The sequence below is a fragment of the Seriola dumerili genome, unplaced genomic scaffold (genome assembly GCF_002260705.1).
Source record: "Seriola dumerili isolate Sdu_G_001 unplaced genomic scaffold, Sdu_1.0 BDQW01000035.1, whole genome shotgun sequence".
NCBI classification, from domain to species: Eukaryota; Metazoa; Chordata; class Actinopteri; order Carangiformes; family Carangidae; genus Seriola; species Seriola dumerili.
The window spans coordinates 1,599,130-1,669,440 of record NW_019174290.1 but is presented as its reverse complement, the minus strand read 5'-3'; the positions used below and the strand labels follow the sequence as shown (position 1 = coordinate 1,669,440).

The 70,311-nt window shown below is 41.7% G+C and overlaps 7 protein-coding genes across 7 annotated transcripts in view; 2 read left to right on the top strand and 5 right to left on the bottom strand.

The window, feature by feature from the left end:
• Positions 1 to 4,960, bottom strand: part of col5a3 (collagen type V alpha 3 chain) — a 25,786-nt gene extending 20,826 nt beyond the window's left edge. Inside the window, exons 1-9 of the mRNA XM_022738061.1 lie at positions 4,936 to 4,960; positions 3,941 to 4,108; positions 3,713 to 3,804; positions 3,434 to 3,555; positions 3,023 to 3,185; positions 1,789 to 1,911; positions 410 to 529; positions 191 to 319; positions 37 to 84 (exon numbers count right to left, since the gene is read on the bottom strand). Of these exons, the coding sequence (XP_022593782.1) occupies positions 37 to 84; positions 191 to 319; positions 410 to 529; positions 1,789 to 1,911; positions 3,023 to 3,185; positions 3,434 to 3,555; positions 3,713 to 3,804; positions 3,941 to 4,108; positions 4,936 to 4,960 (990 nt within the window). The remainder of the gene's footprint in view (positions 1 to 36; positions 85 to 190; positions 320 to 409; positions 530 to 1,788; positions 1,912 to 3,022; positions 3,186 to 3,433; positions 3,556 to 3,712; positions 3,805 to 3,940; positions 4,109 to 4,935) is intronic.
• Positions 4,961 to 19,048: 14,088 nt separating this feature from the next.
• Positions 19,049 to 25,578, top strand: rdh8 (retinol dehydrogenase 8 (all-trans)). The gene is made up of 6 exons (XM_022738250.1): positions 19,049 to 19,201; positions 22,642 to 22,803; positions 22,926 to 23,105; positions 23,342 to 23,435; positions 23,840 to 24,023; positions 24,151 to 25,578. The coding sequence occupies exons 1-6, from the start codon at positions 19,096 to 19,098 to the stop codon at positions 24,376 to 24,378; spliced, it is 954 nt and encodes a 317-aa protein (XP_022593971.1). The 5' UTR covers positions 19,049 to 19,095; the 3' UTR covers positions 24,379 to 25,578.
• An 836-nt stretch (positions 25,579 to 26,414) lies between these two features.
• Positions 26,415 to 35,275, top strand: palb2 (partner and localizer of BRCA2). Its single transcript, XM_022738060.1, has 14 exons — positions 26,415 to 26,439; positions 26,755 to 26,829; positions 27,132 to 27,191; positions 27,278 to 27,428; positions 28,035 to 28,300; positions 28,640 to 29,531; positions 30,268 to 31,775; positions 31,887 to 32,039; positions 32,505 to 32,587; positions 32,785 to 32,934; positions 33,022 to 33,138; positions 34,015 to 34,102; positions 34,185 to 34,381; positions 34,472 to 35,275. Exons 2-14 carry the CDS (start codon positions 26,770 to 26,772, stop codon positions 34,695 to 34,697), a joined length of 3,951 nt encoding a protein of 1,316 aa, XP_022593781.1. The 5' UTR covers positions 26,415 to 26,439; positions 26,755 to 26,769; the 3' UTR covers positions 34,698 to 35,275.
• Positions 35,276 to 36,259: 984 nt separating this feature from the next.
• On the bottom strand, positions 36,260 to 41,531 carry plk1 (polo like kinase 1). The gene is made up of 11 exons (XM_022738219.1): positions 40,866 to 41,531; positions 40,236 to 40,404; positions 39,758 to 39,902; positions 39,571 to 39,664; positions 39,218 to 39,443; positions 38,997 to 39,039; positions 38,680 to 38,777; positions 38,478 to 38,555; positions 37,720 to 37,874; positions 37,361 to 37,543; positions 36,260 to 37,215 (listed from the first exon to the last, which is right to left on the bottom strand). The coding sequence occupies exons 1-11, from the start codon at positions 41,226 to 41,228 to the stop codon at positions 37,021 to 37,023; spliced, it is 1,749 nt and encodes a 582-aa protein (XP_022593940.1). The 5' UTR covers positions 41,229 to 41,531; the 3' UTR covers positions 36,260 to 37,020.
• Positions 41,532 to 44,493: 2,962 nt separating this feature from the next.
• Positions 44,494 to 45,129, bottom strand: LOC111216724 (GTP-binding protein Rhes-like). The gene has a single exon (XM_022738346.1). It carries the CDS (start codon positions 45,127 to 45,129, stop codon positions 44,494 to 44,496), a length of 636 nt encoding a protein of 211 aa, XP_022594067.1.
• Positions 45,130 to 56,996: 11,867 nt separating this feature from the next.
• LOC111216727 (GTP-binding protein Rhes-like) lies at positions 56,997 to 57,632 on the bottom strand. Its single transcript, XM_022738348.1, has one exon. It carries the CDS (start codon positions 57,630 to 57,632, stop codon positions 56,997 to 56,999), a length of 636 nt encoding a protein of 211 aa, XP_022594069.1.
• Positions 57,633 to 63,596: 5,964 nt separating this feature from the next.
• Positions 63,597 to 70,046, bottom strand: LOC111216637 (fascin-like). The gene is made up of 5 exons (XM_022738229.1): positions 69,089 to 70,046; positions 66,812 to 66,968; positions 66,598 to 66,719; positions 66,180 to 66,350; positions 63,597 to 65,189 (listed from the first exon to the last, which is right to left on the bottom strand). Exons 1-5 carry the CDS (start codon positions 69,918 to 69,920, stop codon positions 64,984 to 64,986), a joined length of 1,488 nt encoding a protein of 495 aa, XP_022593950.1. The 5' UTR covers positions 69,921 to 70,046; the 3' UTR covers positions 63,597 to 64,983.
• Between the last annotated feature and the right edge of the window lie 265 nt (positions 70,047 to 70,311).

The following is a 70,311-nucleotide window of genomic DNA, read 5'->3' as shown; positions in this document are numbered from 1 at the left end:
TCTGCATGTTTTTAAACCTGTGTGTATTTTTCTCACCACTCCCAAATAGCCTGGTTCTCCTTTCTGTCCTTTCTCTGGTACATCCTAATGAGAGGACATGGACAGACACATGCAGCATTAATTTATGCACACAGGATTCCCTTCATGTAAAGCTGAATAAATTCTCAGTATGTGATGGTTTTGATGGTACCTGTGTGTTTAGAGAGAACTCCCGTTCTCTCTCAGCTGGTCCATAACGGTCATCATACTCTTCCTCATATTCATACTCGTTCACATGGTAGTAATCTGTAGTGTTGTCATAGTCTTCATACTCAACAATCTGTCCAACAAAACATAATGATGAGGCACAGAAAGAAAACAGAGGAAATACAAACTCACGCAGGCACAAAGCTAAGCTCTTGAGTCTCACCTCATACTCTGTGACATTAGGACCTGCGGTCACCGTGGAGACGGACATGTCATCGTAAAGGTCACTGTAATCAAACTCCTCAAACTCTTCGACCACATGTTTCTTCGGTGCTCTCTCCACCTGAGAACCATGAAAGAATGAAAACAGATGACAAAGAGCCCACCAACAGATGGAGCATCATGTCAGCACATGTAACTTTTTGCGTATACATATGTTGTGTGTATATATATATATATATATATATATACACACAACATTGAAAATACAGATAATTTGTAGGACATAAAGGATGCCCACTGAGATCTCAGAAACACTTCCTCTGCCAGGCCGTCTGACTGAGTGATCCTTCTGGTACAGCTACAGCTGGACTAGGCTCAATATTTTTACTTTGGCTTCTTCGAGGGGTTGCACATTTCAGCATGACAGCTTCATCAGTGCCTCAGTCCCATGTTTTCCATTAACGTCTTCAAGCTGATTGCACTTCTGGTCCTGTTACAAAAAAATCCAGTTTCTGAACACAATAAACCAAGAATCCTGGAGCGTTTTGAGCTGCAAGCCGGACGATAAATCAAACAGAAGCAGCGGAAGAGGATTTGAAACTTTTCCCAGAAGTGTGGAGCACTGGCACACAGAACCTGGCAATGGGTACTAGATCATCAAGCTACGTAGAGTGTTTTACTATGAAGAGAGAGGGATACTGAGAAAGAGAGGGTGAGAGCTCAGTGGGCACTGGTAGCTTTTCATGTTTTATAACCTTATTTCAAGATGGAAGTATCAAATCAACTGCGAGGAAATTAACAGCTGGAGGCGTTTGAGTGATGCTTTTTTTTATTAGAAATGTATGTGTGTGTGTATAGTTGTCTGCATTCGAGAGAAAGAAATAGATATAGATACAATCTGCACATGCAAATAGTGTATTTACAGTATACTGGAAGCCAAATAGTGTTGAGCTAAATATCTGACTAATTCTCCATGCAGCAGATGTTTCTTCACAGCCCACTGTGATCTTACTGTGACCTTTTCATTTATTTTACCCAGAGGATTTCTTGGTGTAAATATATGACTGAAAATATTCAAACGATTCATCTTTTTGTCATATCTGCCATCTAAACTGTCCATAAAAACCTGTAATAGTTTCCCTTTTACAAATGAAACCTTCGGGGCTCCTTTGATTTTGAAATGTCAGTCTGGATTTATAACATCCAATACCTGAAATGCCTCCCAGTGTGGGTTATGTGAGGAACGGGGCAGGTAGACCGAATGGCTGTATCCCAAGTGGCCGATATGATTTCTGACCATTTGCTGTTCAAGTCCTCAAGTTGATATGTGGTTCAAGTCTCTCACTGCCCTCTCCATTTAGATGTAAGAAGGGGCCTTACCTCCTCAGCCTCTGTTAATATGCTGTCGTAGGGCAAAGGTGCGTCACAATCTGGGATGTAGTCCTGACAGTACGTCTCTGCTGCTCTGGGGTCATCAACGATCAGGAGCTGCTGGATGTCTCCCTGCGTCACAATAACACACCCAAACAAGAGTATTAGTAAAACCACATGAGCATCAGTAACGAACGTGTCACTTCACATTATGGATGTCATCACTGGTTGTCACTGAACAATGTGTCATTCATTACATGAATGGCATGTCATATCCATGTGTCTTTATCTTTGTATTTGTTCATTTGGTCAGATCAAAGTCACACGACGGGCTGTTTTCACAGTTGATGTGCAGTTAATCATCTCCAGACCTTCAGTCTCAAGTGGTGCCAGCACATTAAGCCCACAGACAGACACAAGCTCTTTCTCCCTCTCGTGCTGCTCTACACATGCACACACACATCCACAGACATGGAAGGGAGTCCAAGCCAAACATGGGCTGGGAGTTGTTCAGTTAAACAGATGGACCACCTGACACTGAAAACAAAGGTCAGAGTTCACACTTGAAATCTGACAAAATTACCTCACACTGCTGAAGACACAGCAAAAACAGAACTAATAAAAGTCGACGAGGACTTTACACAGCTGCAGATTTGGGGAGGATTTTCCCAGTGCTTATTGTGAATAATGTGCAGGATTTTGTGAGTTTAAACAGTTATTAAGTGTTCATTTTTGCAAAACTACTGATGAGCTCTAAGAATAAATATTTATATTAAATGGGACTTTTAGACTACTATTGCTTTATCTGTTTTACATTTAAAAACTTTTGCTGCAGGGTTCTGGCACTCATGGTATTGGAGCAGTGGTTAAAGTGCAGTACACTCAAACTACCACTGGAGGGCAGTGTAGGGAGAAAAACTTTTATCCATTTGTCACCATTTGATGGATTAATCAAACAAGCAGCAACAAGCAGAGACACTTACCACACACAAGAAACTTATTGTGTGTTCTCGTTCTTTGTAGTTTTTGCCAGTTTTTATTTATTTAGTTTTTTTAGTTTTTAAAAAGCCAAACGACTTTACACTTAACAAAGTAAATGATTTGAAGGTAATGAGCCTGGTTCTTCCCTTCAATAGATGTGTGAAACAGTGCGACAGTTTCAACTCCACTCACTCTGCCTCCATGTCATATTACATAACATCCCGAGTCACACAGATACAAATGCACACATTTATGTTCCTACTTCAAACACGTCTTCGTCCAGCAGGCGAGTTCCAAACACGGTAACTCCGTCTGTGCTGATGCGGGGGTCGTGACCTCTGAGCAGGTCCAGGGTATCCAGCTTGTCACAGTCCAGGTAGAGAGTCACAGACTGGCCCTCCACACTGTAAGCTATTCTGTGCCACCTGGCAGGAAAGAGAGAAGAAGAAATTCAATTTTTATTTTACAGCTGTTCCTTTTTGAGAAAGTGTTTCTAGAATCCTGCAGCAGCCACATGAGGGAAATTTCCTGCATGTTGTTTTTTTTTTTTTACTATCATTAATATTCTGTTCTCTTTTTATTATGGCTCTGCATGCCTTTAAATTATCAATAACTTTCATGTAAGGCAAACACAAAAGTGTGTGTGTGTGTGTGTGTGTGTGTAGTTACCCACTTGCCATCAGCCAGGTTGATCTTCCTAAAGGTGGGGTAAAGTTCGGGTGGTGGATGACCCTGATGGTCCTCATACAGGAAGACAGGAGAACGACCGACCTCGAGACCCAGCTGTTGTGTGCCCTGAGGGACGTAGAGACAAAGGATGGAAGGAAAGAGGGATGATTGGAACGAATGATAATGGGAAAAGGAAAATCATTTTTAGTTAGTGTAACTCAGGCTCTTTATGTTTGGCCATATCCCGCTTAGACCGAGATGATGTAGAGTGTATTATGCGTACCTGCGAGTCATACAGGGAGAGGAGAAAGACCTGTGAGCCTTTCACAGCTCTAACTGTCGTCATCACTGAGAAATTCATAGGAAATGGCGAATCTGATGGGAATTCGCGCGCACGCACACACACACACACACACACACAAATTAGGACACAGGCTCTCAATGACCAAATACATCCATAAACACAGTTACTTATTTCTGTATCAAACAAACACACTGTATTAAAACTTACCAGGGAAGAGTTGCTTGGTGGGCGCGCTCAGTTGAATCTTCTTGTCAATTTTAAAGGACAGGTCTGTCTCTTCTCTGCCCTTCCTGCTGGTGCACAGACCAGCCTCCAACGATACACCCTCCATGTCTTCCGACAGCTCCAGGACCTTCAGGACATCAATGGGATTGGCTGCAAAAAGACAAGCAACACTATGACTGAGCGGATGGGTGGGTTTGATGATTAGTGGATTTGAGGCTGTTCATCAAGGTGTCCACCTAGCCAGCACAAGGCCAACACCTTCATTCAAGGTTTAAGCTACTGAAAGAAAAAGGTTTTTTGTCATTTTTTGCCAAACAGCAACCTGCACAGAATCAAACATTGGCAAGCACAGTGATTTGTTCTGCTTCCCATGGGAAGTGGCAGACGTTCAAACTTAAGCTGCAGCAGCAAAACATGGGAGTATCTGTGCTTGTTCTTGAGAACGTGACAACTACATCCTCCTTCATATTCTGCTGCTGCCATTTCAGTCTGAAAAGGAGAAGTGCTGCCCCTGTGGAGATTTGGAAGCCATGACCCTTTGTCATGAAAGAAAACAAAGAAAGATGCATTCACTCAAAACATATTCACTGTCACATCTCGAGATACAGTTAAAAGCCAATAAGTTGTTTTACGTTGCTCCTCAACAATATAGTTGGACTGGCACAACTGAACAAGAGTAGGAAAGGATCTGGAGGGATTCATAATTTTGGTTACTGACAAAGTTTTTATTACTTTTTAAATGACTTTTTCTTTATACCACACAGGGAAGATGTCTGGGTATAGAGTATAGAGAAAATATAAAGGGCTTGGATAGGATCCGAGGCCCTGTACCCTCCGTAAGAACAATTGTCTGTTTGATGAGTAGTGTTTATTAGTTTTTTTTTAAAGTAAGTAAAGTAAGATACTAATAATGGGAACAAGTAAAGACAGTTCTATTTTTGTTGCAATGCCTTTCTGCCAGTTCTCATTGCTCTTACCACAGGATAAGGTCCACATCCCCATTGAGAGTTAATTGGCGAGCACCACTGAAACTGTTGACCAAAACTGTTTTTGAAGCTGCTCTAATCACAATTGTTTATATTACAAACAGATCAAACACTTCACATAGATTTTTAGACCCTATTGGCTTATTTATGACTTAAAACCTTCTCATGTCAACCTTTTTTACAGGCTCAGCAGACAGCTGTTTTCAGCAAACAAGCTCTGATGAACGCACTATGCATTTCCCATCCAACACTAAAAGGCAAACAAAGTAATTGCCCAGCTGATGAACATCATTAGCAATGATTTAAATACATAAAGTGACAACCTCCTCTAAATGTACACGACTGTTTGTTGTTGTATGATGCTACATTTAAGACGTCCACTTTATCAGTAAGATCATCTCATCATCTTTCTCTCTCTCTCGGTCTTTCTGGGAAACATACTTGTTGCAGAAGCTTGTCGTAATCACATGATAACGCCCATCTTGGCACTGACACAAGCAACAGTCGGCATCACACAACAAAGACTAATACAAGAGGGCTATAAAGGATACATGTGTTCTGACTGATTCAGCCCAACGGCACACACACAAGGAAACACATAAAGTAAAAGAGACATTTGGCACATTACAGATGCAGACTATAGTTTAGGCAGAAATGTTCAACATATGCACCATACACACACACACACACACACACAAGATTTCTCTGAGGACCAGGGACACAATGGTCACAGAGCTCTGTGAGACGGACTAAGCAGCAAAAGATGGGATGTGAAAGAGGAAACTGGGGGGAGAGAGGAGAGAAATGTGCAACATATTGAAAGAGAAAAGAGAGAGACGGGGGTTAAAGAGGGAAAATAGGAGAAATAATGGATGGTAGGGGAGAGGAGGGCAAGCCTCTACTGGTGTTGCTTCTTTTCACACGTATTTCTGAGGCTTACGTAAACCCTCCATCTGCCTTGCACCTTTCAACAACCACACGCAGTCACACACACACACACACACACACACACGTGCATGTGTACACACATAAGAGTTTGGCACAATGTCTGAGTCTGAGCACCAGATGTATTTGTTGCCCACTTTTTTCAGATTGTCCATCTGTTTGTCCATCTGTCCGCGTGTCTGTCTGTCTGCCAGCATGCTGGCACTGTCAGCTTGTAACTCTGTCTTTCATGAGCTCACCATCACATTATTTACTTATACAGCTAATACTGTGCTATTAAAACTTCCAGTGATATGGTGGCCCACTCACGCTGTAAAAATCTCACAAGTGCCATTTTTTCCTGTTCTTTTATAAGCTGAGAAACATCTGTAAAACAGTTGACATCTAGGGGATTACATTTTTTCAGAGATACTGAGTTGATGATGTCATACATGACATAAAATGTACCGAGTGACCAGAAAAATAGAAAGAGCTGTACCATGTAATGCAATGCAACATAACAGTCCTACAATACAACTACCTCGTTCAGAGTAAAATGTTTGTTTTTATGCAAGTTCACCAAATTGTATCAACCAAGATAAGGTGGTAATAAAGTACCGAATTCTCTTTAAAGAAAACTTTGAAGCAACACTCAAAGAATAAGCATCTGTCCTTCAAAATAAAAGTTGGGAATTATAATTCTGTCCAATAAGTTTTTAAAGTAACGTAGTTCAGTATTAAATTGTCAGACCTGCTCAAAGGAACAGTTTGACAGTTTGAGAAAATGCTTATTTGCATTCTTACTGAGAATTATATGAGAAGATTTATACCACTCTTACATCTGTTGTTTAAAATATGAAGCTACAAATAGTAAATGGACTTGCACTTATATAGTGCTTTTCTAGACTTACTGATCACTCAAAGCACTTTACAATACTTGCCACATTCACCCATTCACACTGATGGAACAGCCATCAGTGTGAATGTGGGGTTCAGTGTCTTGCCCAAGAATACTTCAACATGTGGCCTGGAGGAGCCGGGGATCTTAACATACCACAAAGACTGGAAAGAGGAAGAAACAGCTAAATCTGACTACCAGCACCTCTAAAGCTCAATAAGATAAAATGTTATACATCTTGTTTATTTCATTCCTTTAGTTTGTCCTTGCTGGCTGGTCGTTGCTGCAACCGGCCAAGAAATAGTGCAGCATGTAGCCTGCTGTAAAACCATAAATAGTTGTTCCTACATTTACGCTAAACTAACCATCTCCTGGTTGTAGCTCCATGTTTAGTATATGGATATCAGAGTGGTAACGGGGGGGGGGGGCTCTGTATAGTGGTTTAATTTTCCTGGTCAAATGTTAGCATGAAAAGCTGCTAACATGCTTTGAAAGCCATAAACAGGCCATAAGGTAGCTCCTGGTGTTCACACGTTAGAGACATGGTTAGACTTAAGGGAACCTGACACACAAGAAGTGTGTAAAAGAAGAGGGGTTTCATTCATACATACCAAGAGATGATCGGCAGCACTGACATCTGAATGCAGCAGAGGACAAGACGAGACATGGAAACTCTATATGCACTTAAACACATCAGGTAACGTTTTGCTATGCTGCTGATGTGTGTGTATGTACAAGCGCAATACAACAGCGGCATAATGTGGATATGAGCGTGCGCACACACAACGTACATACACTGTGTTGTACATACACAAGGGAGTGTTCTGGTCTCCATCAGTTCCTGGTGTTAACCCGAGGCTCTAAACTTCAGTGTGAGGGGCACCATGATCAACATGCACACACATGCAGAGTATGTCAGATGTAAGCCTCAACATAAAGCAGAACAACTGTAGTTTGAATAGAAAGATCCACAACAAGAGTGATCTACTCAACTATAGAGAGATAGATGTTTTTGGATTTTATATTTGTTATGATATGGGAACGTGGTGAGATTGAGAAGACAAACTTTTAACTTACTCGGTTGAATGGTGAAACTATGACTGTCCATTGTAAACATCCATCGCAGCTCACCTCCAGGCTTCCTGCTTCAACTCTCACCTTTCACTTTGAGGGATTATTACACATATTTCAGGAGCACTCACTTTGACTTTTACCTTCAAATAAAGCAGATGGAATAATCTGGCTAGACTGTTAGCTTGTTTATAACCTGTTTGAGTACAACCCCCCCACCACCCTCCTCTCATCAGAGTGCACGACACTGCGATCAAATTACTAGTGGACAATCTCCCCACCACCCCACCCCGCCCCACCCCATGCACGTGTCTGCATGTAACCTTCACCAGCATAAAACATTAAAGGCAAAAAGCAAAAAAAAAAATTGCAGTGATGACAGAAATGAGCTCAACCCTGCAGTAGGCATCATGTGACCGCAGTATTGGGATTATGCTGTTATCATCACAGCCCTGCTGTCACCTATGGCCAGCTATGGATGGACAATGCAAGTGCTGTTTAAACAGATCTATTACAACATGCTAGCTGACAAAAAAGTGAAGCAGTGCAGTCTAAGTGGAGGCCACTGTCTTCTATCAGAGATCCATCGCTGTTGCATCTGGTCTTAATGGGTTATGGTTCCATATTTATATACACAAGACACACAAGTAAGTGGAGCAGCACACTGACACACACAGGCAGACAACTTAATGGGCATCATATTGGAAAGACTATGGATTTTCTGGAAACCACATGTGTGTCTGTATTTGTGAGTGTTTCTGTGTGTGTGTGTGTGTGTGACTGAAGACTAGGTAAGGGTTTCTTTGTGTACATGTGTGTTTGTATGTGTGTGTTTGTGACGAGTCTGTCATTATCTCAGTAATGGGGAAGAATGCAATAACATGCCTCTTGCAGAAACAAGAACTAATGTTTAGTCGAGCCTCCTACACCGCGGCACCGAAACACACACACAAACACATACACACACAAAACAGACTCCACACAGGGGTTCAAATCCCCCACAGAGGATTTGCCCCAGGAGCCTGTCATTACAGTCCTTTACCTCTTTCACTCTTTCTCCTGCTCACTCTCTCTTTCTGCTGCTTTTCTCAAACGTCCGTCTCAAACATCTGACATGGCTCTCTTCAGAGACTAAACCCGACGAATGATAAAAAGAGGGAGATGAAAACCAGAGAGAAGAGGAGGCTAAAAGGACAGAGAAAGAGGGAAGAGTAGGATGGAGGGACCATATGTTTTCTTTCCTCCAAGTTCAGCTGGCTCTGATCAAAGAACCACACTGGATAGTCTCTCCTGCTGTCTGAAACACACACACACAGACACACACGGACACACTAGTCTGTGCACACAGTACACACACACACACACACACACACACACACACACACACACACACACACACACACACACACACACACACACACACACACACACACACACACACACACACACACACACACATGAATTTACTTATATGAATCCTTAATGTCTGCTACAGAAAAAAGTGAATTAGAAATCTGCAGACAGACATGTGCTTCTTATCTCCTTCGAGGAATCTGTGGCACTCGTGTTGAAATCACAGCTCATCTCTGGTCTTAACATCTCAGTTGTAATCACTTCTCCTCTCGCTCCAGATGAACCACGAAGGGTGTCACATACATTCATTCCAACAAAATCCGTCTTCCTCTCAAACACAGATCAAAGACTGCATCAATATTTGTCAGGCACAGGCCTCCAGCGCTTCTCGGACAGCTACACATTGCTTTATGTGGCTCTGTGCTCTATTATTTTTGGATGCTGCATAATATAGAGACTTTGATTTTGAAGAACAAAGAGTGAGCCTATTTTTGACTTTAAGAAAGATTTATAGCACACAGACCTGCTATGCCAGAGTGCAAAATGTATGATAAAATGCTATAAATTATTATCATCAGCATTTTACTTTTGACCTTTTTCTAGCATTTTTGTGGTGTGCAAGTACCTGCAAAACATGACAGACAAAACAAAATAACAAGAACTGATAGACAGACTAGGAGTTACCGTGTGCTGCAAACGGTGCCATTACTTGATAAATTAGAGAGAAATTAATTTAGAGACCATCACTTGACATCCTGTGTCAGGTTGAATTTATCACATACGCTTGATTGCAAACTCAAAAGCACAATCACATACTGGAAAAAAATGCTGCTCTTGTGAATTTTCATTCCTGTAGTCATGATTACAAGTTATCTGGAGTGTGTGTGATCAGGTGTGTTTTGCGGCTGATTTAAAAAAAATTGATGTCCTGTTTGCTCCATGGTAGCGGCCTTTTAAAATAAAGGTTCTTTACAGAATTTTAAAATAATACACTGTCAGTGCCGTATACAATCTTTAATGATAATGTGAAACAATGACCATCATCAGCAATAAAAGTTGTGTTTCTGGACAACAAGCCAGATGGATCTTTGGGTTCCTTGTAGAAACAACTAAAGAAATAAGCAAAGCACAGATTACACACCAGTTCATATCACTGAGCAGTCCAGTAAAATGACTTCCTCCATAGTTAGCACCAAGTTACTGCTGCTGCTCTTCTACCTGAGATTTTTGCTGCCAATTGATGGTCAGCTGCTGTCACTGACTTACAAGTTGAAAAAACACCAGGGTGTCCTCTTTGATTTACCAGCTTTTGTGCATTTTCAAGTCCTTATTTATGCAGACAGTGTTAAACCTGGCACCAATTATTTTTACAGACAGTGTTAAACCTGGCTCTAATCATTCTATTCTCACTGGTGGGTCTTGTTTTTGTTCTAAACAAATCGAGACGGCTTTCTGACTGGGACTGGGAGACCAGAGTCAACTGTATTTGCTGTAAACTAGGACAAATCTGACTTCAATTTCAGCAGGGCATAATACAGAAAAAAATGGTTCAACAAATGGCACCAACTCTGTAGTTGCTAATGTCTCAAAACAAGTCTAAGTCTATATCCATGCTAGCAGTTCCGTTTTTGTTTTATGAGGTCACAGTGACCTTGAACTTTGACCTTGAACAACCAAATTTTGATCAGTTCATACTTGAGTCCAAGTGAATGTTTGTACTAAATTTGAAGGAATTCCCTCAAGGCCTTAATGAAATAACGCGTTCACGAGAATGGGACGGATAACCTGAAAACGTAATGCCTTCGGACACGGCTGTTGCCCTGATTGCTGGTTGGACAAAACAAGACACCCGAAGAACAACTGTGGGAAATTGTGATGGAAAATTTTCCCTATTTTGTGACATTTTATAGCCCATCTAATAAATTGTTTAATCAAGAAAATCTTCACATTAATAGATAAAGAAAATAATTTAGTTGCAGCTCTAATCTCATCATAGTTAAAATAAGAATCATTAGGAAGCTGTTTGTTCTCATAGGTTACAAACTTACACAGCGGAACAGACACAGAGTTCTTCTCCGTCGAAATGCTTTTACCACCCTAAAATTAAAAACACTCTGGACGAAAACATGGTTGCCACTCAATTTTGACAGTACAATTACGAGAGCATCCAACTGCACCAATGCGAACATACTATTGGAGCTCAAACGTCTTCATGTCATTATTAGTTTGTCACGTCTGTTGTAAATGTCTGTTGTGAAGAACGCCTTCAGACATTCCACACTGCTGTAACTGACCTAAAAACCTCATTTAAACAATTCTGCTCAAACGGTCAATTACAAGGGCACCTTTCATCAATCACTGCACGAAAACCGTTTCCAGATCTATCATTGGAGCAGGCAACTCCACACATGTTGTTTAGCTAAGATGAGGGAAGCATTATCTCCCCTGCTAGCTTCAACCAAACAAGAAATCAAACACATGTGCTCTTTCCTAAACACACAGACGAAAACAGAAACTATTTCTTTTTCAATCACAATGCTTCTAGACTGACCTGAATGCATGCATTAACACACTGATACATGAATTATTAACTGCAAGAAAAATGATTCATTCAGTTATGAGTCATTTGCAACTCTGGGCCCACTGTTGAAGTTTTCATGTCTTGTTTTAATCTCTCTCAACAGAATCTGCAATTCAAATTCTTCCCTCATTGTGTCCTTGTAGCTGTTTAAAGAGTTCAACATATCTTGGGGGGGGTTTAACAGGAACTTGAGATGGCTTTGGTTCAACTCTAGTAATTCTGGCTAAAAAAGAACAACTACTCCAAAACATATGCACCATAAACACTGCATTTCACTCATAAACAGGCATTTCACTAACATTTATCTTATGCTAAGTACTTCTCCATCACCACCAACACGAGGACAGGGGTTATATTACTAGTAGTGGTACCTCCATCTTGGTTATACAATTCAACAAAAAGAACTGTGATCGTGTCTCAACTCAAGGTTCACTTTTTAACATTTTCATAACTTTTTCACTGTCTCCTTCAGCATAAAATAGAAAATGAGTTAGACATTATTAACACTGATAGTTTTTGTGGGTGGGAGGTCATTGAGGGATCATGTACATACTGGTTGGTCGGGGTAAGTGTTTTGAAACTCATGATCCTCTGCACACATTATGGCCTTTTGGTGAAGCTCTTGTGAAAAAAATTAAGACGCATGACTTTCTGCACCCTCCCCAGGTTGACAGTGGATTTATTAGTGACGAAGGGAGCCACGAAGGGGAAATGGCCAAAGTGGGGAGGAAAAGGCTACAAATGTTGAAACAAGAGTTCAGCATCTTAGTTTAGGCTGTTAACATGCTAACATTTGCTAATTAGCACTAAACACAAAACAACTTAAGCACTGATGACAGCACTGGATCACATTAAGTTAATACAATTATTCAACTCGAGGGAAACATGAATGTCTGCAAATTTCAGATGTTGACCAAAGCGGTGGTCCGACCGATACACCGACATTGCCATCCCTAGAGCCGCTGCTAGCATGGCTAAAAATATCTAAAAAAAAGATGATTCCCACATTGAATCACACGTGGTCGAAAGCTACTACTCTGTTGAAAATTTCAACCGTGTTGCACCTCTGGCCATTTCCCAATCCATGATGTCACAGCAGGTGTTTCCCATCGTCTGTCAGATGAAAAACACCCGCTGTTACATCACTGATTGAGGTGTGACCAGAGGAGCATTTTTAGAATTTTCAACGTATGCAGACCGATAAAGCAACCGTTTTTTTTTTACATAAGTCTTTTTATGTTGTGCTAAGGTTAAAATGGAAAGCTTAGTTGTTCCTGTTGAAGCCAGACAATGAAATATAAGCAACACACACTGGGAAGGTGAAGCAAGTACCTTATACTCACCGACATGTGCCTACCTGACTGATTTTCTCACAGAACACTGATATTATGTTTTTATTCTGCTGACCCTAACATCACACCGCGTCCTGCATTAACATATTGCACAAGACATAAATTGTTTATTTACATTGGGGGGAGGAGTTTTGATTTCATCTTGATGATTGTAGATCTGGAAGCAACATGAGGCAGGAAGGCTTTAAATTTGGGTTTAGCTATTTTACGGCAATCGGGTGATTTTAGAATCTGTTTTAAGCACTGAATACTCTGAATTCTTCCAAAGCAATAAATAGCTCAGGTCAGCTTTTAGCTACCTGAACACACAAGTTCCATACAGACAGTGAGCAAGGTAAGTGACGGAAATACCTAAGGCCAGACTATAACAGGCTTGACCGTAACTTGACCACATTGCTCAGATGTCTATGATCATAATTCACACCCAACTCCTGACAACTTGCTGACAGCCAGGTGTGTTACTGCATTTGACAGTAAGTAAAAAAATCAAGAGACATGTAACTGAAGACAGTTTAATGACAGGTGTTATGAAAGAGTTTGTCAAAGAGCTGAGGAGGAACATGATGCATCAGATCATCACGTGTGTTGTTTTCACTCTTTGTGAATCTGTGTTTCTCGTTACCAGGAGAGTTATTCACAAATAAATTCTTATTTTCCGGAATGTGTTCACTGCCCACCAGGTGTGAGATGCTACAGGGTTAACATCCTGACCTAGGTTGACCCCAGATGACCTCAAAGGTCCAGAGGTCACATTAGTCACTTCAGTAATGACCTTCACAGACAGTGAGGTTTGACCCAGAATGTGTGCGTTACTATTTTTTATACGTTGGAATAATAATACTGAGAAAGATGCTAACAACCTTTGAAAGGCTTTTTAAATCAACATTTTCAATGCATCATTGACGCCTAATAACATGAACTATAATTGATAGCTGGGAGGCAAATTTTTTCTTAATCCAAAGTACAAAACAAATAGTTCATAATGGTTATTGGGACATAACATTAATACTTTTCAGCTTTCTCAGCATCTTCTCAGACAGAGCAGGTGGAGGCAACATGGTGGAGTCGCTGCCAAGTCACCTGCCTTCTGACTCTTTTACAGTGAATTGTTGATGTAGCCCTGTCCAAAGCCGGTGGATGCTGACTTGCAAATAAAACAGCCATTAAATGAGGAAAACAACAGATGGTGTGTTTAAGCAATTAGTTGCAGGATTTTTTCTCGCCTTTGTGTGTTTGTTTGGATGTTTATGATTGCTAATATGTGGCTGACAAAATAACATCAGCTCAAGGTTATTTTAGTAGTTGTTCTGGACTTTTAAATCATATCGCATGATCTTCAGCAGATCTGACATTGACATGACAATGTTTTGTTGCTGTTTCAACTTTGAAGTTCAGGTTTTTAAGCAACAGTTCAACTTTTTCGGAAATACACTTATTTGTAAGTTAGTCTAGAGGTAATTTTCTAACAACCTCACAATGGCATGACTGCTGGAATTTACTGTTCCTGGCAAAGAAACAGTCTGGTACATAAACCCCTGAGTCACTGCAAAGTGTCGTTTTTACCCGTCTCTGAACAGCTTAAACAAACAAGATATGACATGTTAACAGATAGCTTCAGAGGTACTGGTAGATGGATTTTGTTACCTTTATCTCTCTTTTCAGTGGTATTGATCTTCTCTTCCAATTCTCAAGAAAACAACGGTGCATAATTCCAGCAATGTTTAACAATTCCTTTAAGCTAACATGGACCAGGAGTCCTTCAACTGCCCAGAGAAAATGAAAATCTAAATGTCTACAATTCCAGGACAGCTGGCAAACTCCATCTGCTGATAAATATCTTGTAATATGATTGAAAGTTCAGGAGCTGCCACTAAATGGTCCCTGAGGTAAGATTGTTTTGTAAAGTGTTGTTTCCAAGGTCAATAATGATCTTTGAAGATCAAAGAAAAAGAACCACAAGCTCACAAAGAAGCATTTGAAAGGAAAAGAATGACCTGACTCAACCTTTCTGTCTTAAGTTCTGGCCCATCTGGTGCAAGGAGGTTCATAGTATTTCACCAGGATTACTCAGTGGAGCTGATTTAAGTCAGTGACCCTACAATGAACTACTGTGTGATTTTTTATAGTTTTATCATTGTCTACAATGATAAAACAAGGCAACTTGCCTACTGAAATACGGTGATGCACACATGCTCTTATCTTGATAAACATCAATGACACCAAGCTCTAAAAGCCCCAGAAGAATTAAGTCTTCTCATATGGTTCCAGTGCACCTTCAGGGGCTGCTGTACGTAACCAAGCATCCCCAGTACAGTTCAGCACAGCTCACTTTAATTTGCCTCAGTCTGTTCTCCATTACCCAGCTGTTAAATATCCTGTATGTTGCTGTATGAGAGCACAGACTGATGCAGCAGGTATGGCAGAACAAGTCTAGACATATAGGCCTATGCCTTTCCACTGTCTAGCAAATGTGCAGTGGGCTCAAGGAGCCCAGAACGAGGCAGTTCAGTTCAGTAAGCTTTAGGCCTGCATGACCTGGCACGACAAAATCATCTGTCAAAATGGAGACCAAAGCCTATTTTTCTGGAAGTTAAGTGGAAAATAACTTGGAGACAAGTTTGGGGGTGGGGTGGGGGGGTCTTCAGGAATTGACCCATGCCTGAATAATGAAGTTCATATCAACAAACCAAAGATGGGTAGATGCACAATTGACCGACAGTTTGCAGGAAGGGATTAAAATGATGTTCAGGATGGGTTATGGGTGACATTTAAACTTGGCTTTCATCAGCTCATGAAGGCCTGGAGGGCAGGTGGTGATAACTGATGTGACACAGGTAGAGGAGGAGAGAAAAACAGGGGCAGGAACCATGGACTAATCAAACTTCAACTTTTTACAGCCACTAAAAAAAATGTGTTAATTGAATTTAGAAAGTCACTTACTGGTAACACTTTATTTACATAGTCAGCCTGCAGAGAGTTTTCAGAGTACTTTTAACATTTCTAAAAGGTTATTGCTAACCCTAACCGTCAGCTTAACCATTAAATGGTTTACTGATTGGTGGTTGGATATTTTATTGTTGAACAACAATTGAACATTAAAATGTTCAACAAAGATTAGTGAAATGTCACAAATACTCTTTAAACTCTCTGTAGGCAGACTATCTTAATAGAGGGTAAGCCAATTACTTGCACAAAGATAAACAAGTAAACAACCGTGTATATGTCAGCCTACCTGCTCTTGAGGTGTGACACACTACGATAAGCATCAACAGCAGCCATGTGTCGCGCACTGGGCTCCATCGATCCATCATATGGCATTTGAGGCTATCGATGCAGCGGCCAATAACTCCCTCGTGGCTCCTGTGCGCTCCGCGGGACACCTGCAGTCAGAGGAACTTCGGCTCAGCACGCGAGAACGTCTAGGAACTGTCTCGCGCCCGTGCGTGTTGCTGCGCACTCCGCCAGCTGCCAATTAAGAGCGCGCATACGCTGATTTAATTGATGATAGGTGATCTTCAGCGGGGCATGTACTGCTGTCTGTGTTTTTTTCTTCTGGATGGACGGATGAAGAACTGAGACTAGCGGAAAAAAATCCCTTAATCTCGGATGGTCTTTCTTCCTTCACCCTCAAAGAACTTTCCTCACTTTCTCTCCCCTCCTCCCTCCCTGCCTCCCCTCTCCTCCTCCCCGGGGTGACCCCTCCCTCCCCGGAGACTCCTGAGGCTCGTGGAGCTGTGCAGAAACATAATTACTGCGTGTGTCATTATTTGCATCATTATTATCTGAATGATTTAAGGAACTATGGTGTCTCTCTCTCTCTCTCTCTCTCTCTCTCTCTCTCTTTGATGCGCGCACGGGCACTTATTTGCACGCACGTCCTGGTTCGTACAAATTATACAGCTGTCACACACATATGTGCACATGTGCGCCCGCGCACATTTCCAATAAGTTTCAATGACTTGAATATAAAGCAAAGTTTCTCTCTGTAGGACCTAATACAAAACATCCAACATGAACAATGAAGGCTTGTGCCGCATTTCATTTTCTGCTCTCCCTCTCTCTCAGGCACAAACACGCGCACACACACAAAGCATGCTAGGACAGGACAACGGTGCTGCCCAACTAATAAAAATATGCTGCTGCAGATTCCAAATTCCAGTGCCTGTCTGTCTTTGCCCACTCCAGTCTCTTCAAACACACACACCATATTCGTCCTATAGGCACAATAAAAACCAAAATGTACTCCTTGCCCTCTATTTCAAGGCTTCATCTTTCTTTATCTCTAATGTGGAAAAGTCAAAAGAAGCCAGAAGCTCACTGGGAGGTATCAGAAACCTTTAAGGAGTTGTTAGGAGAAGTTTACGGCTGAAAAGGGATGAATCTGAGCTCAGTACATGCACACACATGCATACATTTCCATGAATACCTATATGAGCCTAAGGTCTCCCTTGTCCTGCTCCAGCGTCCATCTACATTTGACTGTATTATCTAGACAGTTAGATCACTTGTAGCCTAAAATAAAAGGACTGTATCAGGACCAAATGAAACTGTAAAATCTAATCAAATCTAAATATAGTTATATAGTAGGCTACCTTAAACATATTTTAAACATAAAAATGCAACAAAATGTACTTGAAAATGGACAACAGAGCAAATTAGGATGTTTAATCCAAGTAAATTATAGAAAATGGATTTAAAATGACATAAATAATTTAAGATAAAACAAAATGTGCCATGTAACCATGTATGTATTCGTAAAAAACTATTTTGGCACATTTTACTGTGTATTAATAAATGACAAATTCTGAAATGTGCACATTAAGGAGAGGGCTAGATTAAAAGTGTAGGTGTGATTTAACAGTGTTATTTCAGTATTGGGAAGGTATAACTGTTCTTAGTATAATTTGCTGCTGTCTTGCTGCAGCATTTTGTAAAAATTACCATCGCCCTGCATTGTCTTTATGTCAGGATGAGAGCAAAAGTGTAAGTGTTTTCCAGCCTGTTACTAACGAACAGATATAAAAAATACTCTGTGTTTTTGTGAATATACTGGAGAGAACACTTGCCATATTCCTCAGGTGGTTAAATGTAAATATGTCGTATATTTAAAATACATGTAAATGTAGTGTGCAATAATTTTAAGAAGTTCATATTTTGGTATTAACTGAAGTAAATTGCATCCTGGCACTCATACATACTCATTTTTTTAAGAACAAGAAGAAAATAGATTACAGGCATATTTCCAAATAGCCCTACCTCACGCTTCAGGTAGGTTGTCTTTAATTTATGACTGTCAGCTTTACTTTTGCTTTCAAGTGTGTGTGTGCGCGTGTGTGTGTGTGTGTGTGTGTGTGTGTGTATGTGTTCGTGTGTGTGTATGCTTGTTGTGTGTAGTGTTTGTTTCATCAATTCTATCAGTCAAAACCAGAACTTTTCTGACACTGACAAAAAAAACAAAAAAACATTCACATGCATCTTTGTGTATGATGACGCCAGGCTTGGAACACCAGGCCAAGGCGACTCATTCAGTTACAGTGGACTCATTTGAAGAAATAATCATATTGACCACTGGGTGGCGCCAAACCTCTTTACAGGTTTGGCTTACAGGCGCTGATTTCAACATACTGATATGCAACTTCAAATGGTTTCTTATTTATTTGTTTTAAAAAAATTAAAGTTCTATGTTTCACAGAAAACAAACTTTACTGAGAGATAGAAGGTTTATCGACTTTTGCAGTGATGCATGATGGGTATTTTTCAGTTATGGAATAAAATGAGTTGAATACTAATACTGACTGACCCCTTAGATAATCTGATCAGCGCTGTGGCTGTGCGCTCTATCCATGTGACACTCTCTTTCTCTCTCCCTTATCCTCTTATAGTGGCTCTCACCTCAGCTCTCCACTCATCCCACAGAGCTGGTCGTCTGCTGGTACTTCAGTCTGATAACAGAGCAGAGAGGCAGTGGAGCCATGGCGAGTCCCGGACAGAAAGTGGTGCTGATCACTGGCTGCTCCTCCGGTATCGGCCTGAGGATGGCTGTGATGCTGGCGAAGGATGAACAGAAGCGTTATCACGGTAGGTGCACTCTGTGTGTGTGTGTGTGTGTGTGAGAGAGAGAGAGAGAGAGAGAGAGAGAGAGAGAGAGAGAGAGAGAGAGAGAGAGAGAGAGAGAGAGAGAGAGAGAGAGAGAGAGAGAGAGAGAGAGAGAGAGAGAGAGAGAGAGAGAGAGAGAGAGAGAGAGAGAGAGAGAGAGAGAGAGAGAGAGAGAGAGAGAGTGAGTGAATCGATATTTAATTGCAATTTCAATTAGCATAGCATGTAAATAGGTTACCTTGGTGTTATTAAAGCATACAGAGAAGGAAAATTGTTCAATAAGTCAATAAATTGCTAAATAAAATAATGCAACTTCTACTAATAACAGCTTTACTTGAATGGAATTCCACATAATTTGTTAAAGTCTTTACATCCCTTGTACTTCAGCCATACTGTTTACACATAAGATGCTTACATCAAGACTGGAGAGTAGCTGACATAACAGTGTTATATAATCCACATGGTTGTTTAATCAACCGTTTCCATCAAAGGATGAGTGAAATGACAGTGGCTTAGATATTTCAAATATGAACCACTTTACAGTCAATGAGGAATACATTTAGATGTAATCTAGAATCAATAATAAAACTTTGAGATCCTAGAAAATAAACTAGAATAAATTGATTAATGGAGACGGGAACAAACTCAAAGCTTTGTTTTTTCTGCTTTATTGTTTTTTAGCTTCAAATACTTTCAAGACAAATATAGAACCTGGACATCTGATCGACATGCAATCAGGGACTTTCAACAGGTTTTCATAGGAAAGTATTATAATCAAGGAAAGCCATATAATTAAGAACATTCTTTAGATTCTGTAACTGCAGCATCACTTCTCTCAGCCATAAAATGAGACTGCATACATTGGCCAAGACACTAATAGAGTTACAAAAGTTGTAGACTAATGCAATCAATTAATCAGGTTGTGTCACTTACACAAAAATATCTCACGTCTGGAAAACAGATCTCTAATACTAAACACTTTATGAAAGACGTGTTAGGAAGGCGAGAAGCAGCTTACACCAGTCACAAATAGAGTCAATATTTAAAACAGTTTGCCAAGTTTAACCACACAAATTAAGTCAATGCAGTATCAGACAATGACTAATTCAAAATGAGGCTGTGTGTACTCCTCCAGAGGCCTGCTCCCACAACCTGTCTGTAACACCCAAATTTAAATCCTCCTCCAAACAGATTTAAGGTACACACAGTCTCTCTTTAATATTAAAAAACACCATATCATATAGTTTGTATTCCTTATATAACAACCTTTACGTATGTGTTTCATATTTCCCAACATAAAGTAAACTATAATGATGGTGACAAAAGGAAGGACCAAGTCAAGTGACATATGGGCTTATTTACTTTCATACTGAGATCTAAGCCTAACACCAATCCTCTCGCATTCTTTACCCAGTTTTTCCAACTGCTTGTGGTCGACTCAAATCACTTATACACTTTACATCACAGCTAACCATTTTTTGGAAAGTTGAATGTATTTGTTCTACTGTCCCACATATCCATTAGTTTCCATTTGTTTTCCTGTTGTATTGTATTATGAGGTAAAGCAGTGCAGATTTTTCAAATTCAATCTACACTACTGCATTATCGTACAATGACAATGCAGAATGAATGATCTAATGTTGATAAAAATTAGAGCAGACTTGAAAACTCAAGCAACTTTCACTCGTCTACTGACTGACTTTCATGCCATATGGAAACTAATGGGAAATGATAGCTTCAAACAATGGCTTCCTCTATCAGTCAGAAAAATACATAAAAAATCTCAAACTCTATAGCATGTATTTGAAAATTGTCAGTGATTATGTAAAATATACCATGGATGTGCAGCCATCGGTGGAGGAGATGTTGATTATGCTCAAAATACTGAGCGTTTATGAATCATTGAGGTCTGAACTGCACTTTTCTAGCATAAGATAAAGCTCTGACCTCACTGTACCTCCCAACACATAGTTATGTCTCTGATCCCAACTTAACCTTAGGTCACTCTTAAGACACCAGACAATGGCTAAAGCCACGGCACAGCCTCGGTTAGGCTTATTATGGCCTGGCTTGTAGAGCTTCATTGTGGATGACAGGCTGGCAAGGGCTATTCCTGGAGCAGGCAGGTGACATGAGCACCATGGCAAGACGTTAATGCTGATATGTAAACTGGTTTCTGTAACAGGACTAGTAATGACCACAAAGTCTATATTAAGGCTGCTTAAGGTTGTCTTTACTCGAATGACTATCTTTAGTGCTGCTTTTTCCACTGTTGTGTTCTTTCAGAAATTTACTCAATGTGTTCAACAGTTTGACTCAGGAAAGGGATGTTTGTGAACAGTTTCCTTATAGTACTTCACTCTCTGTTTTCACCTACTATTCTTTGCTTTGTTGACAAATTTTTTGTCACACGTCCTTCCCAGCTGTCCATGACCGTTACTCCTTTCTTTTCCTTCATTCCTACGACAATAATTGAACACAAAGACAGGATCACTCAGGACGGAAAACATATAAATGTGTGCACAGACAGAACATGTATTGATGCTGCAGCAGGATTCAAAAGAGCATTGTGCACCTGCCTTAACTTCTTAAACAAGTAATACACACGTATCATGACACGAGTCTATTCAACATATCATTATACCCGTGTGCATGTGTGTATCTTGTGTGAGGCTCCAAGTATGATACCACAGATAGTCTTTATGTAACTGCGTTTACCTGGGCACGATGCCTAATCACATAATCATTTACAACAGCAGCCTGGAGGCATAGTGCTCAAGTTTAAGTAGAGAAGGAGTGTTACATCCATTTAAACTTACACTTGGAAGCTGCCCATAGAAACAGAGGGAGCACAATTACACACATGGCTCTTGGCAAACAGCACTGGTAAAAAGAGGAGTGCAGGTCAAGATGACTCGAAGAAAATACATTTGGGATTAAAACATTTAAACAAATTTGTGGTTTCAAGCCATTGTGGAGGTGCCGCTCTTTTCACTGAAGGTGTCTATGCAAAACCACAAATAGTGAAGTTTTTGGATTGGTGCCTTGCTCAAGGGGATTTTGTTTGACAGTAGTTGCTGAGCAAGTGTGATGATTTAATCACTGCCCCCGATACAGTGAACATCTCCTGTTGGAACAGGAATTTGGTCTGAATGGAGACTAGCTGACATAAGAGTATTAAGCCCCCACTTCAGCTTCCTTTAAAGCTTTACTCTACTCCATTTACATGTCTGATTAATATAATGATTTTTCAGCTCACATCAGCATGTTTTTACAGGCCGGACAGAAAGTGTTGCCAAAGCAAATCCCAGCATAAGTCAAGACAATACAGTATAATGTATAAATATTAAATGATCTATATCTACAATATCAAACTTCTCAGCTCTGTGATTTACTTTCCCTTGTCTACCAACTGCCCACAGTCATTGCCACGATGCGTGATCTGAAACGTAAAGATAAGCTAGTAGAAGCTGCCGGGGATGCGTATGGGAAAACTCTTTCTCTGGCTGTACTTGATGTCTGCAGCGATGAGTCCGTCAAACAGTGTATCAATGGCATCAAAGATCGACACGTGGATGTCCTTAGTAAGTAAAAGTGAATGCACCCTCAACACCCTGTACCTTGGATTGTTACAATCACTAAAATTCATACTGACTGCACCCTGCCTTCCTTGTCTTCTTCTTTTCCTTCTTCTTCTCCTGACCAGTCAATAATGCAGGTATTGGCCTGGTGGGTCCTGTGGAGAGCATCCCCATGGAAGAGATGAAGAAAGTGTTTGAGACCAATGTGTTTGGAGTGATCCGTATGATAAAGGAGGTGATGCCTGATATGAAGAAAAGAAGAGGAGGACACATCATTGTGGTCAGCAGCGTGATGGGATTGCAAGGTAAACAGAGACACAGGTGTGATGGGATGAGTAAATGGGGAGGAGGCGGGATGGGGCGTTAAATGGTAAAGGGAGAAATAACAGGCCTCTCTGCTTCAGTTTGATGGATTGATGGGTGGATGATGGACAGATGGTAGAGGGGGTGGATGTGAAGGAAGTCTAACGGAGAACAACTGTATGTCTTTATTCATATTGTCTGGAAGTAGAATTAAATTTTTTAAATTTTGTCTCTGCAGGTGTGGTGTTTAATGACGTGTATGCAGCATCCAAGTTTGCCATGGAGGGCTTCTGTGAGAGTTTGGCTGTGCAACTCTTAAAGTTTAACGTCACGTGAGTTTCACTAATGCTATTCCCATCATTATCAACAAAGAGCAGGTGTGAGGCTCATGGGTCATAGTTTTTCAGGTATTTGTTCATAAAACAGAGCAATGGGGAAATTTAAATTTTGATGGTCATTGCTTTTCTCTATCTGTAACCTATAAAACGCTTATCATTTTTATTAGTTAAATTTAAAAAACTAGTAACGTATTACCACCGACTCTTGTAGCCTTGGGTGGAAATTTTCATGGACTGCTGTTAATAGATTAATTAATCATTGAAATTTTATTTGATTGATATGTTCTCACCTGATCAATCAATTAATGATGTCAGCACTAGTATTACCCATTCGCCCACAGAACTATTCCTCCATCTGACCATGCTGTGTTGTTGAGCTCCAGTGTCTCTTTCCTCAGATTGTCATTGATTGAGCCGGGTCCAGTGCATACAGAATTTGAGGCAAAGATGATTCAGGAAGTGAAACAGAGGGAGTGTCCTGGGGCTGATCCTGACACAGTGCATTACTTCAAGAACGTCTACCTTCCTTCTTCTCTTGACATCTTTGAGGTACTGGGACAAACACCTGATGACATCGCCAGAGTAAGTTCTCCAGCAGCCTGTGACTCAGCTTTACTGTGCCTCATCTGTTTGTCTGCACCAGTGATTAATCCTGTACGTCTGACTGCAAATCTTGTGTCTTTCTTGTCCATCCTCCCACTTTCTGCAGTGCACCAAGAAAGTGATTGAAGCAAGCAGACCACGTTTCCGTAACCTGACCAACCCTATGTACACGCCTATTGTAGCATTGAAATACGCTGATGAAACTGGAGGCCTGTCTGTCCATGCCTTCTACCACATGCTCTTCAACCTCGGCTCTCTCATGCACATCAGCATGACCGCTATGAAGTACCTCACCTGTGGATGTCTGAGGAGCAGGACAATTTCACCAAATTAAAAACTCTGTACACCAGTGTGAATAACACAAACACTCTGAGTTTATAGACCAGAATAAACACCTCTACTTAGGCTGTCAGAAGATCACGAAAAACATATAATGCATAATACATAATACATAATACAGCACCTGCCCGAGGTCAAGTAGCAAAAGTCACTTTGTTACAAATAAAGAAAAAAATCCATTAACAAATCCATCCAACAATTTCAAAGAGTTTTGTGACCTGCCATATTTCGTGCTTTATATATGCAGTCTGTATTGTACTGAGCAATCTTCTCTATATTCTTATTTCTGTATAAAACTGTGGCTTATGAATGTATAAAATACAACACCTATGTCCACATGAGCTGAAATACAATAACAGTTTTCAAATCTATTGTAGCCAACCCAGAGTGCCAAATAAGATTTGCACCAATGAGACAACATTCTGCAGCCTGATTTCATTATTTTACCCAAATCAGACTGTTTTGGTTCAGAGTGATAGGTATACAACTTGTTCAATTTGTAGCCTATGTATTTGCATCTATTTACACATTTTTCAAATACTGTTAATGTATTGGTACGACTGTTTTGGCATTAAAATTGTAATTTATACCTTTCAGGAGCTGTGTTGGTGCTTCTGATGGTTTTCACAAATTTGTGGTTGCATTCTCATTACTCATGATTATGATAACTGTTTCATTAGCTGCACACACAAGTGTCCTCATTTCCTTTCCTGTAGAAGACTCTTACTTGACAGTGTCTCTGTCATTTCTCTCAGGTTAACATTATAGCCTGACCAATTCTCAATTTCTGAGTATCGTATCTGTAAAGGAATCTTTTTGTTTCTAACCTTTTAGGTCTTTAATTAGTAATAGTTTACTTTCTGTATCTAGGATGGATGCGAAAACACATGGATAACGTCAAACTCTTGCAGTCACCGATGGTAGCTGTTGTCGTAGTAATCAAGGTCGTAATGATATCATGGACTGAGAAGGGGGTCTGGGGGGGTCTAGTTATACAAGAGCCCTTCAGCTAAGAGACAAACTGTCTTCCTTGAGATTCCTTGTAGAATGTGACTTAGGTGAATGTAATTCATTGTTTAGGACTGATGTATGTGCTTGTGTGGGTTTATATATACCTGTTGCATGGGACAGCTTCAGGTTTGGGATGGCACTACAGTACTTAACCTGTTAATGTTTGTAATTGTCCATTGCCTATCTCCTTGATGCACATGAAGCTGTAATAAATACTTCTGTTTAAGAAATCAATGTGTCCTGAAAACTCCTTCATCAGGAGTTTAAAATTTCAGATTTTGAAAATTTTTTACACAAGCATATAAACAAACATTTTAATAAGGATCCCATAAATTTCTGTAAAGTTTAAAGAATTTTGACTATATGTGAGTTAGTGCTATCTGGTGAACAAACTGTAATGACATGAAGTAACTAAAGCTCCTGACCGTTATCTGCAGGTACACCTGCTGCCAGGTGTACTTAATTAAGTGCTCAGTGAGAGTACGTTGTCAAACAATTGTTAAAATTATTGATTATAGGGACATTTCTTGGGTTTCTCATTCCCAAAAGTGACAAACAAACAGTATATACTAAAGTATCTATATGTGGTTTCCAGATATCCAGATATGGTTTCCAGTTTCCTTTTAATTATATTTATGATACTTTCGAGGCGGCCTGGGTTTTTCTTAGAAGTTAGCTTGGTAAAAAAATATTAAGCTAACCTTAGCTTGTTTGAATTTATGCGACAGGTTTAACGGTTAATATCAGTTTGAAACGATAAAATAGTCAAATGTCACCCATTATAACTTGCAATTTCCAGTACGTTTTATGTGTGAAAGTAATGTAGGAGTGACTTTTGTAGACTTTTTGTAGTAAATACGAAACTAAACTTAAATGCATTTCAGTAAGTAAAAGCAAACAAATTTACCTCCTTCCTCCGGCTGATCGAGTCGTCGGAACTCCACTGCTCACGTCTGCTGAAGGAGTCGCGGGAAATTAGAACTAAATCGATACCCGTGTGATCGAACATCAAAATAAACTCCATGGACCAGCCAGCGGAGTCAGAGTAAGTGTGCCTTAAACATTAACATTAATATCATTATATCATGTCATTATAACAAAGTCGCAGAATTTGTGTGTAGACAGCCTGAACATTTGCTGTTGATCCTTAACGTTAATGTATTATTCGGTTACTAAAATTAGCTAATCTTACGTTACAGTCGAACTTTACCGTTAGCCCTGCGGTTTAGGTAAACTGGCCGGTAAACTAAAGAATTACATCATAACTTAAATATTACATCAATAATTAATATTAAATATATCTAAACTAATGCCAGGTTAGCCGTGCTATAGCTACATGTAACTTATATTCGTGTGTCAGGGCCGAGTGAACAGTATGGAGAGCAATGTGGAGGAAGAGCTGAAGACTACACTGCACTATGATGACAAGGAGAAGGTAATATCCATTCAGTGGTGGAAGAAGTACTCACATCATATACTTAAGTAAAGATAACATTGCCACAGTGTAGAAACACTCTCTGACAAGTAAATGTACTGCATTCAAAATTTAACTTCAAAGTACAAAAATATTTTCTTTGAATTACACTTAAAATAGCTACAGTAAACTCATTGTACAGAACTTGAATAAATGTACTTAGTTACTTTTCCCCACTGTTTACATTTGTCTACATATTGCTGTTACACATAAAGTGCTACCATGAACCTAGTTCTGTCTCCTCTGATATTTTCCTCATTCAGCTACGCAGGAAGTTGGTACTTTTACAAAGGGAATATCTCAGAACAGCCGAGAAACTACAGGTAAGAAATATTCTCATTTGCTTTTTTCTTTTAAAAGTTAAAATTAGAAAATCCTTTGTCTACTTCACATGTTGATCGGTTCACAGCGTGCTGAGCGTTTGGAAGCAGTGCGTAGACATGTGAGGAGCAGGATCACACAGCAGAACCACCAGGACCAGAGGGACCCAGAGGTGACATCTAACCCATGTCACAACCCATCGTCATTGACAGTGAACACTGCCAATGCCACAGCCCAAGGTGTGCTCCAGTGCCAGGGACAGACTGAGGGTGAGTCTATCCTAATCAGATGCAAAGTACGGATACAGTAGTTAATATTTTCCACGGTATATATTCGCAGTATATATCTACAATTACTGTTAGACAGGCATGTATGCTGTAAAATATCTAAAAGTGTTACATGAAGTGGGTTTTTGCCAAAGCGCATTTGTAAATATCTGCATATGTTAAAACATATAGAATCATATAACCCTATGTGCAATATGGATATGGCTATTTTAGTTATACTGTAAAGTCATTCATTGTTGATCCAAAGCCTGTAGTTACTGCCTCGATGTGAGAGATGGAAGTTAATCTTTTTAATTGGACCAGGAAAGAAACAATATATTTGTAACTGGATTTAAATGTGCACATACGCATTGATATATATGGACCTGTATGTGTTTATGGCAGTTTTTCTTCCTCTATCCTATACACATACATTACTTCCTTGCCTGTCCATCCCAAAACAGCAAACATCTTTTCATATGGTTGAGGTTACACAGTCATTGCTCTGAGAAGTAGATAATGTTTTGAATGCATTAAAAGAGCATATTGAAATTCACAGATTTACTGATGTTTTACCAGGTCTCGAAGATTCTGATAACTTCAGGAGGAGCCAGGTGATCAGGTTCCTGCTCCCCTCTGATGCTGCCTGCCCGCAAACCCCAGATCCCAGCCATGACTCAGGTAGAGGTCACAGACCCAGTCCTGCCCTGCGCCTCAGGTCTCGGCGCAGCCGCCTGCGGTGGGAAAGGAGGAGTGCTGAGACTGGCAGGATCACAGACAGCAGTCAAGAAGGACAGGAGCAGAGTGAAAGGGTGGAGGAGAAAACCAAGTCTGAGGGAACAGAGGTTGTGAATGAAAATGAAGAGCCATTTTCTGCCTCAGAGTCTGAGTCTCCCTCTCTGCTGCTTACACACTGGAACACACATGCAAACACTGAAACAGGAGATATGGAGGGAAAGGAGATGCAAGGAGATCATGAACAAAAGGGAAAAGAAAGTGAGTTGAGAGCTGAAGAGAAAAATGAATCAGATGCAACCTCTTTGCTGTTGAGTTGTACAAACTCTGCTAAACAGACTGAAGAAAGGGGACAAGATTGTACACTGAGTGAAAGAGGAAATGAGACAGAGGGAGGAGACAATGGTGAGAAAGGAAGAGGACAGAGAGAAATAACGCTTTGTGAACAGAACAGAAATAAAGACGAGCAAAATGCAGCAGAGAAAATTGAAAATGAAAAAGGGCATGATAACACTACGGAAATAAAAGAAGAAAAGACTGGGGGTCTCTTGGACTCCTGTACTCTAGTGGAGGGACTGCTTTTCCCAGTGGAGTACTATGTCCGAACCACAAGGCGTATGACAATTTCACAGAGTCAGCCTGATATGCAGGCCATCATATTGTCCCAGCTGAGCATGGGACGACATCGCAGGAGCCGGGGCCGTGGCCGTGGCAGAGGATTGAACAGGCACACACTCACCAATGAATGTTCAGATCAGCACACTGAGACAGATTTCTCCTCTCTGACAGCTGCATCTATAGATCCTTATAAATCATCACAGATGCAGACTGTTGATGCATCTACCGACCTTACTGGCAACAGTGAGAGCTCCAGCGAGATTTCAAATATAAACTCTCCCAGTCAGACTAATGTGGATGCTTTCTCATCCCCTGCTGTCAGCACCACTCGTCCAGGGAGAGGAAGGAGGAGAAAAAGAGGCAGGGGCAGGGGCAGGGGCAGGGGCAGAGGAAGAAGCCAGACCCCATGGTCCCCTCTTAGTTTAGACACCCATCAAACAGTCTTTGAACAAACCTCAGATGATAACCAGCCCGCCAGCATCCCGGTCTCTTCCTCCCCGTCTCTCCATGGAGCTGATGGACCAAAGCCTTGTCTCGCTCCCGGGGAACCTGTTCTTGTGCCAGATGATCCCCAGTCTGTGTCCACCCACAGCACAGCTACCCAGCCTTCCTCTGGGGTTAATGGAGCTGAGTGCAGTGCTGCCTCTGGACATGTGGAGAAGGTCTATCCCATCTTTCTGAAGAGCAGTGGCAGGACAAACACATCCACACAGACGAGCAGAAGTGAGTCTTGTATGTGTGTGTCAATGTTAGAGACACAGATGGAAAAGACCGTTTGCAGGTTGGGCTTGCTAACATTAGAATATTAGTTTACCATAATTCTAGTTTCGGATCCAGTAATATACTATTACAAATGCTGACACTGGGATCAGTTTTCCAGCTCGTCAATTCAGTTGAACTTCATTGTTGTTATTCTTGCGTACAACAAAACATAGTCTTATAATTCCAAGCCCTCTCAAATATTTAAAGTGTACACTAAATAACTGGAAAAGTTAAGTGCAACATAGGCAAAACAATGATAGTGCAAAGTAAGATCTTGTCAAGAGGTAATTTAACTGCTGTACATTATAGTGAACACTGCAGAGGGACTTTACAAAAGTTGTGTCTTGTAGCTAGCAGACGTAACTGAACGACAGCCTGGTGAAGAAGGCTGTTTCTGAGCCTTGATCTGCAGACTCTTAGACAGCTGTGGCACCTAAATTAAAAATGAAGCAGTGTAATTATGGACTCACTAAAAATGGAGTTCTACAGCGCACAAGAGTAAATAAAAGCATAATATCAGGCTGTGGCACAGACAACAGTGGAAAAATTCATTGTTGGTTTTAGTTCCTTAAGGGGAGGATAGTTGACAGTAGTTACAAAGAAGTTTATTGTTTATGTTGGGTCACCCCTGATTTAAGCCACAGTCACCCATCTGTTTCATCTCACATTGTCTTTTTTTTCACCTCGTATCCTTCAGGTTCATCGAGCTGGCGATCTCTCCTCTTGCCTTCCTCTCCACCTTCCCAAACTTCTCTTCTTCCTCTGCCGTCTCTGTCCCCTGGCCTGCTGGTCAGCAACTTGATGAATTTTGACATCCACCAAGATTTTCATCTCCCTGATGACCAGTTTGCCTCCCTGAAGTTACACAAGCTTCGCCAAGTCGCTTTGGAATCAGGAGTTGAACATTTTACAGCCCCCTCTTATAATACTCGTAGAAGCAACCGCCACTCTCACCCTCGCTACAGCACCAGTGACCCAGTGATGCCACTTCCTCTCCCACTCAGCCTCACACCCACGATTACAGATTCAGAGCAGCCAGCTGCAGGAAAACAAGCTGCTACACAGTCTGCAGACTTCCAAAACTTGATGATGAACCACAAGCTCGCAAGCCAGTCCTTCGCTGAAGAGCAATCTAACCGAGATATTACAGAAACCCCTGCAGAGCAGCAGACTGAAAACCTCCATGCAAAGACTCACACCAGCTCAACAGAACCTGTGTCAGTGGTTCAAGAGCGTGCTGCTGACTGTGTAGCTCAAACTGAAGAGCAAGATACTGTGAGTTTGAATAGTCGTGGTGAGAGTAGCGTCTCAGCCTGCAACACAGACACGTCCATAGACCACCGTATCAAACCTCAGCCTCACATGAACTTTGCAGACAGACCTGCAGGCAAAGTGAGTGATAATGTTGTTGGGCAGTCAAATGAACTTAAACAGCCTGCATCAGAAAAACACACAGACTGTGCTGGTGTGGTCCATCCTGTGGAGGATCACACAGACAAAGCTGTCATCAAGGCTCTTTCCTTTGATTGCCATCTACAGGAAACACCCGAGGAGCCTTCTAACAGCTGCACCGCTGTACGGACGTGTAATGTCATTGATGCTCCAGGAGAGTCTCCTGTGAAGCATCCGAATGTGGAATCTCCTGCCAAACATCCAAAGGAATCCTCTGAACCCACAACTTGTCCTCCCAGAGACAGTTCAGTGGAAAATAAAAATCAGAATAAGTCTTCACCGCGCCACAGAGTCCACTCTCAGCTCCTGTTGAGCCCTCCTCTGGCCACGGCACCCTGCTCCGACATAACCCCACATCTGTCCTCCTCTGCTATCTTCGCCAGCCCCACACTACCCTCCCTAGGACTCACCCCCCACCCTGTTGCTACCGGCCTCCCCCTGACCTCCTCTCCCTCTGCCCCACCTCTCACCCTGCCTCCTCCTCACAGCCCGTCAACCCAGGCCCTATCTCCCCCGGCTCTCTCTCCCTGTCCGTCCATCCCCTCCCTCCCTCCCAGCCAGCCTTTGGTCTCCAGTCAGAACCAGGCTCCATCAGAACCGTCAGATACAGCTGATTGTGTGCGTCACAGGGTTGAACCGGCTACCTGTCCAACTGCATCCAGCGTCCAATCACAGGGCACGGGTTGGCAGGTGTGCCCGAGAACAGAGGAGACTGCAGAGCAACACGTGATGATATGTGCGCACACGCTGAAGGTAGAAAGTTTTACTTGTCTTACAACTAAGAATTCAATCTTAGCTTGAGTTTGCAATTTGGAATTACAGTAAACAATCACTTTCTGAGGAAATTATTGTGTGTGTGTTCAGGCCCCAGCAGGAGGCTGTCTGGTGGACACATGCTGTCTGCCTGGACCCTCAGGTGGTTTGTATGTAGCAGCAGCAGGGAAATGGGCAGTGTGTCTGTGGAGTCAGACTTCAGCATCCGATTGGAGCTTAATACACACCTGGACCTTCAATGACGTGAGTGTTTTGTGTGTGTCTTAAAGGTACCCTGTAGACTAGTTGTGCTATGGAGCATTACTTTTACAAGTTGTGCCTTTTTGTTTGTATCTCATGCACAAGGAATCTCATGCTTGTAAGGAAGCACGTGGTAGATGTAACACAGTCCTGCCAGTGGTTTCATGTTATTCCACCGATCACCGTTTGGTGGCAGTAATGTGCCAAGAAATGAAGCAATATACCGATGATTGTAGTGAGGGAAACAGCTAGCAAATAAACATGGGTGTAAACACTGTAGGTTTCAAATCCTTCCAAAATGTGGCTCTGAAAAGGTTTAATGGCGCATTTAACACTTTATTAGGCCTCAAAGATACACAATATGTTTTTGGTGAGAAACAGCATCACTTTTGCTCAATGGTAACAAAGGGTATCTTTAAAGCAGCTATAATGTATGTTTCATGAAGGGATTTATTTTGGTGTTTACAGCCAGTGATCAATGTGTTTCCTGTCCCGGATGCTGCTGGGCTGATGTTTGTGACTCTGGGTCAGCTGGAAATCAGAGAAGTGAGGTGAATATGACTCTCTGATGTGTATTTTAACATTCTGGGTTATTTGTCTGTGCAGGAATTAAGTCTTGTGCTGGATTAAGGATATTTTTCAGTGGACATGGGATTAATTGTTCTTGGGAAAACCAGCTGTTGTGGTTTGCAGAGCATCAGGGTTTCAGTAACTTAACTGTGTGTATATGTGTTGTCCATGTGCACAGGCTGCTGTCGTGCTCCAGCCTCATGCAAGTGCTGCTATGTGAGGGGGTCGTCCAGGCTGTTGTAGGTGTGTCCAAGTCCAGAGTGGTTACCTCCTCCCACTCAGCAACAGGTTCCACCCTGCAGGTGTTTGATATGTCAGACAACAGCAGGTAAACCAAAGTTATTGTGTTTATTCTTTCTCGGTTATTTTCCCATTGCAGAACCTACTGTATCTCAGTGTCTAATTTCTTCCTCAGCACGCCAAGCTGTCAGCCTCTTGTGTCTCCTGGTGTTTGTATCGGGGCCCTCGCGCCAGTGGATGGACTTTCTGATGCTCTGATTGGCACAGATGAGGGTGGAGGTGTCTTCGTCTGGTAAGCAAGATTGATGGATTGAAGTAATTTATTCCAGTGGAGAGTTAATCTCAGCAACACACTTGTGTTTCTTTGTGGCCAGTGAAACGCCATGTTAACAGATAACAGTTCAGAGTGAAGATACAAGCAGGAAAAGGAGGGAGGGAGGGAGGGAGGGAGGGAGAAGAGTAAACCACCAGGCCTCTAGGACACGAGCCAGGAAGAACTTTTATAGAAAAGATTACCACTTAATTTAGACAAAGGCATACAGTTAAATATTGGTTTATACTGACAGTGTGTGATGTTTATAGTCCCATAAACTAAAGCAGTCTATGATCACATAAATATCTATCTAGCTTCACACAATACTGGGGACTTTTGGACACATATTTAGGGTCTAATTTTGCCAACAGCTTTATTGGGATGAATGTGTTTGTCTGTATATGTGTATCCACCTCTCTCTAACATGTCTCTTTGTCTTTTGCCCGTGCATGCTGGGATACAGTCCAGGGCTCTGTGATCCTGTATCAGTCAGTTAATTAACAAATTTGATGTTATTAGCCCTACTCTGATCAGAATATCTACTTCAACTGCCCATAGGACTCAAACATTATATAATATCCTTGACTTTTAATGTTGAATATATCAACAGAAGCAGTCTTCAGTTCCTCTTTGAGAGAAATAACATGTGATTTAAGGCATTTTTAAGACTTTGAATAGAGATTCAGACTTTAATTGGAAGTGGAACTGGCATAACTAAATGGAATGCACTCATTTGTAATGTTATTAATCACGCATGCTTTTCCCACTGTGACATGCTGAAGGGTCTGCTGTGTAAAAGGTCTTTAAAATCCAAGTATGGAGCTCACATGCTTATTTTTTGTTTGTTTGTTACAGGAATTTAAAGAGTGGACAGCTGCTGCGTAGAATCGTCCTGGGAGACGGTTTTACACACACGGCCTGTCTCAGAGGATACTCCTATCATGTAAGTCTGTTTGCTTTGCATGTGTTATTGCCTGTGCCACTGTAAATGTCTCACCCCTGTGTGTTTTTGTGTTGGTGCACAGGGAGTGTTATTTGTCTTGCTGCAGCATCAGTTGCTCAGCTCCCTGGAGGAAGAAGAAAAAGAGGCCATATTTTCAGAGCAGGAGAAAGAAGAGGAGAAGAAGAAGACCGCCTTGTTCTCCTTGGTCGCCGTTAACCCTCTGAGTAGCAAATCTGTGCTGGCTACTCGACTGTATCCACCCAAAGCCTGGTCTGGCAGGTGAGATGAGGACTGATGAAGGAGGTGTGTGTTTCTGTACATATACGTTAATGTACCTAACACTCCCATTTGCCTCTGTGTGTTCTGCAGACTGTGTGAAGCCGATGTCAATAGGTTCAGCGTGGTCGGTCTGAGTCAGAGCGGCTGTGTGTGTGTGTGGGAGCTCGGGCGTCAGGGGGCCTCGAGGATGGTGTGGGCTCCTGAGAGCGAAGGCTGGCAGCTGGCTCGCTGGGGGGGACGAGACACGCTGGTTACTGGCCATCACAACGGAGATGTTACTTTACACTGCTACAGTCTGACTTCACTCTGCCTCTAAAATATAGACTCTTAGATGACTTTAATCAAACTTAAAAAAAATCAAGCCTTTCTGTCACTGTATGAATGTTTATATCAAGATTTTAACAAGGCTTCAGTTCAGAGACACCATTAAAAAATTTTAACATCTGTTTTGTTTTGCTTCGCAAGGAGGTTCTGTGGCTCGGACATTGCAGTTTGACAAAATATAACTTTCAGTGACAGGATTGTCTCCAGGCCACAGTACTGCTAAAATATGGGGATTAATATACTGTAAACTAAATATATCCCATAAGTTAGTGGCGCACTTGATCTAAGCTTTACTTAGAACCTCGGTAAGACTGAACTGTTAAAGCTGGAGTGCTGCTATATTATACTGGATTGCCTCCAGCCTTTGGATTTGTTGTTTTTAGAACACCAGTATCACACACTGGATATCTCTTAACTGAACCTCTTTGTGGGGCAATGTCTACTAGATGGTGAATTTTCACTTTTTAGACCACTGTAACCCCCAATCTGAAAACCAACCTTGTGTTTTATTACCTTTGCTGTTTTGACTGTTCTTTGCGTAATTGCCTACATGTTATTATATTTGTTATATTTAAAGAAAAAGAAGTGTTGCCAAAATTTTTTTTTTATAATTGACATTAAACTTCTGTGGTTTCAGTGATGTTTATTTTCAGTATTTTTTTTGTGTGTGTGTGTGTGTCTCTATATTTACACTGCTATTGTTGTCCAAAACCATTATATAGCAATTTTTTCCGTTTAAGAGGATTAAGAGTTTGGAAATGCTTTTTCTTATTTGTCAAAAGCATAAACAGTTATGTAAGAGTGGATGTACTCGTGCAGGCTTCCAGCACTGAATTATCTCCCACTCTGAAGTTGAGTGTGGAAATGTGGAGTAGGTTTGCATAAGCCTGTTGGGTGAGTGTTTAAGTGTAATCATCACTTCATGATTAAAGGAAACTATTATTTATTTTGCCCTAGGTAAGGAAGCAAACTTGTCTCATGCTTGTTTTGAGTCCAACATCATCACCTAAAGACAGAATGTTGCCGTATGTTTAAAGTTGGTTACGCAGGGTTCTCCATACTGGATTCATCTTTTCTAAACTCTTCACACAATAGACCCTTTGACTTGCTGTAGCAGGAAAAGCACAGGAGAAATAAATGTTATTAACAATGACTCAGTTCCATCAAGTGTTGCGGTAAGTCAACATGCACAACACCAGGTTAGCTCACCTACGTGGAATGCACTTATAACGTTATCAGCACCCTCTGTGCTTTGCCTGCTATTACAAGCAAACATGTCTGCTGTGAAACAGGTCCCTCAGCACGGCGGTCAAAGTGGGCTGAACCACATCTTTGACAAAACACCAGAAGATCTGCAGTCAGTTCTGAACATTTGTACATACTATTTAAACTTGTTAACTTTAAATTAAAACAACAAATTAGATGAGATTAGCTACATTTTTCAGTCTCAAAAGTTTCCAGTAACCAGTTTGTAGGTGCTCAAATTTTGTTAAGCACCATTATCTTCCGAGCTGTAAATGTGACAAACAATAAAAACCTATATTTTGTCTTGTTCAAGAGAATCTTTATTTAGACTTGAGTAAAATTAAACCATCTTTACAACACGTATGCATGTTCAGCAGTCTGTACAAGTTTGTACATCTTGTTGAAAAAGACATCTAAAATAGACTTTTATGAAAGAGTAAAACTAAAAAAGGAAAAATGTACATGATGAAGACTTATTGACATGGTCCATTTCTCTACATACAACACAGATAAAAACAGACAAAAGCAGACCAGAGAAGCTTTTTGCATCCACACAGCCAGTCCGAGTCTCAAGTCCCCCACTACACATTTGTCCACTCTGGCTTTAGGTTTTAAAGCGTGAGACAGATATATGAACAAATGCAAACAAACCATAAGCAGAGGGAATCAAAGAAGAACGTTAAAAACTTTAAGATGACGAACATGAGGAACACAGAACATTCATCATTTCCTCACAGACTCATTTGAACATTGTCGTGTGCCAGGCTGTCGGCGATCCAGCCATCTTAGCAGGAACATGTTTGTCAAGAGTAAACTTCACAAAGACAATTAAGATACGACTTGAGTGAGTTTCTATAAACAATAGAGGACAGGGGGAAAAAAAAAAAAAGATTAATTTTCATGGTACATGTCAAAGCCTCAAAGATGACATAAAAATCATTACACTGCAACTCTTCAATAAAATAGAGAAGTTAATTGTCTGTCCCGTCCTCAGAGAGGCCGACAGCCAGGGAGAAGTGGCCGGTGATTAAAGACAGAGACTGTGATTGAAGACTTTGGGAAAAGGTGGTCTAGTGTGCAGCGGGGGTGAGTTTGCTGTCCAGCAGTTTCTGCACCATGAGCTTGGCGTAGCAGATGCGGCTGGACAGCTCCTTACTGCAACCGAACTCCTCCAGCAGAGACAGCTTGTAGGTGCGGAATTCTCGCTTCTCGTCGATGTAGGTCACCGCGGCCATCAGCGGACACAGGATCAGCTTGGTGTGGTCCTGGCAGAGGAGGGGTAATGAAAACGTAGGTTCAGGATTCATGCATATCATGAAATGAGGAAAAACTAAAAATTGTATTCAACAGCTAATGTGAGAAAACTCAAAAGACACCGTGGTCTGGGAGATGATGCAGTGCGCGTCTCACCTGGAAGAAGTTGATCTGAACGGTGCCGTTGGTGAGGTGCAGGACGATGGCGCTCTTTGTTCTGAACCAGAGGGAGAGGTAAGGCAGCCTGGCAAGCTCATCTCCTTCCCGCCGTGCCATGTTCGCACCGGCCTTCAACAGGTGCTCACTCATGTAATTGCGGAAATATTTCAGCAGTGTTATCTACAAGGAAACAGAACAAGTACATGAAAATGAAGACCATAATAAGAACAGCTTCCAAAAAAAAGAATGCAGGATATTAAGTGATTTTCAGCGTTGCTCCTGTAATGTCACACACACACTAAATGAACCTGAGAATGTTTAGAGGTCATCTTTGCAGAAATAAGTAAACTCCTGACCTTCTTGTTGAGGGTAGCAGGGCAAGAGCGCACGCTGAGGTAGGATTCAGCCGCCGTCTTGTCGATGTACTGCAGACTGTCTCCGTCGGTGTACATGATCAGGCGAGTGTAATCGTTGAACAGCACGCCCACGCTGTTGTCACAGAGCTGGTAGCCTGAAACACACAAGTGACATTCTTTTTTTAAAACATGAAATATGCAGCAGCACTGAATTTCATGGTCAACATCCACTGCATAACAATACAATTGCTCTCTGGTGGACAAACAACGGAATCGCATTACATTACATATACAGAAACTTTTGTATTTTATTACTGTCATTTCTTTTTATTGGTCGGCATATACACAGACTTCTTGTCTTGGCCAATTTATCAGTTGGGCTCAAGCTGCAAAATAAACAGTCCAACCTGTATGCATATACACCAAACTGTAAAATGCTGCTAGTGTAAAAAGGCTCATGAGAGATGTTAAGGACAAATGATGAATTTGCAAACGAACTGTTGCATCTACAAACTCCTGGGTCAAAGATGTCGCTTTAAAATCATGCATGGTAGCTCAGCTATAGTTTAAGTGATGTTAGTGATTTACTAAAACTATCTTCCAAAAACTCCAAATTAGTGTACATTAATGTCCATAAGAACCAGATTGACCAGAAAAATACAATTTTTGTTCAGTCTCACTTGATGAATGACAAAAAGGTTTAGAAAAGTGTGAGCATCACTGGCAGATGGATGTGGAATCAGTTTTTTTTTTCTTACCTAGTCCATATTTGTCAGAGTAGTCGACCCATTTGCTGATCCAGAAGATGGGGATACATGCAGGATCCTCTGCCTCTTCTGTAAACACGAATGGAACAAATGTCTTGTATGTAGTGTCGTACTACAGATCGTACAAACCACTAAAGTGTGCAACATTGACATGAAAAAGAGTCGTCAGTGAAACCAAAGACTCTACACTCACCCTGGCGTATGAGTGCCTTCTCAGAGGGCTTGGCAGCAATGATACTGTTGAGCTGCTGTAGCATGTCTTTCAGGTGGCATTCTGACGCCTCAGTCTCCCTACACACAAATGAAAACATAAAATGAAAGAAAATTATAGTGGTGTAAGACTCTGTAATTTAAAGTTTTAATTATTTAAATGTAATTTCTACAAAGCAGAAGATTCCAGAGTAAATAACAGCCAATTAAATCAAAAAGGGAAGGGGAGAGAAAGTATTTTCGCTGAAGCTTGACAGATTCAGAGTGAGCACTTCTAGACATTGTACAAACATCTCTCACCTTTGAACAGGTTCATCCTTAACGTCCACCTTCTCTGTTCCAGCTGGAAAGAGGGAAAAAAAACAAAAAAATAAGTCATTAAAACCCAGACCTTTATATTGGGATACTGATTACCACTTATCTGGAGAGCTGTGCAACCCAACATTTCATCATACTTTAATCTGTAGTCTGAAGACTACTTTGGTAATTTGTCTTAAGTCAAGTACTACTGGGACCATTACCCTTGTTGTTAATAGCAGTCAGGGGGCGCCTCTGGCTGAGCTCCATAGCTGTGGAGGGAGCGATGGAGAACCGCGGGGGCACAGTGAGGCATGTAGTGGGCAGACGTAAGGGGATGTAGCCGGATGTGAAGAACTCATCTGTTTGCAGCTCAGCGATGGTGGGCCTCTGAGCAGGATCAGCGTGCAGCATCCGCTTGATGAGAGCAGATGCGGACGGGTTGATGTGCTGCAGAGAGAGTTGTGAATTCAGGTTATGACAGGTCATGAGTGTGGGGGAAATAAATGTGTAAAAAAATATATATATATAAAAACTTTATTTTGAAAGGATTGTGTACTTTGTTAGTTCAGCTTACCCAGGGGACAGTGTAGTTGTTTTTCTTGATGCGGTTGTAGGTCTCCTTCAGACAGGAGGTCTCGAATGGGGGCTTACCCACCAACAAAGTGTACCTGAGAGAACACAGATTGGAGGGGGGGGGGTTGAACTGACTGAATCATGTGGAATAGTGCTGTTCCAGAGTGTGCTTGTGTTTCCAAACTTACAATATACACCCAAGCGACCAGACGTCCACTTCATAGCTGTGGCCTTTCTTGCAAAGCACTTCTGGTGCAATGTAGTTGGGTGTTCCACACAAGGTCTTCTTCCTCTCGCCATCAAACTCGATCTTAGTGGCCAGGCCAAAGTCCCCTAGAGAGGAGAGGCAGACAAGCTTTTGTAAAGCAGCAGACTAAAAAGTTTGTTTTTGTGCAAATTTCCAGGACACAATGTTAATTTATCCTAATTGAAGATTTATTTGTGTGTTTAGTTCTCATGAGAAATCTTTCCACCAGTCAGTGGAAACCAGTCATCCAGGAAGTGTGACAAAGGTCTGATGTGAGGGCTGGGGTGTGTCCTATCCTTTGTTACTGCGCTGGAGGTTCGTTTTTGAGTGTTGGTAAATGTTTCTGGTATTTATTACCATCATCATTGTAAGAGAACTGGATTTAATTACATTATTTGCAATCCAACAGTGACACTTACCTATCTTGACCTCCATGTCATCATTGAGGAAGATGTTGCCCAGTTTCAGGTCTCTGTGGATGACTCGGTTGTTGTGCAGGTACTGGACACCCTTGAGCAGCTGTGTCATGTAGTAGCGAGCCTCTGGCTCAGTCACAGCCTTACGACGCTTGTGCAGCTCCAACAAGGACTGAAATAGAAAAGAAAATTATTGGATTAATAGGTATATCATTGAGGCAGTGAAAACTATAATAAATCACTTCAGACCAAGTCTATAACTCCCACTTTCTTGCTGTAAGGCCACTATGGCAATAATAAAGAGGCATGTAGTGTGAACTAGTTTGATTTAATAAACCCAAAATGTTAGTGAATGGACTGGACAATGAATACAATGCAGATATTTGGGAGGGGACCAGCTCAGCACATAAAAGGGGGTCAAATTCAGCAAAAATGAAAAATTTTTATCTAATTGTTGACTTTATGGCACATACATTATTTAAAAGTGTTGTTCAGAATTTACTTGGTTTTTCCTATCGTTTTAGCTACCTCCACTCGGACTGGGAAGACAACGGAAGACACCGCCGTGATAACCGTTGGCCCTGAGAAATGTGGTCACTGGAGAGAAAGCACGTATTTTCCATATACACTCACCCTTCTCCTGCAGATTTCCAGGACAACAAAGACAAAGTCGTCGTCTTCGAAAAACCCGTGGAACCCCACAATGTTCGCATGGTCGAGGCTCTTGTGAATGGCGATTTCCGAGGACATCTTCTCCCTCTGGTGCTGCTTCAGGATGAGGGACTTGGGCACGATTTTTCCGGCGAAAACCTGCTTCGTCTCCATATCTGTGATTTCATAGCATTTGGCGAAACCACCTTTTCCAAGGAATCTTCCCCTCGTGTATCTCCTCATGGTGCGTGGGTCCACCAGAACATCTGGGATTTCTTTGAGAGGAGCTGATTTGGGGTCGACATGGGCCGACGGATTCGCCGGCTTCGGAATACCTGCACTCATTTTCGACTAAAGTGCTTCTCGGTGTCTTTAAAGAAACGTTTAAAATTCTTCAGCAGTCGAAGTGTCGAAAACAGCTCAACCGATGTTGTTCAGTCCTGGAAGCTAGCTGGCTCCCATACACCTCTGAATTCAAATCAAAACTAACGTTAACCACCTTTGAACGCGAACGTTAATCAAACATTTGATTCAACAGGAAAAATTTAGTGCATATTAATCTCAATATAAAAAAATAACCTGAGCTAGCCGTGAAATTAATCGCCAGACTTGTCCCTCGGTGGCTGCAGCGTTGCCCCGTCCTGTCTTTTGACAACAGTCTCTGGTACAAGTTTAAAATGCTGCCTCGGTCGTTACGGCGCTCTCTGATTGGTCCACTCGATTTGAATTCGAAGGCGGAGCAGCAAAGCATCGTGGGAAGATCGGTGCAAAAATAGCCAATCACAAACCGAGAAAGTCATATTCTGCGATGTGATTGGCTGAAAGGCTGTCGCTTGTTGCCCGTGAGTTCCTAAAACGCAATACTGACGGGAAATGTAGTCCTAGTGGGATTTAATCAAACAGTTGTTGAGTACAAGTTGATGTTGTGGATTTAGTGGTCATTTACTGTTTGAGGAGGAAATTATTTTAAATTATTTACTCAAATCAATGGCACACCAGCACTGTGTACAATACCCAGTGTAAGTATGACTAAAACATCCTAGGTTAACATTTCAGTCAAGAACAAACAAAAGGATCAAAAGTGAAAGGATGTATCTCTTTCTGAGGAGCAGTGTAGAGTTTCTAGCCCACTGGTTATCAGTAGTGGACAGTATAAGCTGAAATGATTAGCTGATCAGTCAGGAAAATGAATGGCAGTCATTTTACCAGATACCCTCTGTGCAAGCCTGAAAATGATACTGGGCCTACCCAAAATATAAAGGTTACTGTTCTAACACCATTTTGAATGCAGTCTCATTTGAAAGGTATAAAAAGAGAATATAAGGCCTGTAGAAGGACCTTTTGTGTGACCACCATAGACTGTATAAAAAGGTAGCCACAGGTCTGAACCAATTCTGTGTCAATAGCTCCTAAAATACTTTGCACAGAATGTGGAGACTTAGAGCTTCCAAACAATGTATAAGTTGTCTTATTTGTTTGGGCATTGTACTTTAAAGGATTAATAAGTAATTATTTAAGTCTTCTTTTTTTGAGCAAAGCAAAGTCAAAAATTCACTGGTATCAAGTTCTTGAATGATAATATTTTCTAGTTTTCAGTTTTTCTATGATAGCAAACTCAATATTTTGGAGGGTTTGGATATTGGTCAGACAAATTGAATTTGAATATGTTAACCTGGACTTCAGGGAACAATGATGGGCCTTTTTTCATACATTTCATACATTTAACAATCAATTGACTATTAAACAAAATAACTGTCAGATGTATTGTTAACGAAGATATTTGGTGATTGAAGCCTTACAGTTCTCCTACGATGGATTAGTACAACCTTGCCTGTGTGTTAATTACTTGAGACACAGAAAACATTAAAAGGACAAATGAGCGACAAATATAAACAATGAAGGTCTTATAACTAGAATTTGACATCAGTCCTTCAGCAAGGCTGCGGGGCTACAAGTTAAAGGATGGAGCACCTGTCTTAGTTGTTCTAGGTCCTCAGTGGTGCAAATTTCGAACAAATGTGTGATTAATCGACACAGAAATTATACGTAGTAAACTCCAACAACATGATATTTTTAATGTGCAATCTTGCAGCAACATCCAGGTCATGTAAAAAAAAATCTATTTGTGTATTCTGTTTCATCTTTTCTTATAGCCATTGTGTGGCCCCGGAAGCACTACACCTCTTCCTTATTGATCTTTTTGTGCCCACGAGTGTTATATCTGTTTTCGGCAGCAGATTATAGAACTGACATGGGATTAGTAGAGGAAGATAAGAGGAGAACAAGTGGATGAGGAGAGGATAGATGAATGAAAAGACCATGAGATTTGTGGGTTTGTTTATGCGCTTTGTTCCACTTGACAGTGTGTGTGTGTGTGTGTGTGTGTGTGTGTGTGTGTGTGTGTGTGTGTGTGTGTGTGTGTGTGTTAAACAGCACGACATGGCTTTATGCAGAGAGGAGCTATTTTTATGAAGCACTGACTGATCTAAATATCCCCTCCATGCATCCGCTAAAGCTAACAATGGAGGCTGACATTGATGATGAAACAGGCTGTCTTGATCTATTCACTGACCCACGGTGACAAGTTCAAAATGCAGATTTTAATATGTTGTAGGGCACCCCAAACTCTAGAGCAGTAGAGGGAGATTGACGCAGATAGGATTGGAGTCAGGAAAAAAAAAATTCTATAAATGTTTTGGTCTTTGTAAAAAATATAAAAAGCATAAAATCAAAGATTAATGTTGGTTAAGAGGTTTTAGGCCTACTGGGCAAGAATGAGAGTTTAAGGGACACATTGTCAGCAGCCTAATCATTTAATTGGGCTGCTAACTTGGAGTAAGGCAACTCAAGTACTTAGTCCAGTTTTGAGGTAGCCTATTATACTCATGTGATGTATTTCTATGATATTTCATACTTTTACTCAGCTACATTTCAGAGGCAAATGTTGTAATTTGCCCAGTACATGTATTCTACAGCTATTCTAGTTACTTTGAAGATCAAGTTTTTACATATCATCAGTAAAATATGATGTATTATTATAGATTAAGCAGTTAACATTAGCTTTACTTCAAACAGCCACAATATAAAATGCTGCACATATACTAAGTGGTAATTTTGCATTAGGAGCACTTATACCTTGATACTTCAAGTAGCCTATTTTGCTGATAATCTTTTTTATAATTTTTCTTAGGTAAAATTGTGAATGCAGAACTTCTACTTATAATGCAGCATTTTGATACTGTGATGTTTGTGCTTTGATTTAAATAAAACACACTCTTTCCTTGGACAAGGTACACTCAAAATGTGGTTTTAATACCAATGTGCAGTGTGCAGAAAATGTAGGAAACAGACAAAATTCACAAAAGTTATTTTATAGTCATAATATAAAAATATACACAAAACACATATAAAGTGCATGGCATGTAAGCAGGGGTTCCCTAAACTATCATGACTATACTGTCCAGACTAAAGACAGTAAAGTGTCATAGCTGTAGTTCATAGGGGACATTTCCACCGCTGCACAAACCAGGTGTAGTACTGTGATGACCAGCAACACCTGAACACGAGCAGCTGCAGCTGCAGAGTCCTTCATCAAACACAGAGGTTGTTTTTATGACAGGACACAGCTGTTGTTCTTCTTCAGTGGTGGCCTCTTCTTGGCTGCAGGGCTGGGCACCGTGTCTCTCCGCCTGCACAACGCAGGACTCAGCCGGTGCGGCAGGTCCACCTGTTGCAGCAGCGCGCGGAAAACTCCAACCGTGTTTCCACCTGTGCGCGCGGACGCCTCCACGAAGTTGGCGTCCCATTCGCCCTCCACTGTAGCCATGACATCACCCGCCAGCAGCACGCGACCTTCGGTCTCGGTGAGATCTCCTTTGCTGCCAACTACTGTGATGGGCGCACGCTTACCGCCCCTCAGCTCCAGAATCTCGTCTCGGAGCCGCCGCACCTCCTCGAAGGACCCCGGGTCGTCCACAGCGTACACCAGGGCGAAAGCGTCACTGTGTCGGATGGAGAGCTCCCGCATGGCCGGGAACGAGTAGCTGCCGCTCGTGTCCAGGATCTCCAGATGCATCTTCCCGGACCCAGCGGTGTGGTACTCCAGGACGTGAAGCTCCTCCACTGTGCGCGTGTACTTGAGCTCAAAGCGGTTGTGGAGGAAACGGCGGATGAGCGCGCTCTTCCCGACCCCCGCCGCTCCGAGGAGCACCAATCGCACCGTGTTGGGACGTCCTGACATAGACATGCTGACCTGATGCATGTGCCCCAGAGCGAACAGCTGTTTCCACCGAGAGTATGCGACCACTGGCGGGGAACGGACTCCTGTGCCCTCTGCTGATGGCACAGGCTCTGGTTCTGGTTTAGCCTTTTTTTTTTTTGTAATTAATCAAAGACCTTCTATGTTGGCTTTAATCAACAACAAACATGATAGAAATGTTTAAATTTCTCCATCCTTCAACAGTGACAATACAGGATCTAGAGATAGATACTAGAGTTTGTGCTTTTCTAATTTGTCTTATGTACTTACCAATTTTAATAACAATGAAAACACTAATTCAGCAAAGTGACCTGTTAGATTCATCATGAGGCAGATGGTAAATATGAAAAAACATACTCAGTACAATTTAATCACAGGTTTATTTATTAAACATCTTTTCAATGACAACAATTAAGTTCTGAATAAAACTAATGTACATGAGCTGTACTACACTGACAACTGCTTCACAATCTGAACTGTCAATGTTCAGTTCACACTAAAGAGTGTGTAAGGTGAACACATCCGTCTCTGAGGTCACAGCAGAGTGTGTCAGCTCCATCGGTTTCCTACTGAACACTGTTTTCATGTTAAACTGGTCAATACTTTCACCTGTGAAGGTGGTGACTGTGCTAGAGCTGAACAGATTCTGCTCTTCTAATGTTGTTAAAATCATCTATCAACAACAGTAGAAATGAAGTAAAAGGCAAGAAACTGAATCTGTGAACACTGAGGACAGAGAATAATAAACAACTAGAAAATTCCTGGAGAACTTTTGAATGTTCCTGCTGCTTGGTGCGTGTACTTCACTCCTCGTTTCAATCTGCTTAAAAGACGTTACTTTCAGTTTCATGCTGGAGGGCCCAGACTGCTCCTCCGGGACACTGAAGTTAAAGGGCTGTCCTTGTCCCACCTGTACCAATGATAGACCCTTTGCTGAAGGGAGAGTCTGGCCAGCACCTGGAACACACAGACAAACTGTTTTAGGTTTTTCAGCTTTCATCAAAAGATAAATCACAGAACAGATTACAACACACCAACACAGCTGACAAACTCTTACTGCCGAGTCCTCAATTTAATTCAAAGAGCTGGACGTTGGTCTGAGCCATCAACCTCGGGCCGGTCAGCACCGCCTCTCTGATGGCCACATAATCCTCGAGAATGAACGACCACCAAGTCCTCATGGTCGCTCTGGACCACGTGCCGCCTCCACCAGGCGGCTAACACCGGCCCAGATTGCAGGGCCCGAGTTCAGTCCAAGAAGACAGCTGAAAAATAATCAGAGAGCAGCGTGTGTTAATATAGATCTGATATTAATTAGCGGAAACAGTGATATCTGAAGTGAATCTCACCTCTGGAGACTCTCCTTCCCAGAACAGGGAGTGTTCTTTCCCCGTCGCTCCTTGAACTGTCACCTGGGCTGCCTCTCCTGGTATCTGGGAGGAAACAACTCGCTATTCTCCTGTCTGTCTGGCAGGTGTTGCCAGGAGCTTGGAAGTACTTGCACTGGCTTGAGGAAAAAGGTTTTGGATCAAAAATGAATTTTATGTTTGCAGGAAATGATAATACACAATATAGTTAACCACAAGCTACGGTACACACGCATGTACCTGGGATGAACTGGATTAGGTGGAAACCGAGAATGCCACAGAAGCAAGGCCACCTGCTAATGCTAGAGCTAATGAAAATGGGGGTGGGTGGGTGGGGGGGGGGGCTGTCTATATACTGTACATGCACATTTCCGCCATTATCATCGTTTACTTATTGTATATTTTTTATATGTAAGAATTGCTAATGCTAATGCTAGCTGCTAATGCTAGCAAGCTACCCCCCGTGTTCTGTTTGTCCATGTTTTTTTCACCAATAACCAAAAAACAAAAAAGAAATGCTAATGTTAGCTGTTAATGCTAGCAAGCTACCCCCACCCCCTCTGTTCTGTTAGTCAGTTTTTCACCAATAAAGATTTTAAAAAAAAAAGAAAAAAAAAATGCTAATGCTAGCTGCTAATGCTAGCAAGCTAACCCCCACTCCCTCTCTTCTGTTTGTCAGTTTTTCACCAATAAAGATTAAAAAAAATAAAATGCTAATGCTAATGCTAGCTGCTAATGCTAGCAAGCTACCCCCTAACCCCTCTCTTCTGTTTGTCACTGTTTTTCACCAATAAAGATTAAAAGAAAAAAATGCTAATGCTAACAGGAACTTGCGCCCAGCTCGCGACCCCCCAGTGCCGGCCTTGCGCCCAGCAGACAGAGCTAGCCCCCGATTTAGCCCGACTTAGCTTGTCTGTGATTTTTTACACCAATAAAGAATTAAAAAGAAAATAAATGCTAATGCTAGCTAGCCGCTAATGCTAACAAGCTAGCCCCCCCCCCGTCTGTGTTGACCAATAGAGGGAAAAAAAAATGCTAATGCTATCTGCTAATGATAGCTGCTAATGCTAACACCCCACCCCCATATTCTGCTTGTCTGTGTTTTTTACACCAATAAAGAATTTTTAAAAAAAAAAGCTAATGCTTAATGCTAGCTAGCTGCTAATGCTAACAAAAACGGCGGCTAGCCCGCGCCCCCCCCAGCACCAGCATTGCCGCCGCAGCAAAAGCCCCCGACTTAGCCCCCGACTTAGCCCCGACTTAGCCCCCGACTTAGCCCCCGACTTAGCCCCCGACTTAGCCCCCGAACTTAGCCCCCGACTTAGCCCCCGACTTAGCCCCCGACTTAGCCCCGACTTAGCCCCCGACTTAGCCCCCGACTTAGCCCCCGACCTTAGCCCCCGACTTACGCCCCCGACTTAGCCCCGACTTAGCCCCCGACTTAGCCCCCGACTTAGCCCCCGACTTAGCCCCCGACTTAGCCCCGACTTAGCCCCGACTTAGCCCCCGACTTAGCCCCGACGTTAGCCCCCGACCTTAGCCCCCGACTAGCCCCCGACTTAGCCCCGACTTAGCCCCGACTTAGCCCCGACTTAGCCCCCGACTTAGCCCCCGACTTAGCCCCCGAATTAGCCCCGACTAGCCCCGACTTAGCCCCCGACTTAGCCCCCGACTTAGCCCCCGACTTAGCCCCCGACTTAGACGACTTAGGCTCAAAATGATTGAGCTTATAAAGTGATGTTCACAAATAATTCCAATATTTGTAGTTGGAAATCAAACTTTGTTAAACCTGGAAAATAAATCTGGATGACAAATTCAAGTTTGTGCATGTGAACACAAATGTGTGCATGTGCGTAAAGAGATTTGGTTTGTGAGAGTGGAATCAAAACTGAACAAATGATCAGTGGTGAGGTTCAACAAAAGACACAGGGAAAGAAGAAATGCTTTTGTGGACATCTGTGTACAGAGATAAAAAGCAGAAAACTGCAAAACTCAGTGTGCAACATTCCCAGTGTGTGACACTGTGGGAACTTTTGACCAGAGCTTTACAGTTTTCCTCTCTGTATCATGACACAGATGTTGACAAATCCAGTGTCTTTGTTCAACCTTAACACTGATGGTTTGTTCAGTTGAGTCAGACTTTCAACAAATACAAATCTCTTTGACACAAGCACAATTGTTTCACATTCACAAACTTGAATTTCTCAAGCAGATTTATCTTACAGGTTTACAAAGGTTGATTTACAACAACAAACACTGCATTTATTTGTGAACATCACTTTACAAGCGCAAAATCATTTTGACCCTAATTTGAGCCTAGGTACATATAGCTAGTCAACAACAGTTTCTTTTAAAACACATCTGCTAACTAATACACATTTTTCAGCATAAAGCACGCTATGTTACACCTTACCTGGTAGTTTACTATTTGTAGATCTTTGGTGGTGAAGTGATAAACAGTTGTTACAGAGTAGTTCCTCATTACTCCATCACAATAAACCATCAACCGATCAGACACAGCAAGTTTCCAAACAAGTATTTTATTTGTATTCAAGCCAAATATATTAATCATCACATCTACGTTGTTTTCTGATGCATTTGATATGACCACAACTTAAATGTAATAAAAACAATATCATTTTAACTCATCTTAAACATTAGATTATGATCGGTGTGGACTTTAACAAATACAAATCTCTTCTACACATGCACAAACTTGAAATTTGTCATGCAGATTTATTTTACAGGTTAACAAATGTTGAATTATTTGTTAAGGTCCCTTTACAAGCTAAGTCATTTTGACCCTAATTTCAGCATATACACATGTGTGGGGTGGTGTAATGTGCTTTACCGTTTCTTGCAGGTATGGTTCTGGCCCGAGGTGGATTCTGCCATCCCTATGAAAACACAAAAGGAAAAATAAGGACATGTCAAGCAGCTCCTCTTGACTATGAAATGTTTGAAGCAGTCTAAGGACTTCAGAACACAAAAGATTTATTAATCATCCACTTAAACCTCATTTAGCATATACTGTAATAACAACAACAACAACAAGACTTAATGAATAAATTTAAACAAATGTACATATGAAGAATTCGTAGAAGAAATTCATACACACACACATATATATATACATATATAAATAAAAATAAAAAAAATAATTAAAAAAAACACATTAGTGGTGAGGCAACACAAAGACACTGGAAGAGGACATGTAGAAGGAACATGTGATAGGACAATTATATTCAAACATGTTAGGTCTGTTGTGCAAGTACAATAAATCGTGAGGATAGATATGAATATGTAAAAATCAATACAGTATGATTATTATGAAATGTAAATGCAAGGAAATGAAGTGAAAACAACTAGAGGTGTGGTAAGAACTCAATGGACACACTATATAACCAACAAATTAAGTAGTACAAATATGGATATACTGTAAAATACATATCCAATATAGGCAGTGGTATATACACAAGTCTTACTTTTAAACGTGAATGACAGCATGTTACTCACCTAGACTCTCCCCTCACTGTGTCTGGATTCTCTGCCGTTGGTGAGACAGGTAGAGGCGGTATTGCATCTGTACTGGCTCAGGTCCTGATAAAGACAGAGGTATGCTGAAATCTCCTGAGAAATGTTTAGACCTAGTGCACTTTCAATCGTGGCTGATCTCCTAACAGTAAAGTGGTGACAACATGGTGAACCGATCGACCGGTATTCACTGGTCTACTGGGTCCATACAATCTTGAGTTAGTCATCAGTTACAAAATGAGCCTAAAGTTACTGATGTAACTAGCTGTACAACAGCCGAGAGCAACAGACACAATCCTACTAACCGCTAAAACGTCTGTCGACAACGTCAATATCACCACCTGAAATGTTTGTCGCTAGGGTTTGTCAGTCGTTGCACTGATTATACTTTTAGCTAAGGAGCCAACACTAATGCTACTCACCGGGCTAACAGGAAAGTTACGAGCTCGGCATCAAACCGCATCTCTTCACTCTCAGGAGCTGTCTCCAGCGGTGGAAAGGCACATCGAGATTTACTCGTGTCGCTTCTTTCCTTTGCCGTTAAACGTGGTTTCTTGTCGGGAGCGGTCCTTCGGGATGCAGATGAATATCGCCTTTTAGGAGGTTCAGCCATTCCTGTGTTTCTGTGATGCTAACTGCCGGAAGTCGTTCTTCTTCGTGGGACTGAGAGCAGACTTGACGCGCCGCTGACTCACAAAGCGTCTAGTGTCACAAAGTGGCATTACAACACCGGACAGGTCGGGGCTGGCTGGTGCGCATGCTCATTTCAGAAGATGACTGAAATACAATAGATGGAGACCTTGATCGTGACATCACTCACACACTGTTGATAATGTTAATTCATTTTTTGAGCATTTTATTTTGAACTAAAGTTCTGGCCACATCTTATATTGCACCTTTACAGCACAACCACCAAAGCTGACATTTAAGTAAAGCTACATGTTCTTTGCCCACATTGCAAACCAACTTACAGTTTTGACACTTACTTAAAACAAAGACATTGAGCTTAACTTCACTGATATTGACACATTTGATGCATACAAAACATTTTTAATTGCTTTTACAGTATATAAATCTATGCTTTGAATATAAAATACAATCATGCTTTCAACATACTTACATTCAATTTGGATATACAAATGTTTGTATTTGCCAATTTTGCATTCAGGCCAGTAGATGTTGCACTGCTCACATGAAGCATCAAGATATAAACCCTTTGTGGAACCACTTTGCTGAGAAAGTAAAACCTCCAACGCTGTGGGACTCACATCCAGTACCAGGCAGTTGATTTCTGCAAGCAAAGAAGATACAACAGCCTGGGAAATTTTACTCACCGAGTATTTCACTTACTGACTGTGGACTGCTCACAGAGCCAGGTTTCAGTTCACAGCTGCCATGTTGGTTTCTAGCATCTGTATATGAAGTCATGGGCTGTCTCCCCAGTCACCATATGTTGGCAGTCTTTATGTTACGACGCAGCTAGGGGAAAAGGGAAGCAACATAAAACCAGGTTTTAGTGGTAAATCAAATTTACTGTTTTAATTTATTGCATAACCAGAGGGGTAAATAATTAACAAAAATACAAACTATAACTGAAGCAGGGGAACAGGAGCCAACAAAGAGCCTAACTATGCGATTCTAACCAACCCAAAAACACAAGAAGCAGCACCCCTGTTCCTAATGTGTCCAACAGTCTTTTTCTAAGGGTGTGATGCACAACCAGAATTTTAAACCTAGCTCAGTCCCCAACAATCACTACTAGCATCTCAAACCAAATCACAAATTACACACAAATGTTCACAAATGCGGTACAGAGGCGAGCTGCCTATCATGTCAGCCGCCACTAACGAGGTGCGAGCCAGGCTCTTAAACTCTCTTCCCCTGAAGCTTAAACGGAAGCAGCTGTGGCGAGGACTGGTAGGATCATTGCTGCACCAATAGGAGACGCCGGCCGTGGAGTCGGAGGCTCCTCCTCTCTGCCCCGACAGGGACAAGTAATCCATCAGTTAGTGTTGAAATGGCCGAGCTTTGGGCAGCAACTGGCTATAATAACAAGAGTTAGTGGCTAATTGTATACATGTCCACATTTGGTAAATATCACATATATGAGGAGAAACTTTGTAATATTAGCTGAAGTTCCTGTGTGTAAGCTAACTATGTGGTGTAACCGCTTGTATTAAAACCATATAGACCAAGGGAAAACATGTTATAACGTGTTTTAAAATGACTTCTGCAAAGCGAAGGTGACGTCACCGAACTCAGTGTTAACAGTGACAGCGGGTTGTCAATGTCGGTAAGTCACGGTCACTAAACGATCCCGTTATTACAGTGAATTGTCGTGTCTGGACGTGCTGTTAAAGAGCAGAGCAGCGGACGTGTGTGTCGTGTTTGTTCATATTAAGTTTGGTTCAATGTTAGTCGGCTAGTTTTCAGCTCTAGTTCATTTCATTATTGATGACGGGAGTCAAAACATCTGTTGGAATGATTCTGTCTCCGTGTCAGAATAAAGAACATCACTGAGAGCTGAGAACCATCGTGACATGTGCACCTGCACAATGACACCAAACTGAGTATTAGTTTCTATTCTATTGTTATTTAATGTAAAACGGTTCAGCAGACTATTACAACTAAGCTGAGGGAATAATGTATTTTCAGATATCTGTGATCATCTAATCAGAGTGCTGTTTCTTTTGTCTTTTTCTCTATACTCTACAATATGATATTGATATGATTTCTCTCTATTATGTTTTTTTTCTATCCAGGCAAGGTCTGGATCTTTGGGGACACCTACAACCTCTTGCAGCAATGATGGAGGCCCTGCACCACCTCCACCTGCAGTGTCCACACATGAAGATCTTCTCTTCCCAAACATAGACGCAGTGTTTTATATGATGATATAGTATTTTTTAATGTAACACTTGTGGCCATAACATTACTCAGTCTTATCAGCTATGCTCTTCCTTGTTCCCTACACCCTCACTGTTGTATTACACTCTCTGCCCTGTGTCAGACATACAATCGCATGACTTTTGGACTCCACTGTAGCTGTAACAAATTGTCAATAGTTTAAAACATGAAGAGTCCATATTTCATAGTCCTCAGCCATTATAGTTAATATCAGTGTGCTTTTCCAACAGCATCACTTATTTAGAGGGAGATTGTTACTGGAGAAAATAAATATTAACTGTCTCACACATTAGGACTCATGATGAATAATGATTATACTTGTTACTAAAAATTCTGTTGCACTGTTGATTCAACTACTACTTTTTATTAAGCAAACTTACACATTACAGTGAAATTCAGCTTTAACTTCACCCACAACTGTATGATTTTAAATAGTTAGTTGATTATAAATTGTACACTACAGTATTTAATTAATCCATTTATTACATTCTTTTGTACATTTCCAGTGTTGTAAATTGTTTAAATTAATGTAGTTTATAATGTCCAATAAAGTTATTTATGAAGTTCTTGCTTTAACTTAGTTGATGGTTTTTATAGAGCACATCTGGTATGAATTTTCACAATAGTAACATGTACAGCATTGTGTGACTACTTCTTTGTTAGTTTTAATCAACAACATAAATACTAGAAATATTTAAATGTTGCTGTCCGACAACACTGACAATGAAGGATCAAAAAACTTGCTGATGTTAATCGGTAAATACTTTCACCTGTGGAGGTGGTGACAGTGCTAGAGATGATCCATCACTTAATCACAGTTTAATATTTATAAATTCTGTTCTTAAAAGTGTTGCTACCATCCCCTGTCAACAAAAGCAGAAATGAAGTTGTAGGTAAGAAACTGAACCTGTAAATACTGAAGACAGAGAATAATAAACAAACTCATCAGCATTTGGTCTGTCATTTCATCAGAGGAAGCTGAACTGTGAGTGGTTTTCTACCATCATCATCATCATCATCATCACAGCACATTAGAGAACTAAGGATGTCCATGAAGTCTCCCTTCTCCACAACCAGATGAATGGAAACAAATGGGCTGCTCTGTACAAGAGGTCCTCCTTCTGTTGGCACAGATCACTCAGTTTTCACAGTGTGGAAACCTTTCAAATGACAATAAAAGACAAACACTTGAGTTAAGATGCGGTGGATCACAGTCAATCACAAATATCTATCAGCTGTCAGGATAGGTGCATGAATGTCTGCTTCAGTTGAGGACTGGTTTGAGTTTTAAATGAACAATCTTCTATATGACAAATATTTGTCTACACATTTTGTATACGTCACGTTATCTTAACTTGAACTATAACGATGTCTTGATGGACAATATATTAAAACATTAACGCTACGCATTACACTAAAGCAGATCACTTAAACTGGGTCACATGTGGAGAAACACAAACCAAACGTCGTTTGATCGATTAAATTCATCTTTTTATTGGGCTTTGAATGAACCCAGGTTGACACAGGTTATCAGCCCAGCGGGACCAGGTACCGTTAGCATAGCAATCGCTAAGTTATCAGCTAACGCTAGCACTAGCTGGCTAGCTTGGTTAGCAAGGTGCATCTTCACCTGAACTGGGATATAAACAGGGATGCTAATTTTGGCGAGCAAAAAATAGGCTTAAAACAAAATGTACTTACCGGAAAAACTGAACCGCTGACTCCTCTGTGTGTCTTTTAGAACAACTGAACGCCGAACAAGATATTTTCAGCCAAACAACATGTTGGAGCTAACTTTGATGAACCGAAAACACAATGACAAGTCAAATATCCGACACATCGCTCTGACCTCATATCCGGTGTTGTGCCAAAAAGTGACTGCCTGCCAAAAAGTAATTTCCTTCCGCGGGAGCGCGCGCAGCCTGTTAAAGTTGAAAAGCGCAGTTTCTATGGATCTACAGCTGCTTTCATCCGGATCAAACAGCCGTTACGAACAAATACACTAACTCTATGTCCGAGCTAATAGTGATGCTATGTATGTGTGAGACGATAACGTTTATTTCAACAGAATTTGTGGCCATTAACGTGCTTGCTGTTTGTAGTGTAATCAGGCATGATATTAACGTGATTACAGTCAATAATGTTATTGTTATGTTTGTGTGTTTGTTATGTCTGATATCCTTGTTAAATACACTGTAATTAACATGATGTATGTCTGACTTATGTATGCAATGAAGACATTTGGGACTGAAAGGGTTTTCTGCCTCAAAATGACTTCAAATCACTCACCACAATTATGATTTGAAGATTATACCATAACCAGTACTTTTCACTAGTTCATGATTTTAGTTTGTTTTGCTGCACGTTGTAGCGTGCTGTAGCTTGATATTGTTTTTGGTCCTATAATCTCAAATGTCCTGACAGACTGACTAACTGATCATTATTACACCATTGTTCAGCCAAATGCAAAGACTCTGAGTTGGAGTTTCCCCATTGGCCGATGCTCTTTCAAAATGAATTGGTGCCAACAGTTTGTCTCTAGATTTAGACTTTTTTCAAACAAGACTGTGTATGAACCTGGAACTTGGCAGGACCATGTGTGGTATGAAATGTGGCCTTAGGGCACACCTCTTACTACAGGTAGTCACCTTGCCATTCTGGTTTCCCGGGTACTCAGGAGCTACAGGGAAGGGGAGTGGCACTTCTAGTTCACTGAGCCTTGCTGCCATTAAGGCAAATACACTACTTTAAACAACAATATGCTTACTGCAGCACAGTAATAAAAGCCCTGTTAAGAAATAAAGGGTTTATGTTCACTGAGCCTTGCTGCCATTAAGGCAAATACACTACTTTAAACAACAATATGCTTACTGCAGCACATTAATAAAAGCCCTGTTAAGAAATAAAGGGTTTATGTTCACTGAAACGCTAGAGGACTTTTAATTTGTAATTTGTAATGCAGTAACTTTAACACGGCAAATGGGAGGGACTGAACGTGGCTTCACAGTAAAGCACTGGTATAATCATATCAAACAGAGGGAGTTAGAAATGAAGACTTGCCTCTAAAGACGCGTTACCTTCTGCAGGTGAGGTAAACAAAGGCCCCGGTTACTTTCTGAGGAAATACACTAGTTGAAAACTGATGTGGGTTCCACTTCTGACTTCTCTGACTTCTGACTTTCTCTCTGAGAGATCATTTCATACAGCTGAAGTCACAGCACAGTCTTTGTCTTATGTGTTTGGTGATTTTCAACAACCGCTTCATTGCTTTATTGGAAACTCTGCTGTATTAAAATACTGTATGTGAGCAGAGTGTGTGTGTGTGTGAGTCAGTGTGTGTGTGTGTGTGAGTCAGTGTGTGTGTGTGTGTGTGTATGTGTGTGTGTGTGTGTGTAGAGCTCTGGCGGTGGAGGCTGGTCTCGCAGCTCTCTCTGCTCACAGAGTCCACACAGCTCTGCAACGCAACGCTTCAGCCAAATGTAATTTACCCTCAGCTGGACTCTAACGAGGGTTTTCCGATGAAACATCACCAAAGACTTGACAGATAGAGGTAAGTTTAGCCTTTTTTTTTGTTAATCTTTCTAAAAATGTGATGGCTGCCTGGCTCTGCTGTCTTCTGTATACCGTGCTCAGAGTATTTTCATTTTACTGTCCACTTATAATACAGCATATTGATACTGTGATGTTTGTGCTTTGATTTAAATAAAACACACTCTTTCCTTGGACAAAGTACACTCAAAATGTGGTTTTAATACCGATGTGCAGTGTGCAGAAAATGTAGGAAACAGACAAAATTCACAAAAGTTATTTTATAGTCATAATATAAAAATATACACAAAACATATAAAGTGCATGGCATGTAAGCAGGGGTTCCCTAAACTATCATGACTATACTGTCCAGACTAAAGACAGTAAAGTGTCATAGCTGTAGTTCATAGGGGACATTTCCACCGCTGCACAAACCAGGTGTAGTACTGTGATGACCAGCAACACCTGAACACGAGCAGCTGCAGCTGCAGAGTCCTTCATCAAACACAGAGGTTGTTTTTATGACAGGACACAGCTGTTGTTCTTCTTCAGTGGTGGCCTCTTCTTGGCTGCAGGGCTGGGCACCGTGTCTCTCCGCCTGCACAACGCAGGACTCAGCCGGTGCGGCAGGTCCACCTGTTGCAGCAGCGCGCGGAAAACTCCAACCGTGTTTCCACCTGTGCGCGCGGACGCCTCCACGAAGTTGGCGTCCCATTCGCCCTCCACTGTAGCCATGACATCACCCGCCAGCAGCACGCGACCTTCGGTCTCGGTGAGATCTCCTTTGCTGCCAACTACTGTGATGGGCGCACGCTTACCGCCCCTCAGCTCCAGAATCTCGTCTCGGAGCCGCCGCACCTCCTCGAAGGACCCCGGGTCGTCCACAGCGTACACCAGGGCGAAAGCGTCACTGTGTCGGATGGAGAGCTCCCGCATGGCCGGGAACGAGTAGCTGCCGCTCGTGTCCAGGATCTCCAGATGCATCTTCCCGGACCCAGCGGTGTCGTACTCCAGGACGTGAAGCTCCTCCACTGTGCGCGTGTACTTGAGCTCAAAGCGGTTGTGGAGGAAACGGCGGATGAGCGCGCTCTTCCCGACCCCCGCCGCTCCGAGGAGCACCAATCGCACCGTGTTGGGACGTCCTGACATAGACATGCTGACCTGATGCATGTGCCCCAGAGCGTACAGCTGTTTCCACCGAGAATATGCGACCACTGGCGTGGAACGGACTCGTGTGCTCTCCGCTGATGCCACAGGCTCTGGTCTCCCCTCTACAAGCATTTATAGGCTGGCCGCCACTGCTCTCCACCAATAAGATCCTTCCCTCTGTCCCTCTCTCTAGCATGATGTTAAGCACGATTCAAAACAGCAGGTCAAGTTATTGACTCTGTAGTTTAAGACCAGCAGCCCAGTGATATTTGGCTGCATGGAAACATAAACGAATTTAATGTCGTTTTACTGCATGTCAACAGTCATATAGTCATATTAGAGGGGGACACTTTCCAGGGCCACGTAAATCATGGCACTTCAGCCACTACCAGCTCATTCAGAAACTTGGAAACCATTGGGACAAGCAAACAGCCATATTAACTTGTTTATAAATGTGCTTAAGAGATTAGACATTTATTCATTTATAAAATCTTTCATTTAGAGATCTGACCAAGTAGACAGCATAACATTTGTACAACATAAATACAAAATGTCAAAACATGAATGTAATGGATTACGAAGTACACTATTTGCAGATACACACTTATTAAGTCCACCACCATTGAAATGATTAGTGGCTTACTATCATTTTCAGCCATGGTGAACAATTATATAATCAGATCTCAACATGTGTCACCATTCAAACTCACCATCACCAGTAAGCTGATCTAAAATGCTATAGCTATACTTGGTGTGTCCATTCCTTTGTTTTGCATTTTTTGGTCCATTTCCTTTATCGGTTTTGCTCTTGGTCCATTATCCCCACGTGGTTTTGTTATTGGGTTCCTAGGAACTCAAAGCCTGATGTCTGGCAGTCATAAAGCAATGGTCAGTCATGCACACACAACCAAGATACAGACACGTTCTATCATATTTACACCAGGTATGAGTCATGGAAGGTTTCTCGTTAATCCTCCCACAAAGATCCACTGTTTGACCCAAACACACATATTGTTGAGGCTATATAAACATGTACTGTAGACTTCCTGTTATTAAAAATGCTGGAATTGTGTTTGAGTATGGTGCAATTTTAGTTTTGATCTGAAATTTTTAATCATTCATGAGTAGATTTAATCTTTTGGATGCCAAATGATTACCAGCTGAGTGGACCACACCTATTTAGTGCACTTAGTGGTGTGGTTAAGTCATACAGACTGATAGCACAACAGATGTGAAGCAAGAGTGGGATTTCAAAGAACCAGTCAGATTTGTATAACGCTATCAATAGGATGTTAGACAACCTACAAATTTTCTCCTGAAGCGTGTCATTATTGTCACAGGATACAGAACAAAACTCTCCCTCTGTGTCTCTTGCTGACTCACACCGTCTGGCTGGGCATGGCTATCGGTGGGCAAACAGATACTGCGATAATTTGACAATGTGTGCGTACATTTTGGTGCATGCATCAGTTTGTTCTATCTCTTATCTCTACCCTTGAAGAAGGTCAGTGTTTCCTGTTTAATATAAGGCAGCAAATAAGACAGGAGCAAATTAAACAAAACAAGAACAAATCTGCTGACAAACTCCCCTGAGCCGCTGTTTGCAACAGCACTTTCATTGGATCCAGCTGTAACGAACCTGTCCACTGTTTATGGGATTTTAAAGTAGGCCAATAATTTGGCAAAATTTGCAGTATTTTGGCACAACAATCAGTTGTCACAACAATCTGTTTCTCTGTAGGAAATATCTAAACAATATTGTCAGGAGTGGTAATAAACTATTGAATGTGCACTGCATAGTCAAAAGTATGTGGACACCCGAACATCAATCACATATGCCATTTTTGAACATCTCATTATTCCAAGACTAAGGGCATTAATGTTGCTATAACAGCATCCACTAACCTCTGAGAAGGCTTTCAACAAGATTTTATAACCTGGCTGCAGGGACTTCAGAGCATTAGTGGCGTCGGTCACAGATGTTTGGTGAATAGGCCTGACTCACAGTTGGTGTTCCAGTTCATGGAAAAGATGTTGGATGAAGTCGAGTTCAGGGCTCAGGGCTCTGTGCAGGATAGTCAAGTTCTTCCACACCAAATTGGGGAAAAACATTTCTTTATGGACTATGTTTTGCCATATTGAAACAGAAAAACAAAGTTGCCAGTTCTGTGAAGTTAGAAGAAAACTTTTGTCTAAAATATCATTGTATGCTGTGGTATTATCATGACCATTTACTGGAGCTAACCCACACCATAAAAAAACAGAGGCATTCACATACTTTTAGCCTTGTAGTGTTCAAAAATCATCTTCACAGTATGTACACTAGATGGCAGCAGTAGACACATTAAAGCAACATTACATTGCAATGAGGTTAAATCAGTTAAGTAGTTCAGCTATACACTGGAAAATTACTGGTGCTAGAAATAAGAATAAGCTACAGTGCTGCAGTTCAAACAACAAGATACAATCCTGTAACTCAAATGAATGAAACTACACAGAAAATATGTTGACATGTCAGAGCAAGAATGCACAAGCATTAATAATAATCAATGATAACAGCAGAAAACAACTGTTTTGTATGTTAAGATATAATAACGGCGTCCTGAGCAGAGAAAGAAGTATGGTCTGGCAGCGCGTGCATGTTAGTACATGTGCGTGTCTCTGTTAGTACATGTGCGTGTCCCCTGTTCCTCCCCACATGTGTAAAGACACAAGGACCACCCATCGTTGAGATGGCTCAGGTGAAAGCAACCTTCCAAAATTTCCCTCCACCAAAGAAACCACAGCTTTAATCTAAAACGACCTCCTACAAAGAGAGAGATAAGACCAGAGCACAGGCGAACTGACCACGGGGACTAGTGGCTCAAACTTTGGTCGGCCGGTGGCCCGTCAAAACATCCATACAGTTCTTCAAGTTTTTACTATCTTACCGTCAGTGTGATTGGTCCGAGCAGATAGGTCTATAGCTGAATTATTTCTTTCCCAGTCCGACCGCGGAGTAAACACTGGCTTTACTTTACCAAGATGGATAGCCCTGTGAGCTCCAGCCTGACTGAGAACCTGCTTTTCATCTCCTAGATGTGTAAGTAACTTTATTACTACATAATGTTACGTGTCTGTTTTCATTAGTGACGGTTACAGTTGGCCATGGTAACAGTTAGCTAACTTGCTGTTGCTGATGCTATGGATGTGTCCCGCAAATGTTGCTATCGCTAGCTAGCTTACTGCCAACATTGCTGTGTAGCATCTCACAGCAATGCTAGCGTGGGGCAAACGGTTGTGGCTGGATTTTTTTTTTGTTGGCTCTCATACAGGGTAACTATATTCTGTTGTGCCTCTTGTTGTGTGTTTAGTGGCCGCTTTCGTTGTGCTTTGTTTTGGGCTGAGATGCTGGTGGTCTAGTGGGACATCTAGTGGCAGGGGCGATGGTTAATGTCATGGCTTACTGGGACAGAATGCTATTATTAACGCCGGTTCTTTTCCTAATGTGACAAATCAAAATGTCTGCTGCCAGTCACAGAGCTAGCAAGATACACAAAACGCTCTGTTCTTGCTAGAGCTTCAGAGAGAGGCATGAGACACTATAGAAGTGTTCTTTGGTGCTTAAAACCACAAATGTATTTTCTCATATATATCAAAACTTCATATAAAACAGTGGGAAATATGGGAGCCCTTTCATACATAATGTGTTTGAGTACATAAGACCATGAGATGTGGTCTTTAACAGCAGTGAAGATGCATGAAGGATTCAGTTTTCCTTTATGGGTTCTAGGCTCTAGGGATGGCAATGTTGGTCACTCAGTTGGTCCACCACGTTGGTACAGATTGAAACATGGCTTGGCACTTGTCATGTTACATAACGTGTTACTTCATGCAACTGCAGCCTGGTGGCACTTGCAGCACTTATTCTCATAGGCTTCTCCTTCATTTACTGTGGCTGGATTGTATTTCATTTGTATATCTCTTGGGAAAAAATCAGGTCCCAAATGAATAAATATAAATTTAAATATCATATATCAGCATGTTAGCGTTGTCATAGTGAACATGTTAGGATACTGAACCGCTGGGACAAAATACAGCCTCACAGAGCTGCTAGTGTGGCTGTAGAGTCTCTTTATTAAATGGTTAATTTAGCCTGCGAAGGAGACTTTTCTCAACTCATGAAGGAATATTTAATCTTTTAGTTTATCTGAAAAATTCAGTACCAGCCAAACTGTAGATTCATACATGGATTTCACTGAAAATCAACAATATCCTCCTGCAAGGAGAGTTTAAATAAGCTCTTTTCTTCCTGTTTAAGTGCTGTCACAGACTCATAACCCTGACTGACTCAGGTTTCTCCTCTCTTCTGTCCTACTTCTCATGGTCAGCAAAACCCTTTTTTTTTTTTTTTTTTTTTTACTGGACATCTTCTCTTTTTATATTCCACCTCATTCATTTCCAGCTCTGTCTCTCCCCTGCTTATTATTCTCTCCTTCTTCCACTCAAGAGCCATATTAGCTTTTGGCAACAGACAGATTTGGCAACAGCCTGCCATGTGTTTTCTCTTACAGATGATTTTGCACACACAACACACAAACACAGACTGGCTGAAAAGACGTGAGAATGGGCGTATTATTGTATTAGTGTGAGCACAGAAGGAGCTTCAATTCGTTTAGGGACTATCACATGTCTGTGATATCTTGTGATTTTCATTTACTAAGCCTTCTTTCACTCACTCAGTGTCTTAAGGGTCAAAGAAACTGTTTCTTTAGTTGTGTGACTGCTTGACTTAGAGTATTACAAGGTTTATTGAGATTATTGATCTATATGTGTCTGTCTGTTACATCTCCGAACATTCATCCTCCTCAAGCCCAGTCCCTGCCATTACCTGTTACCATGGCAACATGCAGAGATCCTGTAGTGGAGGATGAGGGATGTCTGTTGGTCTGTTCCTGTCTGTGTCTGTATCAGAACACACATTTAAAGTTAAGCACACAGTAGAGTGACTGAGTAATTTTCCAAAGAGGAGAAGAGCTGAGTTTTCTCTGCAGAAGGACAGAGAATGTAGAGTAGGTTACCTCCCTCTGCCCTTGTCTTCCTTTCTCCTGTACAGTTTTGGCTCAGTGAAATCTCAAGGGGACATGATTCAGGTGAATTCCTTCCTTCACCCACACACAACAGCATTTGCAGAAATCATGACAGTGGATTTTTTTTCTTAGCATAACAAAATGGTTGCCGCATTGGAATAACTATGACAATTTGCTAAATTGAATCCATGACATGGTCATTACCTCTTCAATTTCAAAGGGAAGGAAATTGACACCCAGTGCAGCAGTGTGGCTCATTTATGTGTTTTGACAGTCTCTGGACAACAATGGAGCTCTAGGGCACAAATGATGCTGATGGATTGCTATGGGATTTATTGGCGATAAGAAAAAGTTTTAGCCTTTAAACAATCATGATTATTTATTTATTACAGCTGAGGCTGATGGGAAAGGCATTAGCTTTGCAGGTATTTTGTCATAAACTAAAGTATTGGACAAATTAAAATTTTGGCCTGGTGATGGCGGCATCACCAAAGTTATTACAGGTCATGGGATCAGCAAAGTCAGTCGGCTTTGTCCTTTAGGGACCTTGATATCCGTACAAAGTTTTGTGTTGATCCAAATTTTATTTGTTGCGCTATAACAGTCTTGAATTAAGTTTAAAGATATTAACCTCTCAGATTTTTGCCATCACCCCAGTATATGGAGGTAAATTGAATTTTTGTCTGTGCTGCCCACAGCTTTGAAATGTTACATGTCTAGAAAGAGTGGCGCCCCATTAATTTGGATAATCCATGTAAAAATGGCAACAGTTTTCTTCTAAACTATTTCTCTCAGAGAGTTGATGGCAAAGTCTGTGGTGTTGTCTGGTGTATTACAGTTATGTGCACAGAGGTAAGAACAATCTGTTGATTGAAAAAAAGAGAGAGTAAAGGAGCAGGCCCACTGTTAAGAGGGAAAACTTTATTGGGGTTTTTTACTCAGTTCAGTTGAAATGTAAGAACATGAAAAAGAAAAGGCTGTAAAGACTGATGCTCTATGGAAGGCACAGCCACAATAATAGCCAGAGAGATGACTGACTCTATCATTGTGTTTATACACCAGCAGCAGCACCCAATCTAAGGCAGACAAGTCATCACAACAGACATGTGCTTTTAACTTTTTTCGAATAGACACTACATTATTGTGCAGATTTTGAGTCACTGACTATTCATAGTTGGAAATATTGTATCTATGATGGCATATTTGTATACAGTCTACTGCATTTATGTGCATTTAAGTGTGTAGTGTGCAGTAACTAGGCCCTATTCACAACCTCCCTTTCATTTCTTTATTTTTTTAACAGAAATGGTCTAAAAACGCTCCTTCAGTCAATCAGTATGTTTCAAAGCTCCTTTAACTCGTCCTCTCCTTTCATTTATTTCCTCCTGACATATACTGTAAATTTAAAACCTTAGGAGGACACAGAGAGGGCTGAGTGGATCTAGTCTTAAAGGAAAACCTTTGACCACTGACTACTTTCTGAAGATGAAGCAGTCTATGTACAGATTTTGTCTGCCTGCACATTTAAGACTAAGGAGGGAAAAAATGGAGAGTGTGCAGGCAAAAAACATGTGAGATCTGCCAGCCATGTCCCATTTTTCTTTTCGCAGCCTCAACACACTTTTGCATTCAAAGTTTCCATTGTTACTATGTTTTTGAAGCATTCAGTGACAATTAAAGCATTATTTACAGCAGAAACATGTTAACCAGTTACATCCCTTTATCTAATGTGCTTTATGGTTTATAGTTTAAAAGAGAACAGGAGATGAAAGCAGCGCAACAGAGCCAGCAGGACATTTAACAGGAGAAGGTTAGATATTGTGAATTATGAGTTATAGCATTGTACATATTCGTTATACCAGTAGTCACCACAGAGAGGCACGACTAACAACAGTAATCGTCCTGACATTTATCAGGTATATCTTGCGTAAGTTTGACTGGAACTGAAACATTTAATGTGCAACCACACTATGATTCATTCATTAAACACGTCAGAACAGCGAGCAATTTTAGATTCAAACCTCCAGTAAAAAGCCCAGTAAGAAGAGATAATGGTTAAGAAAGAAAAAATAATAAAAAATAAAACACCTGTAGTGCTTTGGTGCCATGACTTCCAGTTTATCAGCTTCAGTTTCAACCACACATCCATCCAGACAAATTCACAACTACACACACACGCAGGCGCACACACATATGCAAAAAAAAAAAAAACCCAAACAGCTACCTACAGTATCTATCAATAGTTTGAAGCATTGTGTCAGATATTGGTGAAGTCCGGCTGTGCTTTCTCAGTATTCCCAGAGGGTGGCGCTGTCCAGGGAGTCGACGGTGGCCTTTAGACCCCCAGCATGGTCTCCTTTAAGGTACTTCCCCCCCAGTGCACGAATAGCCATCTTGTTAAGGTCACAGAACTCAAACAGGAACTGGACAGGTGTGGCACTGCTGCATACCACCGCTGTGTCGTCTCCAACACACCAATACTTGCCCTGGGAATCTGCACAAACAACACACACTTAATGTAGCCCAACTCACACACTGTATTTATAAAGTTCGGTGATGTATGTTTATGTGTGTAGAATCACTTGTTAAAGCTCAGGGTGAGATGAAAATATCTTTTCACATAATCTTCATTTAAATGTTTCAGAATTTACAATAAAATTTGCTTATCAACATTACAATATCCCAATTTCATCATGGAAATGAAAGTTAATAGATAATATCGATTCATTGTTCAGGCCTTGTGCTGGTTGAAATGTTAACAGGACAGTAGCTGACCCATATATGTAGTAATGGTATTATTCCCATTAGATATTTTTAATATTGACTTTCTCTAAAGCAGAGTGGAGTCAAACAAGGCTGTGGTGAGCACTGTTTTAAAAGCCCACAGCAAACATCACTACATTTAATTTTATGTATGGTCATAAAATCAAAACACCACAGGATTATATATACACAGGATAATGTAATTTGATGTAGTTTCTTGCATTAAACTAGAATTAATTGGCACCAACCATTCAAGTTGCAGGAACTACGGTCACAATCTCCCCTTCTGTTCCTGAGTTACAGCATTGAATAATGTACAGAGGTATTTCAGCAGAACATCATGATGTCACAGTCAAGTTGACCTTTGACCATTTGGATATAAAATGTTATAATTCTAGTAGGCCTACTTGTTTTCTCGGTACTTGGTGAATTTGATGTTTTGTAACTGCAATTGTGGCTGTATGCCACTACAACAATGTACCACCTCCACCTAATTTTCGGCCAGGAAAAACTCTGCTGTTGCATTGTTTCTTACTTTTCTACAATCAAAAACAGCCAAAAGCCATCAGGTTGATAAAGATATAGTTTATACACATTGGGCTTTACTCTAAGCCTTTAGGCCAGCAGTCATGTGAACTCCATGACTTGCAGTAAAACATGTAAGGATACCACATCAGTTCTGTAATATAATTTCTTTTGTATTTATTAAACAATTGCACACCTTTAAGGGAGTAAGCGCCGTTGTGGAACTCCAGCTGGAAAACATCATAGGATGCTCGGTTAGAGTCCAGGGTCGCCATTCCAGCTTTACGAGCCCCGATGAAACCATGCTCACCGCGAAGGACGATGATTGGGCGGTTGATCAGCTTCATCAGGAACTGTTCAGCCTCCCCTGAACAGACAGACTGATTAGGGTCGTGTAAAACTGATCTGGGTTTTGTTTCTCTAGTCAAGAAGAAGCTCTGACACTTGACCTAAAAACAAAATCCTGATTTTGCATCAAATTAAAGTGAAATTAACAATGTTACAATGCTCTCAAAAAGTATATGCTCATGAAAACTCCTTGGTTACATCATTGAGAGCACTTGTTATCCACTCTTGCCCCTTGTTAGTGATTTCTCATCAGTTCAGAAACTGACCTGCGTTGTCAACAGTAGCAGCCAGCTGCCCGTTCTTCTTGGCGATCACATACTTGCCGTTAGCCGCACGCACACACACACGACCGTCACGCCACTCCAGTTCAAAGTAGCTGTTGGCTGATCTGTGACACACACATTAACAAACTCAATGTACAGACTGTGAGGGATTGTTGTGTGTGAACTAAAACGGGATATACAACGTGCGTGTGTTTACTTGGTGGAGGCAGTGCACTGCAGTCCTCCACTTGCTGTCAGGGTCCAGTATTTTCCAGCAGCGGTTCTGAAGGCACACTTCCTGTCCTCACGACTCATCTCCATCTGGAAGACTTCCTGGTCCCCTTCCTCGTCCTGATTGGCTGACAGGTCCATGCCTAGAAAAGTGGGGCAGTCTGCTGTCAGCTTTCATTTGTCTCTGGAGGTTTTCCATCTGAAACTCCGCTACCCTCTAATTCATGAAGTCTCTCAGATAGACTCTTAAAGGGACAGGACACCTAAACTTTCTGTGCCTGGCGGGTAGGGGTGTGGCCACACGGATTTGTTGTATTATCCCACCCACACGGGATGTGCCAAGGTGAGAGGAACAAAAGAGCATGGTGATAATAGCAGACTAAGCAGCAAGGAAGCAAATCTACCCAAATGAGAAAATATGAGAGTTGCACTCATTAGTCAAAAAGGCTGTGGCTGAATTGCATTCTGGTCTAATAAGGATACTGTGGAGAAATGCTTCTTCTATGGTGATTTTCCAAAGCTTCACACTTGAGACTCAAACACACATAACTTAAGTCCCCCGTGTTAGCAAATAGTTGCCTATTTACACATCTAGCAGACACGGAGCAACATCGGCGTTTGTTTGGAGTTTCGTTTCTGGCCACCTGAGGAGTCTTAAGTCCAATAATCACTCTCCTCACCAGGTAGTTGCTACCTTTGTCTGTCTGTACATAGGGTTTATAGAGCGTTTTTTTGCTGACAGGAGCTGGTGCTGATGCTGAAAATTAAGTTGCTGAGAGCAGTGAGAACTGAGAATGAACCAAAACAGTAAAGTTGAGGACCGCAAAGCCAAAACAATGAGCTTAAAGACACAAAAACCACCTGAAGAGCTGAGGGGAACTGCAGTGAGAATTCTGTGTCTCTGTTTGTCACTATGAGCGGCCACTTTTAGATTACAAGTACACATACAAGCAATTATATAAATATAGTTATAGTTATATAATTATGCAAATTAGTGCAGCATTAAAATGAAAACATTCAAATCATACACCTGAAAGACTTTGATCTGAACCTGCTATTTGCTTATAAAGACTTTCCTTCAAGGACATGAGACTTGACATGAGGCTTTATTTTATTCCTCTTGAATGACTTAAAACAGCTGTGAATTTCTTCACAATAGAGTTAAGAAAAAAACATCTTACTACTCAATAAAGGACTGACACCAAAACCTAATTTTAACCATCAATCCTCTGGCTGACAAAATGCCCATACATGCCGACACTGAGCCTACTGTCCCATTCGGATTTACTGGACTAAATGTTAAAAGCGCATATGGTCCTTTTTAGAAAGAAATAAAAATTGTGAAGGTTCAACATACACCATCTCTTTGCCCTAATGGATGTGTTAGCCCTCAGTCTACCATTATGACCACTTCAATGAAAGTGACCAGGTCACAAGTCAGCGCCCTTATTCAAACAAAGATTATCTTCCGTCTTCCACAGTCCATCTCCCCTGGAATGCACACACACACACACACACACACACACACACACACACACACACACACACACACACACACACCATTTCATACATTAAAGTATATTAGTACATTGACTACATGGATGAACTACTGTCAGTGATCACTCCCATGCACATGGCATCACAAAATGAGACTGAGTGGCAACAAGACAAAGAGGTTTCATGTGGCATCAATTCCCACATTCAGCAGAACTGTCTGAGTCACACCTCCCTCTTTTGTGGCCTGTTTTCTCTGCTTCTCCTCCATTTTATCCCTTTTGTCTCTTTAACAAATCCCTCCTCGTTTTCTGTCTTACTCTCAGTCTATTCTGAGGTAAAGAATGATGGATAACTGTAGACTGAAGCTGACCCTGAACCAGCAGCCACAATGCAGGGGTAGAATTACTGCAGGAAAAATGTTAAGCTAGGCAGACACTGGCCAAAAGGAGGGAGGGAGAATGGGGAGGAGGGATGGGGGGAGAAAGTGAGAGCATGATAATGAAAAACACATGGTGTGAGGAAAATGAAGAAGCCTATAATCCCCCCCCTTTCTCACACACACACACACACACACACACACACACACACACACACACACACACACACACACACACACATATATACGCACACACACACACACACCAAAATCATGCAACAGCTGCTCGTGGTGTGTGCCCAGTTATGCAGTGACTTCATCAGTATGGTGAAATATGATTTTTTTTCTCCCCCCCCCCCTCTGTGGCTCTGTGTGGCTGCAGAGCCTCACCTTGCCTCGTGGAGACGTTTCTCTCGTTGCCTGCAGTCAGCACGACCTGCGCGTGGCTGCGCTCCAGGCCAAACAGTTCATCCTTCCCGACCCGGGTGCTCTTCCCAGACTTCATTGTGCCGGTGGGACCCACGGGGGCCAGGTAGCGCCCGTTGCAGTCGCGGAATGCCACTTTTCCGGAGCGGAACTCCAGCATATAGCCGGTATCCTTGTCCGTTTTGGTGGACAGGCTGCCATCGTTGCGAAGGAAGCGATTATCGGAGGTCTCGAGGTGGTAGCGTTGATCACGGTAGACCAGTGTCACAAGCGAGTCGACCCCCCATGGGACATCCCGGTCTATTGAGACCTCCTGCGGGCCCCCTTGGACGCTCAGGTGGGCGAAGCGTTTGCGCGCAAAGCTGTACAAGTTGACCTGCGGATGCACAGCCAGGTGCACACTCCATCTCTCCGCCGGTGAGGCCGTTTGCGCAAAACACGTGATCCGGTCCTCGCTGCCGCCGAGGAACCGACCGTAAGGTTCGGACTGCAGCGACCACCGCCCGTCCTCGTGCGCGGTTATAACGAAGCGGCAGTCCCGGCCGCGCGTCTCGCTGTCCGCGGTAACGTTGCCGTCTTTGTCCGTGGCAAGGTAGCGGCCCAGGTGTGAGAGGAGAAAGACGGCGCTGCCGTCCTCCCCGGTCTGCTCCAGGGTCCAGGTCTGCTTCTTCTTCAGGCTGCTGGCCGAGGCGTTGATCTTGAAGCCGAAGGTCTCCGCCGTCAGATACTTCCCGATGCTGTTGATGAGTCCCAGTGGGATCTGCAGCAGGTCCCCGTCGGCGCCGTTTGCGGACATGATTGTCGTGTGTCCAGAAGAGGAAAGAGAAGAGATGCTGTGCTTGAGACGGACAGAGCGAAAAGGAGAGAGTGAATGTGGGGGCGTCTGAGGGAGGGACAGAGAGACAGAGGGAGAGAGAGCTGCTCTGTGCAGACTGATGATGAGTGTCCTCTGACTGAAAATCAAGACTGCCTCTCCAGAGCTGCAGGAGTTGCAGGACTGGGAGTTTTTTTTCTAACAGCAGTACACGCCCCAGATGCAGCCAGAGGAGCTGGAGGGAGATTACTGCAATTTTGGCAAACCACCCCACCCCCCAACCCCTGCAACCCCACTGTATACATACACACATACACAGTATATCGCATTGAGTGGGCTGTCATCCAAACCATTGCTAATAACTAATTTCCGT

What these genes read in the sequence shown, in the direction of transcription:
- plk1 (XM_022738219.1), bottom strand. Translation starts at nt 41,228, where the DNA reads ATGAGTGCAGGTATTCCGAAGCCGGCGAATCCGTCGGCCCATGTCGAC. An exon ending in ACAACTACACTGTCCCCTGG is followed by an intron (nt 39,444 to 39,570) that starts GTAAGCTGAACT and finishes CTCTCTCTGCAG; the next exon opens with CACATCAACCCGTCCGCATC. An exon ending in GACTGCTATTAACAACAAGG is followed by an intron (nt 39,040 to 39,217) that starts GTAATGGTCCCA and finishes CCCTCTTTCCAG; the next exon opens with CTGGAACAGAGAAGGTGGAC.
- palb2 (XM_022738060.1), top strand. Translation starts at nt 26,770, where the DNA reads ATGGAGAGCAATGTGGAGGAAGAGCTGAAGACTACACTGCACTATGAT. An exon ending in GAACAGCCGAGAAACTACAG is followed by an intron (nt 27,192 to 27,277) that starts GTAAGAAATATT and finishes ATCGGTTCACAG; the next exon opens with CGTGCTGAGCGTTTGGAAGC. An exon ending in CCCAAAGCCTGGTCTGGCAG is followed by an intron (nt 34,382 to 34,471) that starts GTGAGATGAGGA and finishes TGTGTTCTGCAG; the next exon opens with ACTGTGTGAAGCCGATGTCA.
- LOC111216727 (XM_022738348.1), bottom strand. Translation starts at nt 57,632, where the DNA reads ATGTCTATGTCAGGACGTCCCAACACGGTGCGATTGGTGCTCCTCGGA.
- rdh8 (XM_022738250.1), top strand. Translation starts at nt 19,096, where the DNA reads ATGGCGAGTCCCGGACAGAAAGTGGTGCTGATCACTGGCTGCTCCTCC. An exon ending in CTCTTAAAGTTTAACGTCAC is followed by an intron (nt 23,436 to 23,839) that starts GTGAGTTTCACT and finishes CTCTTTCCTCAG; the next exon opens with ATTGTCATTGATTGAGCCGG. An exon ending in CACCTGATGACATCGCCAGA is followed by an intron (nt 24,024 to 24,150) that starts GTAAGTTCTCCA and finishes CACTTTCTGCAG; the next exon opens with TGCACCAAGAAAGTGATTGA.
- LOC111216637 (XM_022738229.1), bottom strand. Translation starts at nt 69,920, where the DNA reads ATGTCCGCAAACGGCGCCGACGGGGACCTGCTGCAGATCCCACTGGGA. An exon ending in CAGTGCACTGCCTCCACCAA is followed by an intron (nt 66,720 to 66,811) that starts GTAAACACACGC and finishes TGTGTGTCACAG; the next exon opens with ATCAGCCAACAGCTACTTTG. An exon ending in CGGCGCTTACTCCCTTAAAG is followed by an intron (nt 65,190 to 66,179) that starts GTGTGCAATTGT and finishes TTGTTTGTGCAG; the next exon opens with ATTCCCAGGGCAAGTATTGG.
- LOC111216724 (XM_022738346.1), bottom strand. Translation starts at nt 45,129, where the DNA reads ATGTCTATGTCAGGACGTCCCAACACGGTGCGATTGGTGCTCCTCGGA.